Source organism: Diaporthe amygdali (assembly GCF_026229845.1).
Source record: "Diaporthe amygdali strain CAA958 chromosome Unknown NODE_6_length_1560011_cov_65_102424, whole genome shotgun sequence".
Lineage (NCBI taxonomy): Eukaryota > Fungi > Ascomycota > Sordariomycetes > Diaporthales > Diaporthaceae > Diaporthe > Diaporthe amygdali.
In genome coordinates, this window is record NW_026517026.1 from 1,248,830 (window position 1) to 1,316,653 (window position 67,824).

The 67,824-nt window shown below is 54.9% G+C and overlaps 14 protein-coding genes across 14 annotated transcripts in view; 5 read left to right on the forward strand and 9 right to left on the reverse strand.

Moving 5' to 3' along the window:
• Positions 1-851: 851 nt before the first annotated feature.
• Positions 852-3,296, reverse strand: J7T55_001122 (uncharacterized protein; the record flags this gene model as incomplete). The annotated part of the gene is made up of 4 exons (XM_053140407.1): positions 852-1,622; positions 1,825-1,891; positions 2,043-2,354; positions 2,443-3,296. The coding sequence occupies 4 exons, from the start codon at positions 3,294-3,296 to the stop codon at positions 852-854; spliced, it is 2,004 nt and encodes a 667-aa protein (XP_052996768.1).
• Positions 3,297-6,972: 3,676 nt separating this feature from the next.
• On the reverse strand, positions 6,973-8,100 carry J7T55_001123 (uncharacterized protein; the record flags this gene model as incomplete). The annotated part of the gene is made up of 1 exon (XM_053140408.1): positions 6,973-8,100. The coding sequence occupies one exon, from the start codon at positions 8,098-8,100 to the stop codon at positions 6,973-6,975; it is 1,128 nt and encodes a 375-aa protein (XP_052996769.1).
• A 3,210-nt stretch (positions 8,101-11,310) lies between these two features.
• J7T55_001124 (uncharacterized protein) lies at positions 11,311-11,958 on the forward strand (the record flags this gene model as incomplete). Its single annotated transcript, XM_053140409.1, has 3 exons — positions 11,311-11,361; positions 11,524-11,643; positions 11,818-11,958. The coding sequence occupies 3 exons, from the start codon at positions 11,311-11,313 to the stop codon at positions 11,956-11,958; spliced, it is 312 nt and encodes a 103-aa protein (XP_052996770.1).
• Positions 11,959-12,718: 760 nt separating this feature from the next.
• J7T55_001125 (uncharacterized protein) lies at positions 12,719-14,084 on the reverse strand (the record flags this gene model as incomplete). Its single annotated transcript, XM_053140410.1, has 3 exons — positions 12,719-13,418; positions 13,516-13,740; positions 14,002-14,084. The coding sequence occupies 3 exons, from the start codon at positions 14,082-14,084 to the stop codon at positions 12,719-12,721; spliced, it is 1,008 nt and encodes a 335-aa protein (XP_052996771.1).
• An 829-nt stretch (positions 14,085-14,913) lies between these two features.
• J7T55_001126 (cytochrome p450) lies at positions 14,914-16,952 on the reverse strand (the record flags this gene model as incomplete). Its single annotated transcript, XM_053140411.1, has 3 exons — positions 14,914-16,597; positions 16,673-16,769; positions 16,829-16,952. 3 exons carry the CDS (start codon positions 16,950-16,952, stop codon positions 14,914-14,916), a joined length of 1,905 nt encoding a protein of 634 aa, XP_052996772.1.
• Positions 16,953-18,728: 1,776 nt separating this feature from the next.
• J7T55_001127 (carboxylesterase) lies at positions 18,729-20,651 on the forward strand (the record flags this gene model as incomplete). Its single annotated transcript, XM_053140412.1, has 3 exons — positions 18,729-19,545; positions 19,602-19,783; positions 19,863-20,651. The coding sequence occupies 3 exons, from the start codon at positions 18,729-18,731 to the stop codon at positions 20,649-20,651; spliced, it is 1,788 nt and encodes a 595-aa protein (XP_052996773.1).
• A 2,010-nt stretch (positions 20,652-22,661) lies between these two features.
• Positions 22,662-25,226, reverse strand: J7T55_001128 (Oxysterol-binding protein-related protein 1; the record flags this gene model as incomplete). The annotated part of the gene is made up of 2 exons (XM_053140413.1): positions 22,662-24,351; positions 24,649-25,226. 2 exons carry the CDS (start codon positions 25,224-25,226, stop codon positions 22,662-22,664), a joined length of 2,268 nt encoding a protein of 755 aa, XP_052996774.1.
• An 11,984-nt stretch (positions 25,227-37,210) lies between these two features.
• Positions 37,211-40,387, reverse strand: J7T55_001129 (uncharacterized protein; the record flags this gene model as incomplete). Its single annotated transcript, XM_053140415.1, has 2 exons — positions 37,211-38,987; positions 39,087-40,387. 2 exons carry the CDS (start codon positions 40,385-40,387, stop codon positions 37,211-37,213), a joined length of 3,078 nt encoding a protein of 1,025 aa, XP_052996775.1.
• Positions 40,388-41,101: 714 nt separating this feature from the next.
• On the reverse strand, positions 41,102-42,415 carry J7T55_001130 (uncharacterized protein; the record flags this gene model as incomplete). The annotated part of the gene is made up of 3 exons (XM_053140416.1): positions 41,102-41,343; positions 41,432-42,272; positions 42,380-42,415. 3 exons carry the CDS (start codon positions 42,413-42,415, stop codon positions 41,102-41,104), a joined length of 1,119 nt encoding a protein of 372 aa, XP_052996776.1.
• A 2,208-nt stretch (positions 42,416-44,623) lies between these two features.
• J7T55_001131 (leukotriene A-4 hydrolase) lies at positions 44,624-46,621 on the reverse strand (the record flags this gene model as incomplete). Its single annotated transcript, XM_053140417.1, has 4 exons — positions 44,624-45,019; positions 45,071-45,465; positions 45,527-45,633; positions 45,687-46,621. 4 exons carry the CDS (start codon positions 46,619-46,621, stop codon positions 44,624-44,626), a joined length of 1,833 nt encoding a protein of 610 aa, XP_052996777.1.
• Positions 46,622-57,791: 11,170 nt separating this feature from the next.
• Positions 57,792-60,285, forward strand: J7T55_001132 (uncharacterized protein; the record flags this gene model as incomplete). The annotated part of the gene is made up of 4 exons (XM_053140418.1): positions 57,792-57,893; positions 58,037-58,328; positions 58,386-59,236; positions 59,296-60,285. 4 exons carry the CDS (start codon positions 57,792-57,794, stop codon positions 60,283-60,285), a joined length of 2,235 nt encoding a protein of 744 aa, XP_052996778.1.
• Positions 60,286-63,529: 3,244 nt separating this feature from the next.
• On the forward strand, positions 63,530-64,386 carry J7T55_001133 (lpha beta-hydrolase; the record flags this gene model as incomplete). Its single annotated transcript, XM_053140419.1, has 2 exons — positions 63,530-63,943; positions 64,054-64,386. The coding sequence occupies 2 exons, from the start codon at positions 63,530-63,532 to the stop codon at positions 64,384-64,386; spliced, it is 747 nt and encodes a 248-aa protein (XP_052996779.1).
• Positions 64,387-64,567: 181 nt separating this feature from the next.
• J7T55_001134 (uncharacterized protein) lies at positions 64,568-65,769 on the reverse strand (the record flags this gene model as incomplete). The annotated part of the gene is made up of 2 exons (XM_053140420.1): positions 64,568-65,293; positions 65,632-65,769. The coding sequence occupies 2 exons, from the start codon at positions 65,767-65,769 to the stop codon at positions 64,568-64,570; spliced, it is 864 nt and encodes a 287-aa protein (XP_052996780.1).
• Positions 65,770-67,704: 1,935 nt separating this feature from the next.
• J7T55_001135 (wd repeat-containing protein 2) overlaps positions 67,705-67,824 on the forward strand; it is a gene marked incomplete at both ends in the record, with an annotated part of 1,905 nt that continues 1,785 nt past the window's right edge. The window contains one exon of the mRNA XM_053140421.1: positions 67,705-67,809. Coding sequence (XP_052996781.1) covers positions 67,705-67,809 — 105 coding nt within the window. The remainder of the gene's footprint in view (positions 67,810-67,824) is intronic.

A 67,824-nucleotide genomic window follows, 5' to 3' on the forward strand; every position in this document is an offset into this window, starting at 1 on the left:
CACGCAACCGCGCCCGTGGTTTCCCAATCAGCCACACTGACGCGAGGTCCGGCCCGAGTGAACAGGACAGAAGAGGAACACATGAGGGGTTTCCGCAACTCGCACGGAAACGGGCCAGAAACACTCACAGCGCCGGCAGCCTGGTCTTGCGGAAACAGCTCGAACTGTCAAGCGGGTAAACAACCCGCAACGGGGTCTGCTCACGGGCCAACAAGCCCTCCGTCTTGGGTGACATGTGCGTGGGTTGGGCGGTCGCCCCCAACCTATAACACGACATACGACACTCAGCGTAGCCGGGCGGTCTGCTACCCGTCGGCGGCCAGTCGAAAAAAGATGGGTTGACGAAGTACAGACGTCAGCCCTGATCACTTCAGTTTGCTGGAGCTACACGTAAGTTCTGCTTCACCGACTGTGCTTCAAGCCTGGCACGGCGACCTCGTCAAATCTGGCGTCGACTATAGTCCTGTGGCCTTAGCAGGATGTATAGTCGTAGTTGTGTCTGCCTCCGCATGCTCGAATCTCGAGAACCACAGCTTTCATGTGAGGCAATTGGTAGCTGAAAAAGGCACCGTGCTGAGGCAATTGGGACTAGTATCTCCTGATCATTTAGTCTTGGTGACCTCGTCGTCGTAAAAATGGAACCCAAGGGCTTGAGCTCCAATTTTTTTTTTGGAAGCCCTCGCGGCAGCTTGACCTGCTTGTTCATGTTACCACCAGATGGCAGGGTGGCGAAAGCTTCTTTGACATCACCGCACTTCTCATGATCCTTCTGCACCGGGCTACAATCAGTCACCTTGCTATAGCCAGCGGCAGTATCTGTTTTTGTATCAATATCCAAAGGCACGCTACTGTCATGACGGCCGTGCCGAGGTGTCATCCCTAGGAGTCAAGACGCCCACGCCCGCCGGCGCCGGCACCTGCCCCTTCTCAGGATCCACGTGCTCCCTCGCACGTTCACGCCCACGGCCCGCAGAACTTGAGGACCTCCTGGCACGACCCTCGACGTGCCTAGCCTCCCTGGCGTCCCCCTTCTCCCTCTCCGCCCGCGCGAACTTCTTCGCCCTCCTCTTCCGGTCAGCCTTCTCCCTCCACCCGCGGCCCCACGTGACCGTGGCCCAGATGCCCAGAGCGCTGCAGACCAGGAAGATAGCACTGATGGTGCTGAACAAGCCGACGCCTATATGCTGCACGGCGGGGAGCACGACGCCGGTGCCAAGGCACGCGAACAGGTAGCGCACGACGTAGTTGCCCGAGATGACGTCGCTGCCCTGGCCCGGCATGACGTCCAGGCAGTAGGTGTTGAGGGAGGGGAAGCAGAAGAGCTGCGCGACGCCCTGCAGGAACAGCACGATGACGGCCAGCGGGATCCCGCCCACCTCCTTCTCCACGCTCCACCCGTAGATGAGCACGCAGCCGGGGATCACGACGCCCATGAAGGGCAGCGCCGACCGCATCCGGTCCTCGGGCACCCGCGTGCCCTCCTTGCGCTCGTACTTCTTGACCACGTGGTCCGCGTACCGCCCGCCGAAGAAGGTCCCTGTCAGGTAGCCCGCCCCCGGGGCCAGGTAGAACAGGCCGGACTGCATGGGCGATGTCAGGCCGAAGCGCGGGTTGAGGACGTACTGCGTCGTTCTGAGTTAGCCAGAAAAGCACCGAGTAGCAGGTTTCACATGATGATAGAGCGGGAACAATTCCCACCCGCCCACAGACAGTCTAGCAGGCTGTGGCCTAAAGGGGGCTTCCGCGTAGACAGTGAGGTAGTCTATCAACACGGCTAATTTATATCACCGAAGGTTCAAGAAAGATAATCCAAAATATGCTTACGCGGATGGGTGTGAGAAGAGAGTACATGTTCCAGACGAGGGAAGAGGAAGCAACACCGCACAGGATTCTAGCAGATATGGTTAGTCTATAAACATCACGTAAGGCGGCGGAAGTAAGCAGAAGGGAGAGAAAAATATAGACCAAGAGTCGTAACCCCAGAGTTTTGTCCACAAGATCTCAAACACAGAAAATCTGATGTAGCAAAATTCTCGACATACAGGTTCGGATACAATAGGAAGAGCTTGAGCGGCCTCCAGGGGTTGATCATGTTCGCAAGCACCGTGACCTTCTTCATGTTGCTTAAGCCCTCTAGATCGTCAATCTTCTTGTGGTGGATCGTCTCGGGCAGCAGGAAGATCGCCCCCAGCGCCGCCAGGCCGGCGAGCCCGGCCTGCACCCAGAAGATGACGGTCCAGTCGGTGTAAGTGACGATGATACCGCCCACAAAGGGGCCGATGGCTGGCCCAATCAGCGTCCCGCTAAGGAACCACCCCATCGCCGTCGCTCGTTCAGTGGGGCGGAAGATGTCCCTGATCCCGAATGTCAGTCAAGAAATAGAGAAAAGCAGAACATCGAGAAGGCAGTGTGGCGTTTTTTCTTAATGCACGGGACACATACTGTAGACATGCCGACCCAACGAGCAGGAATGCCGTTCCCTCAAAGGCTGTCAAGATGCGGAAAACGAAGAACGCAGCCAGATTGGGCGCCAGTGCAGTTCCGATGCTGCAGCCAAAGAAGAGCACTGCCGTCGTGCAAGTGATCTGGACGTCCACCCAAACAAAGGTCAGCGCTGCGATACTCAGTCTCCAAGCTGCTCCTGCCACAGCAAGAACCACGACCATCCACCCAAAACAATCATGATTCGCAGATGGGGAAAACAAGACGGCCCAACTCACAATCTTCCTCCCCCAGACCTCGCTGAATGGCCCCCACACGATGGGCGAGAGGCCCATAAACAGCATGTACATGGCGTTAGACAGGTTGATGATGGACCCCGTGGTGTGGAACGTGGCAGCGACCTCGGGCACGGCCGAGAGCACGGTGGTGGACGAGATGGGGGCCAGGAACGAGCAGAAGGACAGCAGGGCGACGATGACCAGCTTGCGGTGCTGCGGGAGCCGGTCGTACACCGAGTCCGGCACCTCGATGTACGACGTGTAGTGCTCCACGGGGTTGTCCGGCCCGAGCGAGACGTTGGTCGAGATCCGCACCATCGGGGCTGGCGGGCTGGCCGTCCGCTGGGCCGGGCCGCCTGTGCTGGTGGCGCTGTGCCGGCGGGAGGAGGACGGCGAGGAGGAGGGGGAGGAGTCGTCGTCTGAGTCTTCTGAGACCGTGAGGGTTGTTGAGCGGTGGTCCCCTTCTTCCCTATCGGTTCGTCCGGCTTCTAGGTCATTGTCGTACCCGTCGTCGTCTTTTCGGTCGTGCTGCTCTCCCACGGCAGGGGCACCGGGTTGCTTCTTGGTCGTGTTCATCTTGACGTGTCATGGGACGGGGACTTAGGGTACCTTCGTTTTGAGGACTAAGGGGGATAGTGAGGGTATCATAGCAGGCGAGACTTCTCGGTTGCCAAGTAGTGTCAACGGGTCCTCCACTGCTGCTGAGACGAAGGCTGAGACGGTGACACATATAAGGTGGACAAAATTGAAGACAATCGGGCCTATCCCGCCTCTCGGCAAAAAGCCGGGAGCTATGGAGACAAGACGACAAGTCTGGGGAGGTTCCGCACCTGGGGAGACAGACGATATCGCTGCGGCAAAGGAGGCTCGATCGACCTGGCCGATGGTGGAGGAGAGAAGGAAGGCCTGGCCAAGGACGATCTCCCATGTCGTGGCAGCAAGGCACTCGCCTTATCTAGACTGCTAGACTGCATTGGTTCCTGTGCATGCGCAGTGTGAGTCTGGGGTGTGCGCGAGGTGGCATCCTGTGTCCGGGAGGTTATGCCCCATTCTCTGCCCAAGAGTCATCGGCTGCCGGCAGCGAGATCCACCGTGGATGCCTTCCTGTTTCGACCTAAGTATAGGGTGGAGCGCGGGCTTCCTTTACCACGGCCCCAGAAAGACACACTGACAGACAGACAGGCTGAGCGACTAAGTGACTTGACGACGGTTGCGGTCCGAGAATCGGTGGGGAGCGGCAATGGAAGTTGGCCACTAGGTCCGGATCGAAAACAAGCATTGGGCCCGACGGGACCAGTTGTATCCTGGGACCAGAGGTTGCAAAATACAATCGGGCGGCCCGTTTGACTAGCCAGCCAGCCAGTCAGCGGCATGGTGAAAAAAAAAAGGATCTGCGCCGCGCCGGGGTGGCAGACTTTGTGATAGCAGAGCCCGTCCATCCATGGTCCATGGACAAATGCATGCCGTCCCTGGCGCCATGGCAGCGTGGTCGCCGTTATCTGCGGTCTATTGCCGTGACATAGCCGCGAAACAGTAGCCCAACAGCCTAATAGACCTAAGTTGAGTCGGCGTGTGTCTTCTGACCCACTCTTCCTTCGCTCGCTTTCTCTCGTCGCGGTCTACCGACGGATACAAAGATGTGGGACGGGAAGACTGACGGGGAGCCTGACGGGTGACAGATGTTGGTCCCCACAGGCGGCCTGCTCGATCGGTAATATCAAACAGGCGTGACAGGTTAGCAGCTAATCCTGCAGCCACTCACCCCTTGGACAATGATGTGGTCGCAGTGCAGGCATCCGGGGCCATGCTGCGAAGTTGTGTATCATATTGCTTCGTAGTCGAGCACCACAAGGCGAGGGATACGATTGGGCAAGGGGAGGTAGGTGGTGGTCGGAAAACGGATGCTGGGTGCAGGGCGAATGGAAGTTGGCCGGCTACTCACCCGACTTCCGGTCTGGCCTGTCCGATCGCGGCTCCGAGTCACGCTGACATTCGGCGACTCCCTTGTTGGATTGGATCAACTGGCGTCGAGAATTACCCAAAGGGCGCGACGTTCCTGACGAGTACCTTTCGATGACCAGGTCACCGCGGTATGAGATGATACCGGGTAGTTGCCATTGAACGGCACAAAGCCGAATGACTAACACCATCGAACAGACCAGGCCAGAATTTACACACAGGACAAGACACAGGCCCTGACATCTCGTGTGCTGTACAACCTTCTCTCCCGGATGCTAATCGACCCTGTCGTGGAAGCTGTCAAGTCGGCATCTTGCAATACCAGATGGCAAATATCGATCTTGTATTGCTGCGGTTGGGGCCCGTGTAGCACAACCCCCGTGCCCTGACGGGATCAGTCAATACGATTGTGTCGTGTCTTGTGCCACTATTACCCACGGCATATTGGCAAGTATGGACCGCGGCGGGCGTGAATATGGAAGCGATCATCAACTCTTCCCAACCATCCCACCAGTGGTGCTTGAGAATACCCTCCTCAAAGGTACAGCCGACACGACTCGACTATCACAACATCAAAACTCAAGCCTACCTAGTATATTCACAAGTCCATTTTCCTAATAGACCAAGCAGAGTCGGCAATATAGCCCGCCCGAGTGCGCCTCCGGACCCACTGGCAACTGATCAACACAGAAGCCAAGTAAACTCATACATGACCTTCGGCGACTGTCTCATCCTTCCCCCTTCCCCCAAAGACCATGTAAGACTCCGGAGGAAAGAAAGAAAAGAAAGAAAAAAGAACGAAGAAGAAGAAGAAGAAGAAGACAACAAAAGCGTGCCAGATGCAAAGCCAAACACGGCCAGGCGACGTCGCACGAACGCACGCGACGACTCTCTCGTCCTTAGCAGCCATAGCAACCGCACATGTCTCGGGCAGGGGAAGCGGGAGGAAAAGGCACGCCGCCCATCCCTTCTTACCTTGCCTTCCCTCGCCTCCGTTCCGACGAGGTGGGAGACGGCAAACAACAAGACCTTCTCAAGCCTTGCCCGCAAAGTAGCCGCCCAACCCGACCCAACCCACACACGCAGATCGCGTGCTGGCGTCGTTACGGGAGGAGAGCTCTCCCGCCCTCTCGCTTCCCGCAAGCAAGAGGCGACCGTCAAACGCCTCAGTCGGTCTCTTCTTGTCCCATCTCTCGCTCGGCACCCTCCGATCGCGGCACACGGAGCTATGACAGTCAATCCCTGCTCGTTGCTCTGTTTTTTCCGGACCCCCTTTTCCGATTCTTTTGTCGAAGCTCCCGGACAAATACCAAGACCGTTCTCCATACCCGGCCAGGCCCGGCCGTGAGACCCACCCGATACGCTCACACGTGTATTGCGGAGCAGCTACCTCCTCTCCCCCACACAACATACTTCCAATCCTTGTTTTGGGCACGGCAAATCAGTGGCATAGGGCGAGGAGCATCCCGGAGAGGCGGTCTGGCATCCGGCAAGCCGCCTCGTCGTCAGTTCCTCACGGTTCCTATTCACCGACTCGATGAGAGAGATCCGACATCACACAGGACGAAAAGCTGAGTAGTAGACGGGAAAGTAATGTTCGATTTGCCCTCGCAGTTTCCCCCATATTTGCAGGTATCTTCTAGGTAACCTATCAATCAGCTGTTTCTCCAAGGCACATAAAAGTTAAGCAAAGCAGCCTCCTTGGCTCCCTTGTCCTCTTCCCTCTTAGCAAAAAATAGGCATGGCCAGGTAGTCAAAATCAGGAAAAAAGGCGGCAACAAAAAGCACAGCAAAGAAAGCCCATCGATATCGTCACTTCCCACCAAGCTCCGTTCTCCCGTGAAGCCAGACACACGAAAACAAGCACGTTACCAGGGGTGCCTCGCCGACCGTAATCAACTGCTTCCACCTCCCTTGGGCAATAGAAGTAACGACTGCGCGAAATCAAATGGGTAATCGTTCGTAGGGGTATGTTGTCGCGAATTCGGAAATGCCTCCTCAGTGTAATGAAGTTATCGTAAGCAGCCGGATTTTGTTTCGAGTTTTCAAAAGTCCGTAAGAATTGAAATAGCGCCTCCTCGTGAGTCTTCCTCGGATTGACCCAGCCAAATGTACCAGCGACTCCTCAGAAAGTGTCCTCTCTCTCTTGAAATGTCGACTCTCTAGGCATTGCTCTTTCTCACACCGGCGGCGGCACCGAGGCCGGCCGCATGATCCTTCCAAACCTTTCAACTGCCAGCCGACGCGGACAAGGACAGCCGCGCACCTCACAGCTTCTTTTGACCACGCGCAACTAACGCGACGGTGCCCCCTCTACAGGACTGATTGGGATGCTCCTCATCCCATTAAGGTCAGAGCCCGTTCTCCCTAGGGCCTGACTCATTGTTTCGACGTTGACCTCACCAGGGATGCCGATGGCAGGTATGGATGGCGACATGGACAGATTCGTTGACACGGGACTGGCCAGAGGTTTTCGGCTGGGTGATGTGTCGATGCCCTTCAGAGACCCCGTCTTGCTACGTGGTGGTGAGGCTCCACCAGCCGAAGAGACGGGAGAGCGTATTGGTGACGGTGATCGGTTCATGCCACCCACGGAGGAGAGGCTGGTGAGACCTGCGAGGTGAATCGATTCCCTCGATCCACCCAGGCCAGCATGGCCCTGATGCTCCGCCTGCACCACGTCCGCGAAGCTGATGAAGCTCAGCCTACGAATGTCAACATTATCCAGGCTGCCGTAATTGCTCCCAGAGTCCGTGTGGTCATGCACCGGTCTGAAATCTGAGGCTGCCAGGCTAGAGGCTAGGTCATCCTGCCAGCTATTGGACATGTGGTCGGAGACGCCGGTGACGGCAACTGCGGCGGGCTGATGGCTTGCGTGGGTGATAATTTCAACGGAGTCTGGATCAAGGTGGTCATCAGTGATGGCCTTGGAGGCGTCGTCGAGGACAGGCGGCACATGGTTTTCGGTCATAATGTGGCTCGGGATCGCAGGTGAGTTCGGGACAAGTGCGGCCTCTTGTACATCCCGCTCAAAGATCTGGCTGCCGGCCGGTGACGCAAGCCTCGGGGACGAGGACAGCCCGCGGCCTGGGGAGGAAGGTGTCTGGATGGGTGATGTTGTGGATTGTCGTGTCGGAGGGTTCCTGTTCAGTTTGCCCATGCCACTGGCAGCATTCGCGGCGGGATCTGATCTTGATGGTGCCTTTGCGGGCTCGTCTGTCTTCTTCTTGCCAAGTCCGAACAGCCCTCGCATCTTGTTTTTCTTTCCAAGCTCGTTAGCACCCTCCACAGCAGCCTGTCTGGTTTCTCCAGTCCGTACCTTCTCAGCTTTCTGCGACTTCGGCTCGAACGGCTCAGCTAGCGCTGGGGCGGGTTGGTTCGACGAGCCGTCTTGCAGCGGCGCGGTAGTGGCCAGGCTCATCGTGGGTACAAGGGTGCCAGGTGCAGACTGCGTTGATCTAGGGCAGAGAAGGAGGATACCGTTGCAGGGAGGTATCCGAGAGAATGGTCGAAGCCCAAAGGTGTCTCAGTCTCAGGCTGGGGTTGAAAGCTTGCGGAATGCCGGAGCTGCGGGAAATCTGCAGGGAGCAAACGGTTTATGTCAACAAACGGGCGTCTCCTGAGGGTTGAGCAGGTGGTGTCACAATGGCGGCTTCTGATTGGGGACAAGGCGAGAAAGTGGAGAGATAAGCGAGGGAACCAAAGCAAGCAAGCAAGGAGGGGAAACGCAATGCTATGTGGATAGGAGACTATCGCGAAAAAGCACCTGCGGCGGCGTGTGACCTGAAAAAAGGTCGAAAGGTCCCAGTGGGCGGCTCGCCCGCCTGGGGAGCTTCCCAAGATAGAACTCGATCGTGACCAATCCCGCCCCCCCCCGCCGGCTGCTCCTCCTGGGTCTCCGTGGGCGTGCCGCCCAGACTCGGTCGGTCTCTCCACTGCTGGGAAGGAACAAGGCAGTCGGAAACAACAGACAAATCGATCTGACCTACCTCCAAGCAAGGACACACGCTGCTGTGCCAGGCAACTGAACAGGACAAGACCTGGGGAGAGCAGGGTGCTCTGTGGGTTCTGGGCTCTCGAGATGGATGCGAGATGGGTCTGGAAGCCACTAACGACAGCTCGCGGTGGGTCCGCCGAGAAGCTGCAGGAGAAAGGCAAGGAAATCTCGCTGCAGGCTCAGGCTCAGGCTCGGAGAGTCGTGGTATCCGGTCCAGCTATGGGAGTTCGGTCGCAATGGCCGGTTGAGTGTGGTTGTTGGTAGTCCTTTCGAGATCGCACCAGCCTTGGTCGTCGTCACAGGTGATTGATCGTCAGCATATAGAGTGACTCGCTTCTCGTCAAAATCGAGCCTGTTCTGCTCTTTCTGTCCGCTCGAGAATGATGCTGGGTAAGGTATGTCGAAGTATGTCGAAATGCTGAATGTGCGACCCTGCAGGACGTAATATGTATGCAGTGTCTTGCAGGTCAGGTGCAAGCAAGGATGCGGTACACCGGGATGGAACGAAGGCGCAGATTAGCAGGAGACAGACAGACGTCAGAGGGGTGGGAGGTAATATGGAAACAGTCGAAGAGAGATATTTGATGAAAGTGCCGCTCGGGGACCCGGCGAGTCGAAAGAGAGATAGAGAGAGGAAGCTTGACCTGGTCCAAAAGCTTCGGGTGGGTTTGCGTAACTGGGGCTTGGCGCGGGCAGGGAGGGCCCGTGGCAGGAGATGGGGGGCCCCGGGGTCTTTGAAAATCGATGATTTGAGGAGGGGCCTTGGAGACGGGCTGACGGGCAAGCAGAACCAAGGCAGCGCGAGGGCCCGAGGTTGGCACGACAGTGTTGGATTGGGTACCTGGGTAGGGTAGACACGTAGATAATCCAGTTGGTTGGCCGGGCATGGGGCTGCACAGGGACAGGCAGGCGCAGGCAGGCACAGGCAGGCAGGCAATAAAGTACCCTGACACAGTAGTCTCAGGGCAAAGATCAACGACCAAGGAGACGAGCAGGTTTTCTTGTGATGGCACAGCACAGTGCAGTACCGTCCCCACGGCTGTGTTTGTGGTCTCTCGTTTCTCGCTTTTGTTTCTCAGCCCTGAGCATTGGCGTCAAACAACCAAACACAACCTTGGAGGGGCCAGGGCTGTAAGCAGTGGAGAGGGGAAAACAGGCACGGTCGCCCAGTCCCCCCACGGGGCATCTACAGTAATTATCTGCCGTTTGTTATCTAGGTCAGTATCTATTTTACTCTGCTCTGCTCTACTCTACTCTACATAACAATTCAGATGAAAAAGTCCGTGGTCTGCTCTTCCAGTGCCACCCGACCAGATAGAGCAACAGACCAGTCAGTCTCTATTAGACTTTTGCGGGAGTTGTGGACGATGTGGCACCGCAGGTGGTTGGCATTGCCGCCTTGCACAGCTGACCCCCTACGTAATCTCCCACGCCCGCATCCATCATCCCTCACCTCCCTCCCAAGCGAGAACGATCCTGGGGGGGAGGGGTCTGCAAAGGGCTGACCAAATACTGTGTTGACGAGCACAGCGTGATGTCTGCCTTGTCGTTGGTGGTTGAGGGTCTGGCTGCAGGTCTACTGTGTGGTTCTCTTTTCCAGTCCAAATCAACCCAACCCAACCCAGCCCAATCCAACTCCTCTGTTCAGATGCGAAAGCTCTTTGATGATCCCGCTCGTGATTAATGACTATGAGTATGGCGATCATAGCTCTCGATGGGCTGCTCGAGAACTTGCTTGGCGTCTTGCCGAAAGCTTATTGACAAAAACTATTCCACCGTCCCATCCGTCCTATCCAGCTCGTGATTGTTTTCATCCTCTCGATTTTGTTTCTGTAACCCCTCGTCGCCGCACTGTCATGGAGTGAGTCTCCTCTCTCGACACCGACCCCGTCACCGACTCGGCCGCTCGCCTCGCCCTGCCTTCGCCCTACCCTGATTGCCAGCCCCATGTTGGGTTTGCATCGTCGTCTCGCCAGTGGCCGCGCCAAACCATCTTTTTTTTTCTCCCTTCTCATGCCGCATAACATTGGGGCCCCGGGGGGGCTGCTACATGCCTCAATGCCTTACCACCCCCAAACAGGCAGTGCATAAATTTCAGGAGTCATTTTGTCCAGATGTGGACGTTGCCGCCGGCCCGAGGCCATGTCGTTTTCCATTTACACGGGCAGTCCAGTTCGTTCTTCAGGTCTTTTGCAAAAATAGCATCCTTGCCCTCGCATCACAACAAGGCGCAGCACCACTCTCTGTCTGTCGGCGATATCGAGCGGCCCCCAGGTCTTAATTACATGTCGTGCCTCCCCAATGTCTGCTCAGACACGGACGGCCGCCCATCACACAATTGTCTATTGCCGACTGGGGCCAAGAGTGTGAAAGTGCGCAAGCCACTTCACATACATTGCACAGCTTCTGGCCAGTGTTCCCACGTAGCGTAGCAGCTGAGCAGGTGGATATTGGGCATCACACCGGACCACCTAGATAGCGCCCTTGTCAGGCACAAGCCTACCTATCCTGCAGCTGGCCTCACTTACAGCTGCCAGGGGTTGCAAAAAAAAAGTCTATTTGGAGGGGGCCAAGATCCTGCTTTTACCCACCCAGATCTTCATAGGGTCATTCGCTCAGATCGGGGGCGCCTCAATGTCGTCACTGCTTGTGACCGACACTCGTCAATTCCTCAAGGATCGAGGGGTCGGTGAGGGTATAGGACCGATTCATCCATCTCCCTCCACGGCGCGCATTGAACGCGCCCCACCGGACTATCAGTCTAGCTGTGGACGCAGACCCCCAGAGCATTGAATATAATGCCCTTCTAGCTTCTAGAGGTTTTCTTTATCCGCCCCGATTCTACAGGATGCATGGGCCGGCCACGCGGCATTATTACCAAGCCCGCCGAGCGTCAAGGCGCGTCCGGCCGGCCTGCGTCGTCGGGAGAGAGGACATCATCTCATGTTCTCTAGGGCGGTTTTCATGGTGAGTAGGCTGGCTCGCATTCGGCAGCTTCACCCAATGTCCCCTTTGCAGAACCGACGTTCACTCCCCTCGTCCCAACGCCATGCGCGCATTTGCATTTGACTTGGCGTCGCGTCTTCTTCTCGTTCGCCCTTTCGCCTTTATGAATTCCCGAGGCTGCGTCACCTCCCACAGGATGGATACTCCGACGATGAGAATACAGACGAGCTCAACCAAGCGCTCGTCGGCCGCGCCGCGCTATCGGTTCGCCCCGCCGACGCCACAGGCCTGCCAGCCGCCCAACGGTCGCTAACGCTTCATCTCGAATCCGTCTAGCAGAGGCTTGTTTTCTTCTGCCATCTTTGTCGAGGGACAGACAGCGCGGTCGTGTAAATTCCACTACACGCAACGGTGACGATTTTTGTGGGAAAGGGATATCAACAATTATTCAAAACTTGAACGAGTCGTGCCGTACTACATCATACTCTTCACCCCTCTTCGAAGACATCTCCAAACCCCCATCCGTGCTGTGCGTGTTTCTACCAGCAGTCGTGCAGACAAAAAGACTTAAACAGTACGCGTACCGCTCCCGTCGCTGAACCCTCCGAGCCCATCACAAGATAAAACGACGAAAAACATCCCAAATACGTTCGTCCCCAGCAAAAGAAGCACACAGTGCTCGCGATAAGTCCACCGCCGGATTGCACAGTTTCTTTGCGTAGATGCAACTTCCGCCAACCATCAGCCCGTAAGGCGAGGCTATCGGCAGGTGAATGCGAGACAGGCGCCCTCGATAAAAAGCACTCCTAGGGGCACAAAGATGCCATGTCTTTCCTGGAAGATCACGGCCAAAAGAATCAAAGGGAGGTATCTGGTCGAAAGGAAGCCGTAGGCCCTGCGACGCCAGAACGCCGTAAACGCCTTGTAACACCCTTCCCTTGGATGTAGTGAAGCCCACCACACCCTGAGACTGCACCGCAAGCCTCGCATAGTTCCTCACGGAGTAGGAGAGCGGCTAGCATGAATTTGTGGCGCGAGCCCAAGTTCCATCTGGGTGGCAGCCAGTGTCATGAACCGCGCACACCTAGCGAGAACACTACTTCCGCAACACAGCGTCGTAGAAGCTCGCAATGCCAGTGATTGCGGCGCCAACTATGACACCCTTCCAGCCTCCGTAGACGGCCGAGTTGATGCGTGCCACGGACGTCTGGTCTACCCAGCCACCAAAGGTGACACCTTGTTGGTAGACCACGTACGTGATGACCGCCTTGGCGATGCTGAAGGTCAAGGGGTCAACAACGTTCTCTGGCTGCGAGCTTCTCCTTCCGCGACCAGGCTGCGAATGAGCAGCGGAGAGATTGAAGTAGAACCCGAAAAACGCGGGCACGACCACGCTAGTAAAGGCCCAGAGCAGTGCTGGGTTCCAGAACGAGCTCGTCAGCAGCAGGAACATGTCGGGCACTTCGACGGGATAATCCGACGTTCCCAGCGCGGCGATAGCTGGGATGGTGAAAGCATAGCGATCCGAGAGGACTTCTTTCCGCAGGTGGTACAGCTCGAACGCGTTGATGCAGAACAGAATCGAGGTTACGGTGGAGAGAGAGTCGCGCGTGTTGTATGCGACTTCCTTTACGCCTGAGTCCTCATACAGAGTCACAACGCGCTCGCGAAGCGCGACGGTGCGCTCGTCGACGACTCGGGCAACGTCAGCTGGCGAGGCTGGGAGCGGGATGCGTCGAGCGAGGGACAGAGCGCGACCAGGCGTCGCGGAGGTCAAGGCCAGCTCAGAGTCATCTCTGGTGGCACACTGTCAGTAGGCTGGTCTTGTTTACCACGGCCTGGTGCTCGCGCGCGACAAGACGCGCCGTGGATCGGCGATACGGGGCAACTCACCCGGCAGTAGCTGCGATGGACTGTTCAGCTGCCTTCGCGGCCCTTCGCTTCGCGGTCTTGGGGGCCTCAGCAGGGGGCGCCTCCTTCTTCACCGGCGACCCTATTGCACGAGCGCGTGCATTGTAGTAAGGCAGAGCTGCAGGATTGTTGCTGAACCGGTTCGAGTTCTCAGCGAGGTAGTCGTCAAGCGCAACCTCGAGATCGCTCTTCTTCAGGCCATCGGTGCTGGAGTCAACGTAGCATGTTAGTCACAAGCTCTGAAGGGTGGACATTCCCAGAAAAGGACAGCGGGCAGCATGAGGTCGCGTCTATTGTGACGGCGCGCAACGGTCTTCAGGCGCAAGAAGGCCGTGCTGAAGCGGCGCGATGCGACAGCTCCACAAGCGGGGTGGGTAGTGAGGCCATAGGGCCGTACTGCAAGATCGAAAGTTGCAAAGAGGCTCCTGAACAGACGCGAAAAAGCTTAAGAAATGTGGCTGAACGTACTTCTCCAGACCAACAGTCTCGGCCAACTCGAGGAGGTCAGACTTGCGCTGGCCGCGCAGGAAGCTGTTCGATGAGCTCGACATGGTGTCGGTGCCGTTGCCGGGGTGTGTTTGTGGGTCGCGTAGAAGATGCGACGAGTTTACGATGCTTATGAGCTGTGTGCGATAGGCAGATGGTCTGTGACGAGATATCTACTGTATATGGGCGCCAACGACAAAGATGTAGACAAGAGTGTGTTTGTACCTAAGACACGAGTGATGCGGGCGGGTTATGTTGTTGATCTCAATGTTTGGGGGGGTGTCTGCGTGTTTTGGCAGGTGACCCTGGCGGACAGGGGGGGTGGCCAGTTGGCTGGGTAGTGATACTGCACATCTGCGTTGTATGGGTGGGGAGATGGGAATGGGAAAGCGCGGGTCCGCAACAGACAGAGCTAGCTTCCCCAGCTCGGGAGCTTGGGCCACCCCTTGTACCTTTTCGGAAAACAGGGGGGCTGGAAGGGGAGAGCTGAGGGGGCCTGAGGGGCCCCGGTGGGAGCCTTTCTTTGTTGCCCAATATTCGTGATCCTCATGGATGCGACATGCGCCAGCCTGAACCAAAGTGAGGTCATTTTGGATAAACTGTCCATTGCCGATCCTGTCTGACTATTAGATCCTATTGTAGATCCAGTCATTTCTTGTCGACATTTGTAGGGCACTTAGTAGGCGTTATCATTTCCGCTGGGCTTCACCTCGAGGAAATAATCGGGCAAAGCACTTTATGAGCTGGCACGGAAGACTGTTCAAGATGGGCTAGCAACAACGTGACCATGAATGCGTACAACGTGATATGTTCACCTTTTTTTGAGATCTTAAATCTCCGCATATGCTTATCATCCCAGTCTGAGCACCCAATGCACGCCTAGTCCGTACCATTTCAGACATCCACCAGATTGACAAACCTCTCCTCTCCTCTCTTCACCAACCGGACGGGCACCTTGAGCTTTCCATGCAGCTTCAGTGTCAACACCGAGGTCGCCTGCCTGATTGTGTCCCTCGACTTCGTCCTCGCCTTCTCGTAGACCTCCTTCTTCTCCTCCGATGTCATGGCAGCCACCTCCTCGTCCGAAGCCCACTCATCAACCGCAAGCTCGATGCTGTACCTTTGAAACAACACGGCGAGCGCAGCCAGCATCTCGACCTGTGCGATCCGACGGCCCAGACAGCTGCGGGCGCCGTCGCTGAAGGGGATGAACGAGCCTCGCACTGGCCTGTATAGCTGCTCGCTGGTGTCTCGCCCCTTGAAGCCGCCAAAGTCCTCCGTCTCGTCATCGTCCTGCGCCTCGGCCGCCTTGGTCAGCGAGGGGCGATACCACCGCTCGGGGAGGAAATCGTCCAGGTCGGTCTCGTCTCCTGAGCCCCCGCTCGGCTTGGGCGGCCAGTACCTCGGGTTCCGGTGCACGCCGACCGTGTTCAGTATGATCATTGTGTTTTGCGGAAGTACGTGCTTGTCCCCGTCGAGTGTGATGGTCTGATCATGGCCCGGGGTGACGTGCTTCGGGATGTCCACGACCGACGGGATGAGCCGTAGCGCCTCGTTCATGCACGCCGCGACGTTTGAGGCGCACAGGGCGTTGATGTTCTTCTCGTAGTTCCAAGTCAAGGGGTCGCTCTCGCGCCCAAAGAGGCGGTCCACGTCCGCTTGGAGGGCGCGCTGCGCTGCAGGGTTGTTGGCGAGCTCGGATAGGGTGAAGTGCAGGGTGTTGGCCGTCGTCTCGTGGCCGGCGACGATTATGATAAAGGCGTTGCCCTTGATCATCTCATCTGACATCTTTTCGTTCGTGCCCTTCTCACCATACCGAGCTCGCACCAGCTGGCCCATAATGTCCATACCATCACTACTGGCGCCCCTGCGAGCTTCCTCAGCCTTGTACTGTAGAAACTCCTGCATGTACTTATCATAGTTGGTGTAAGCAACCAGCGCCTCCTTTGTCTTCTTGAATGGAAGTATTTTCAGGAGCCACTGAGGAAGAAGTAAGAGCACGAGGATCCTCTCGAGAACCATAGCCAGTGAGTCCACAAATGTCAAAGAGTGGCCCTTTGGGGGCTCAAAACTGGCATACTTCTTGTTCTGGACACTCAAGTCATCGGGCAACTTCTGGCTTGGCCAGAAGAACCTCAATCCGAAACCGACGTGGGCTATGATGTTGAGGGCAAGCGTCATAGTGTCGTGCTCGACGGTGTCGATAGTGGCACTGCTGTTCCTCTGCTTATCTTCTGCGTCGTCCCCCATCCAGTGCGTGATCATCCCCTGTGTCTGATGGATAGACTCGCCGAAGATGTAGGCGGCATTTCGCTCGTTGAAGCTGGGCGACACCCCCTTTCGGTGCATTTTCCACTCAGCACCCTCTGTGGTGAGCATGTTCCGGCCGAAGATGGCCAGAATCTCATAGGCTGAAGTGTCCTTGGGAAAGGTTTCGCGCCGAGCTGTGATCTGGTGTATAGCTTCCGCGCTGGATGTCCACATGATGATCTTCCCCGGTGTAACAACTAGGAAGCTATCGCCAAGTCGTTTCCAGGGTTCTCGGAGGAGGCGATATGCCCAGTCAGGTTGCATGAGGCTAGGGTATTATCTTGTCAGTCGTGCTATGTTGTACGAGCATGCAGACCACTCATCATTTGCAGTCAGGGCTTACTCTATCCAGCTCTCCCACCATGACTTGGGCAGGCATTTGATGATAGGCGTCCATATCCAGAACGTCAATAGCCAATAGTGACTGAAAGGTGATATTGCTAACACGGAAGTCAGCAACAAGTCGAGCTGGCTCGGAACAGAGGCGTGCAAGACTTACGGGCGACCACATATGGCAATCCTGACCGCTTAGCAGCCGCGATGTGAGTCCGCAAGCCATTGAAGCAAGACAAGGCACCGTAGGCTAGGACAGCTCCTGCCAGAACGTACAAGGCGGACAGCATTTTGAGCTCCTCGAGCGAGCCACTCGCTGTGCCAATCTGTACAGTGGGCCCGCGCAGGCAAAGAAGATGTCTGGAGCAGCAGATCCCAGCTGGTCTCGATCCAGCGATCACCTCGCTGCAATGGAAGGTACCTAGACAGATGATAGCTCTGGATTGGAGTGAAGAGGCGGAAACAGAACAAGGGTAGCTATAGCATGTGAAATTGAGTATTAGACGGAGGCGGATTGTTGTCGTGTTCAGAAAATGCCATCCGGTGAAAAAGGCTCGTCGTTGACGTCAAACGCGCTGGTCCTTGGAGAGGAGACCCACGGGTGGCACTGATAGCGTTTCAACCCCGAAACGGGCCGGATCCAGGGCCGCCAAGGGGCAGTATACTGCTAGCGCAGTCGTATCGTCCCAGTCGCCTTGTCGGGACCCAGACGTAAGCAAATCCTACGAAGGTTATTCCAACGTCCAACGGCTCGCCAACATCTCTGCAGTATACCCCGCGACGTCAGCTCCACAATCTGGCCCATCTTCATCTCTTCTATCGATGCCTTCCGTCATGTCGTGTATGCCTTACACATTCCGTCGGCTGTGCAGACTCGTCCAAACTCACGGCAGCTTCGGCGAGAGAATAACTCCCGTTCATGATTCGCAACGCCGTGCCGAGGCAGGGAACATGGCTCACCATGGTTCCCACCACCACGTTGTATAAGCTTCGCTCCCGAACGATGGGCCTACGACGGTATACTATTCCCGGAATATCACATGCGCCGCTCCAGGCGATCCGCCGAGTCGAGGAGGTGTTCGCCAAGGCCTTCCCTACCTACCTGCAGATTCCCTCCCAGTACATACCGTCCATCTTTTACCCAATTACCCCCGTGCATATCTCATTGGGCTGCCCAGGGCAAGTCTGGAGTAGATCATGCTCAACCTTCTTGCATGATGTGTCGGTGGTCTCCAAACCCCATACGAATACGAGAGCCTGGCTGGAGTTGAAGCAAACTGCCTCTTTCGTCCCGCGCCAGCGATCACCTCAGGTTTAAAGATCCTGGCCCCGGGAGGTTCCCGAGACCGGGTAATCAATCACTACATGGCTTGCGGCAGGGCACGCATCGTAGCTGGCCACGGTAAATTGCCGGTCAGCCTACAGCAAGGCACCTCCCAACCCCGCGAAGGGCGGAGGCCCAAAATCCCAAGGCTTAGTGGTGATCGTGCTGAGTCTGGATTCCCCTCACTTCTTCTGAGTTCGGTGTCTGCCTTGTCCTGATCTAGGGTAGGGTAGCCGATTGACGAAGGCCACACACAAAGATGATCACAAGACACTGAGGCTCTTGCCCGCCGCCGCCTCCCCTGGCCACTCCACGGGAGCATCCTCTCGTCCTCTCATGGGCCTGTAATTCAAGCGTACCCTAAAGAGGGAATTTCTTTCGACCCCCCTCACAGAATAAGCATGGAAACTATTCCCATGGGCGGGACTCTCGGTCAGCTGCCAGGCGTAACCGCCTTCTGGCAGCCTCGGGAATCTTTGCAATGCCCATCATACTGCCTCCGTGTTTATCATATGTGCATGATCTACAGCATGATGTAATGCCGGAATCTTGAGATGTCGACATGGGCTGGTTGCGGGATGATAAAAAGATATCATCTCGTCCGAGATGGCCTGAGATAGTCTCGGAGCGAGAGGTGGTCACGACAATCACTCAAAGTACTTGAATACCCTCATTACGGTCCAATTAGCCCAGCCCTCGTTGTCCTCAGCTGAATCACTGCCCGTCTCATGAGGTTTTCGAGATGATGCTTACTTTCTTTTGCGCTCTGCTCCTAGGCACACTCCATGATGGCGTCCACGCAGCTCCGAGGATCAAGTATGCCAAGGAGAAGCGGCTGTTCGGGCCCACAGTGAAGATCACAACGCCCTCTGCCACCATAGAAGGAAGCGCGCTCCCCTTCATCGGATCTGCAGGCGGCTTCGTCGAGAACTTCAAAGGCATCCCCTTCGCCCAGCCTCCCGTAGGGAACAACCGTCTCAGACCTCCCGTGCCCTTGGACCCGAGCCAGCCCATGGGAAATGTTGATGCCACGACACTGTTGCCCAAGCAATGCCCACAGTTCTTACTTGGAGAGGACATACAGATCCCAAACGTTCCGGGAGTAGCAACTGATGTCCTGGAGACCATAGTGGGTTCGCCGCTGCTCAAGAACAATATCATCGGAGGCCAGGAGGACTGTCTCACCATCAACGTCCAGCGGCCAGCGGGCACCAAGGAGGGGGACAAGCTCCCAGTGATGTTATGGATCTTCGGGGGCGGTTTCGAGCTCGGTAGCACGGCCATGTACGATGGCTCAAATGTCGTCGCGCGATCGGTTGAGCTGGGAAAGCCCGTCGTGTTTGCCGCGGTGAACTACCGCGTTGGCGGGTTTGGCTTTCTAGCTGGCAAAGAGATCCTCGCTGAAGGAAGCGCAAACCTGGGCTTGCTGGACCAGCGTCTGGGTATGCAATGGGTCGCTGATAACATCGCGGCTTTCGGTGGCGATCCAGACAAGGTCACCCTATGGGGCGAGAGTGCTGGGGCAATCTCTATCTTCGATCAACTTATTGCCAACAATGGTATGTCTCTCGCTCGAGCAGAGGCTGGGATATGGCAGGCTAATAGTGGCTCTCAGGGGACATCACGTACAAGGGGAAGCCCCTCTTCAGAGCAGCAATCATGAATTCTGGCTCCGCAGTACCGACCGATCCAGTAGACAGCGCCAAAGCTCAGCAAGTTTATGACGCAGTTGTGCAAGGAGTGGGATGTTCTGGCCAGGCAGACACTTTGCAGTGTCTTCGCGAAGCCGAGTATGAGGTAAGTCAGTGGCTCCGTGCTGCTCTGCTCGTCACAATCTGGGACTGTGCTCGTTGGCTGTATTGACAACATTCTCCAGAAACTCCTCAAATCCATGAACTCCGTGCCTGGAATCCTCTCGTTTAACGCCCTTGCCCTCTCTTACCTGCCACGGCCAGACGGCAAATTCCTGGTGTCATCGCCTGAGCAGTTCGCGACCACCGGCAAACTTCCAAATATCCCCTTCATCCTTGGCGACCAAAAAGACGAGGGCACGCTTTTCGGCATCTTCACCAGCAACATCTCCACAACAGACGACTTTAAGACCTATCTAAAGACTCTTTACTTCACCAACACAGACCCACAGATCGTCGACGAGTTCGTCGACGTCTACCCGGATGATCCTACTCAGGGTTCGCCCTATGATACGGGCACCGAAAACAACTTCTACCCGCAGTTCAAGCGTGTGGCTGCACTCCTTGGCGATGCCGTCTTCACCTTGTCGCGGCGCGCCGTGCTCAACATTACGACCGGCGTCCAGCCCGGCGTCAAGCGCTGGTCGTACCTGAGCCAGTACGACCAGGGGACGCCGGTCCTGGGAACGTTCCACGGCAGCGACCTCATCCAGGTTTTCTACGGGATCAAGGACAACTTCGCAGCCTCTGCCATCGTCAACTACTTCCTCAACTTCGCGTACAACCTCGACCCCAACGACGCTTCCGGCGGGACCAGGGCCGCCGAGGGCGAGCAGCTCATCAACTGGCCCGACTGGGCGTCCAGCAACCAGCTCGTCGTGTTCGACGCCGACAAAGCTAGCCTGATGCCTGACACTTTCCGGCAGCCACAGTTTGAGTTCCTGCTGAAGAATTCGGGAAACTTGCATTTTTAATCGATACTGAGATACCCTATGGCTGGCACAGCGGTACGCATTTGGCACTCATGCATAGTTGCTACTTATTTTGTTCATATACATAGCATATCTACGGAAGATGGCCAAGGAGACAGCAGAGAGGCGGAAGCTCCGACAGGTTCCGGGGCCGCTTCTGAAGCTCTTGTCTTTTCTACGGGGCCGTGAGTAGCTGCCTAATTATATTATTATATCGCGTCGAAAAGAATCACGGGAGCAGCCTCTTCACTGAGACCTGGTGCCGACGTTCTCAGCCTGTGATTACTGTCTCTTATCCAACCCCTTCCTCCCGGGTAGTCACTGCGCGCGTGTGCTCTAAAAAGTCCAGCCATTCATGCCCGTTCCCACAAATGTGCGCCATGGATGAAGCTTCGGTGCTGCCGCATCAATTTCCAGTCGAGATGTCTCTCCTCACACTGCCGTATTGTCCCCAAAGAAGCGTGCTGCCTGATCCGCGACAGCAGATCGTCCGATCCCCGCCCCAGCCCTAACAGGCCGGCGGCCCTGATTCTCCGCCCACGTTTCGTCACGTCGTATTCCCCAAATGCACCGCGCGCGCCCTCTGTGTGCTCGGTCTGTTCGTCCAGACTGCCTCCCCACCGGCGCGCTCTGCACAAAGCTGCGAGCGCCGGGTTCCCGGTTCATGCGCGCTGGTGCAGAGCTTGCTGGCCGAGCGCGCCCTCCTCTACCGCGCTTTCGGGAGTCTGCGCTGTTCTGCAGCCCTGTGGGCGTTCTCTGCTTCGTGCCAGTGGTCGACAATTACCTAACCGATCATTTCCTCGGTGGTGGAGATGCCCGGTGTATCTTGTCGAAGTGCTCGGGGAGAGACACTTCTAGTAACGGTGGTTCATGCCAGCAGGAGGAGAGCGCCGGCGGCTGTCTTTCTGACCTATTCAGGTTGGCGAAGCATCAATACTCTGGTTGGCTTTTCAAAGCAGCTGTGATCAGCATCCAAATCGCTAGTGTGCCGGTGGTGACAGTGACTGTCAACTTCAAGCAGAGAAGTCCCTCGTCAGCGTGAAGCGTGCAGTGCATTTGTAAACTGAGCAGGTGGAAGGCTGCGAAAGATTAGGCAGCCCGACAACAAGAGGAGCCAATTGATCTCTACCATTTCAAAGGACTGCCCAGCTCAGATAATGTATGATGTAGAGACGAGAAGGATCACAAAATTCACAATCGAGGTGCAGAGAATGTTTTCACATAATAATGATTTGAGAATCCTTAATCTAAGAGTGAAGTTCATCAGGGCAACGCAATTGCATGGCAATGACCATCGCAAGGTGACAGGCTCTTTCTTCCATTCGCAGGCAGGCTCCTTTTTTCCGTGCTTCCTCCCCTTTTCCATCATTGACCTGTACTCTCCCCTCAGGGCTTCTGAAGCCCATCCAGATTTTCCAAGCCAAGCCATGCCTCAGGTATGCGCAAACGTCAGCCTTGATCTTTCACCACAACTTCCCCCGCCCCTGAACAAGTTATTAATAAGGAATGTAATGTAAGACCTCAAATATGAGTTGTCTTTTGGGATCGTATCGTCGTGAGGTCCCTGACGTCGACAACCGTTGCGCCGTTTTTGGTGGCTGAAGAACTGAGCAATGAGGGAGAGAATTCCACACGCCCATGACGATGCGGGAGAAGAATTGGTGACATCGAGTATTAGGTGGGACCATAAGGATATAAATGAAGGTGAAAACAGCACGTGGTATCTCAAAACAATCGCCTGACCAGACCGACCCCCTTTTTCTTGTTTCGCCGTCCCGCTGCCGACCAACCCAAACTATAGGATGCCTTGACGCCTTAAACCGTACCAAAGCTCGTCAACGAGAGTCCAGGATTTGAGCGTCTGTGATTTGAAACACCCAAACTTTGACCTTTGATTATTTGACCTTCGCGACTTGGATCTTGGAGAATTGGATAAATGCTGGGATGAAGCTCGAGTGCCCCAGCGCTCTGATGACTTGGATGGATATGCCCAGAAGATGATAAGCTTCTCTTCTAGTAGCGGTGTTGCTGCTGGTGCTGCTGATATTCTCCGTAGCCGTACGCGGGCACACCGTTGTTTCCCATGCCATTCATTGAAGGAAGCGAGCTCATCGGGGGAGGACCACCAGACAAGGACAGGTGTCGCTGCATGTGCGCAGGGTGCATGGAAGAGGTGCTCTGGACGCGGTTGTGGCCATTGCGCGGGCTGTCCCAGTCGGCTGAGCCATCGAAGGCACCATCCATCGGGCCAAAGAATCGGGTGTTAGGGTCGTTAGAGCCCATGTTGGGGTCATACCCCTGTCCCTGGTAAGTCGGAGGGCCGCCATAGCCTTGAGGTGGCTGGTAGTTCGCAAACATCTCCTGCTGCTGGAAGCCCTGGTTAGGCTGCGAAGCATAAGGACGGAATCCAGTGGGACCGTGACCCGAATTGTGCAGTACAGGGTTCTCCGACACGCTTCTAACGTGGAGTGGACGACTCTGAGGGGCATAAGACTGGACGGCATTGTTCTCGGGGGTCATAGGCATGCTGACGTGACGTTGAGGGACAGGCGCAGGCAATACAGTGTTGCTGCTGTAAGGCTGGGGGTTCCAAAAGTTGGGGTCCGCTTGATTCTCTGCGATGGCGGCGAATCCATTGCCCATTTGGTACGGATAGCCTTGGTTCATGCCACCAAGAGAGCGGTGGGCAAGGTTGTGGATGGGCATCTGGTACGTGCTGGCGCCTGTGCGGAAGCGCTTGTTATCCTGGCTGAAGGACATGCCAGGGCGACCATTGTAGCTGCTCATGGAAGGAGGAGCCCGGTAAACCTCAGACTTGGTGTGACGGTGGCCATTGCCGTTGCTGCCGGTACGGCGGACAGTTGCCTTGGGCCGAGACTCGTTACCATCAGTGATGATCTCGGGCAGGATCTCGATATCGGGGATCTGTTGAATCTCTCCAGCGTCCATTCGGGCCTTAACGTCCTTGATAATGGCAAGCATGTCCTCCGTTCCGTAGTCCTTGTTCAGCTTATCCTGCAGCCAGCCGGGAATGGCTGTTCCACTGCTGAACTCTTGGTCCTCGTCGTCGTCGTCATTGAATCGTCGCTTCCGGGAGTCTGACTCTTGGAGACGTTTGGCTTCACGCTTACGAGCCTGAAGAGTCCAGTGCTTGAGAACGCCGTCACCTCGGCGACCGCTCTTGATGTTCTCGTCGCTCCAAGCGTGGACCTTCTCGATCTGAATCAAAACGAGCTCGACTTGTCGAATGGCGTAGTCGGTAGCGTTGCGATAGCGAGACCGCTGGTAGTGCTTGCGACAGTAATGAACCCAAATTCCGTGAGGGATTGCCTTGGTGCAGAGCTTGTTTCGGCCGAAGATGTGAGAAATGGCCTTACGGAGCGAGGACCCAGTAGTGCAAGGGTCAACAAACATGCACCGGGGCTCAGGAGGGGTAGGGCGAGGCAGAACCGATGCAGTCTGGGTGTTCTCAGCCGGATCCGTAGGCATCGCGGTGTCTGAACCAACTGATTGCTGCTCATCAGCTGTGGGGGATTTCGGAGGGGTGGGTTCCGCCATTGGGCCAAACGACGGGTAGTGATGAGATCGTTGCTGAAGGGACGGGAAATCAGGAGCTGAGACGGTTCTCTTGTGTGCTCTGGAAGTTGACATCGAGGGAGAATCAGGCCTCAAAAACGAGCTGATGATCTTGGAATCACTTGGGCTGTGACGGTCAAAGTCAGCGCGTTTGTCAACACGTGCCAGTTGGTGATCGAAGAGAATTGCAGAAGATCAGATATGCCAATTTAAACAACTCCAGACCGCGAAACAAACACTGGATAAATTGTGAACCACAATGGCTGGGTGAATGGCTCACAATGGGATGAACATGGACAATTGGTGACTGAGCTTGGGTGGGTCCCCCAGGCTCGAAGCTATTCACACGCGCGAACAATAGAGGGGCGCAAACATGGGACGAATTCCAATAACACGGGATAATCTTCAGCTCACTACAACGTACCTTGCGCTTCCAGCAAGTCCTCGATTTCGAACCAAAATTGCATCAGAAGGTGACCGAGGTCGGTCGGAATGCATTGGACTGTCGTTATCGGAGGCATCAGGCGACACATCCTCGAAGGCTCTCCTGGATGGCGAAGGGGGCTGGATCTCAACAACAGTAGGGCATGACATCCCGGAGTCGGGATCAGACATCCTCCTCTCTGTTGGGGTTGAATCAGACATGAACGAGTTCATTGGCTGATACTCGCTCACGGTAGACAGTGATGAGATTCTCGAGTGCGATCGGGAGTGACTGGAAGTATTCGACGACATTGTTGTGTATGAGGACAGGCTGCTGCGGCTGTCTGAGAACTTGTGCTTTGGTGACTTGGGGCTGGTCGAGCCGACGCTGTCAACCGGTGTCGCCTCGGTGTAGAATGAGGGCTTGGCTGCTGGTGAAGACTGCGCATTCTTCACGTTCAGAGTCAAGGGAAGAGAATATCCGCCGGCATCCCATGGCGTCCTGCTTCGGCCGGGCAGCCTTGATTCACTTGAGGTCCTCACCGGCACCATTCTGTCTCCAGCTTCGTAGCCGCCCATGGTAACTGGGCCTGAAGCGCGCCTCGCACCTGCGGCCTGGGCCGCCCCCGATGTGTTTAGTAATGACGTGACGTTCATTGAGTCACTTATTGAGGGGATACCTATCAGAATGTAAGTCTTGATTCACTCGGTCGCCAAGGCTACAAGAATCAACGAAGGGGCTGGTTTGGCAAGGAAGACGAACCTCTGCTGTATGAAGATGCCAGGATGTGATGACTTGATTGGGGTGGACAGCAATCAGTCCGTCCGTACTTGTATACCACCTCTTTGTTGTGGAAATCCTCAAATATGAGATTTTCCGGCCTTCTTGGGCAGCCAGCTGTCTTATGAAGGAAACGGTAATCAACTCCTCGTCACGCTAGACTGGGTTGGAAGATCCTCGTAGTACTCCGCTATACTGATTGTTCCCGAGTTGTCGTACAAGTTCCTCGGCAGACGGTTGATATGAGATGTCCTGGGGAGGTGTTGTCAATGTGTCAAGCAAGCACTAAGCACCCATCGAGGGCCACAAAGTTGAGAGATGTTTGTCGGACTCAGGTACGTGACACGAAATACCAGTGGTCACGTTGAAAGGCTGGCCGAGCAGTGCTTGATTAAGCAAGGTAATCCGGTGTCGTCGTTCCCTGGTGGAGAGTACAAGAGGCGGGGTGAAGAGAAGGGGAGTCGCCTGGGTGGAGGTTGGCTCGGTATTAAATGTTGTAAGTTTGTCTGATGAAGCGGGTGGGGATGTTGTCAAGTGTCACGATATGAATTGGATGTGGACGGGATGGGATATGACAGTACTTTGTAGTGCGATCCGTGGCAGGGATAGCAAAGAGGAATAAGGTTGTCGAACTCCAGGACGGGATCAACGTTTGAGTGGCACTGACAGTTCCGAAGTAGATTCAAACACTTGAAACACCAAATCCCAGGAGCCGGAGAGGTCAAGCGATGGCCATCCGAAAAGGTAGCAAAAGAAGAAATGGCTTGAACCCCCCCAATCGAATCGGAAACCGAAGAAGCCGAACGAAACAAGCAACGACCAGATGTCCAGGCTAGCTGAACGGATGCCCTTGAGACGGATGAGACACGCTGGGACGATGAACTTGAAGTCGAGTGTGGGCCAGCCAGTACGCCCGATGAAGTTGCCAGAGCAAGCCACCGTCGATGAGATCAAGATCAGGATCGGTTGAAGAGATGCGTTGAACAGATGTGGTAAAGAGTCCGGTTCAAGTTGCGATTTACTCCTCTAGCCGCCTAAAAATTGGCGACGGTTTATAATTCTGAGTGAATAGAAAGCGACGAAGATGCAGTCTCGTGGGATTTGACGATTTCAGACAGCAGATAGACGACGACGAGGAGTCACTCAGCAGGAAAGGGGCCAGGACCACCAGACATGAACTAGCAACGGCGCCAGGGGAATAGAAACAAGGCAGTGCCGACAATGCATAAAGCGTGGAGAGGTGGCTGAAAAGAAGATCTGTTTGGCGATCCGAGAGGAGCAAGTCTGACATCCTGGGGGGAGGAGGGAGGGTTCAGTCCATGTTCCAAGAGTAGGTAACGGGCCACACGATGCTAAAGGCAACTTACCCCTGTTCGATTCAATGCGTCGAGGGTGGTGGTGTATTTGGAAGGGAGTCCAGCTCTCCGGTTAGCAAGCAAGCAATACGGAAGGGAGGGAAAAGAAGAGGTCGAGTGCAAAGAGTTTCCAGTTGCGGCAAGGTAAAGCAGAGCGCCTCACGCAGTAAGGGAAAGCCATCAGAGAATCTTGAGTAGTCTGTCTCCACAGGTAGGTTTTGACCGGGGCTCTTGAGCCTCCCGAGTGGTGCACCTACGCAGCGTGGTGGTCCCTGTCTCGTTCATGGGTATGGATCTCTGGTGTGGGTGTAGGTGATACGTGCTCGCCGAGGCCCGCCCTGAGGGTAGTGCATCCACTTGCCGGCGCCGTTTGAAAATAATATCCTTGTATCAGATTGGCTCCGGTTGATCATGGCGTCAGATGCTCGTCTGATCCAAAAAGCGATCACCGCAGGGGAATCCGCGGTAGACCAGTCGCTGTGCAGGCCGCGGACAAGGCCTTGCTCCCTTTGTGGAATCCATGCGAGGGCAGCGTGGTCAGGTACGTACTCGGTCTCGAGGCGCAGCAGCAGGGGAGATCTGCAAACTGAGACCCGGGATGGGGCTTGAAACCATTCATGTGGGCAGACTCGTCTGATAGCACGAAAGCACTTGTGGAAGGAGCTCAGCGACTTGCTGTTCACCATCAATTGCCTGGTCGCATAGTTTCTCGCGTCATGGCCGGATTAACAATGAGGATCACAACTCTAGTCACTGCCGAAAAAGGTGAGGTGGATCTGGGAGAGCCTAGGATTGTGTCCCGATTCGCTTCGCGATCTTTGACAGCAATGCAATAGCCGGAAGCACGATTGTCCTAGACGCGACTTGTTTCCCGTCGCCGGTGGCAGGACAATGAAGAATTGTGCAAATACATAGCACCAAAGTCTGCAGGTCAGCGCGGGAGAAGCCGCGCAAAGTAATAGAAAACCTCCGAACGGGCGCGAAGAAAACAGCGGGACCGTGGCTGCCAGACCCTTTGTGTAATTTTGAGGCCGTGACCTTGTGGAAGCGCGCTCGGAAAGCCGGTTCGTTGCGCTCGGAACCGATTAGTTTACTACTTTGCAGTATGGGACCTACAGGCGTATGAAGTGCTAGCCTAGGGCCTGTATTGCTGCCACCAAGAGCCCGACCCATGGGTTTAAGGACATATGTGGGGGTTCACATGTAGGTTAACTTCACGCATCGTTGCTCAAACCGAGAAACTCTCTCCGTTCAGGGCATCGAGAGTTAGAGATCTGCATCAAATACCGTTGCGTCGATCAGTAGGGGAAACGGGCGGCTGAGGATAATAGCACGCGTCCCTTGATGCGACTCGAGCGGGAAAAACTCTACTTGATTTGCCGGGCAAGCCTAGAGCAATAGTCGCCATATATCACAGCTGACAGGTGTCTCGGTGTCAGCAACCTCTTTGTTTGTGGGCCTGTCAAATGCTTGCGCCCCTTTCCGCTGGCATGGCGTTTCCCATCATCTGTATTCCGAGATGGCAGCATAGATCTCGAAAAGTGCCGTGATAGCTGTCAAGACAAGTTGACATGAGATTCGTCAAGCGGGCTGGGCGTCGGATGGGCCAGCGGCAGTGCAGCGCACATGGGATGTCGTTGATGGGTGAACTGAGGTTGGACGCGATTGGCCCGTGGGATTTGCTGGATGTTTCAGAAGAACCTGAGGCAGCTGGAAGGTGGACGACAGTGCCGACGACTGGAGTAAGGGAGGTAGAGCAAGGGGAGAATGCGCAAGTGGTGGTGTGGTGGGTAGGGTGGCAGGGTGGGTGGCTGCGGGCGTTGTCGCACAGTCAGTGCTCATGGCAGAGCGAGTGTGTGGAACCTGAGGAAGGTCGGACGCCCCAGGGACTGTGAGTGGGCGACGAGCTACCAGGCAAAGTTGGGCCTAGGGTCGCATGTATGCAGAGCAGAGCAGAGGAAATGCGGGGCCAACGGGCGACTGTCAGATTCCCGGGGCCCTTGACATTGCATGCATGCATGCAGCAGGCATGGGACTGAATGGATGGGTTGACGTTGTGTCGCAGGCGCAGTGTGCAGCCCGCAGTCTGCTGTTGTCTGACTGTCCTGGCTGCGCGTCAACTGTGGTACCCGTCGTTCTGCCTGTCTGCTCATCGAGTCCATGGTATGCTCACGTCGCAGCGTAGCAGTAGGGCAGGTAGTGGTGTGGGAGAAGGGCTCGGGTGTGGTGGACACTGCAGAGGTGGAGTCCTCAGCCTGTGTTTCAGCCGAAGTCTGAAGAAACTCGTCGGCGCCAGGGATCAGGTGTCATCGCATTCATGCGTCGTCGCCCGCCGCCTCTGGGTGGACTGGCAGGACTGGTAGGACTGGCGAGTTGGGCAGGTGGATCGTCCAATGCTCGGGCTGAGAGATGTCCCCAAGATGTCAATTGACGATGGCATGCCACGGATGGCCCTTGCACATGTCCCAGGTAGGCATGTGATGATCCCAGGGTCGATGGCCTGTCAACCACAGCCCAAGTCGTGTCATGTTTAGCAGGCCAGCCGGGCGGGCGTTGGATGGACGAGCGTGGAAAGTTTGATAATAATAATGCATCGGCTGTCAACGTCCCAGATGCCCCAGATACTGGGCGGGCATGACCATGGAGATGGAGCCCTTGAGAACAAGGGGGGACGAGGGGCTGGTCCTTGTCGTCACCGCCCGCTTTGGCACGGCGGCGCGGTATGGGGCAAGTTGCAGGGGAGTACGCACGCACGCACTGAGCTGCTGGGCTACCAAATTGTGGGCTGTGGTGGGCTGGACTGGACTGGGCTGGGCTGAGCTGTGTGGTACCCGCTGTCCGGCGCACAGCATCATCTTCCAGAAAAAAACATCCCGATGGCAAGCCTCTGTCGGTGATAGATTACTCGTAGGGCTTGTCAACCTGGTTGAGAGTGGGAATGACGCGCGGGGGGTTCCTAAAATTAGAGACAGACAGACGTTGACGTCCTCGTTTGTGGTACCGTGGTAGGCCAATAATTAGACTACCATGTATTATACTATATGTAGAAAGAAGCCTTCTCCGATAGAGTTGGCTGGTTATTAGGAATTCAAACGCAAACGCAAATACAAGCGCAAGTGCCAGGGCAAGTGCAAGTGCAAGTGCAACGCAGAGTAAGCGCAGAGTCGTGTTCGGCTCCTTCCAGTCGAGCATGTCGATGCGATGGCTCCCTCTTTCCCTTTCCCTCACGTCCAGACTGGCACATCCTCCCTCCCCTGCCTGCACCCTGCCTTTCTTCCTCAGCATCAGCATCAGCATTAGCATCGCGCGCAGGCCCCGGGCTGGGTTTCCAGGGTGGGCAGGTGCCGAACACGGCCTGCAACTGCAGAGCCCCTAGATACGGTAGATACTCCGTACCATGGCACCATGGCTGCCACGGGCAAACCTCGACTCCACATCCCACATCTTACCGTCGACCAGCTTGATCCGGTTGGTGAGCTTCGATCATGTTCGGCCGCAGCTTCAGATTCAGATTGAGCTAGATCTGTCTGCCAACCCTTCCGACATGTCACCAAGGGTTGCTTCTGGTCTGGTTGCATCCGACCTGAATGCGACTCGTCAGACCTGGTGCTGGTGCTTGGTCAAGGTCAACCAACTTGACTCTTGTCCGGTCATGACCGTGACGTTGACCTTGACGTTGACCTTGACGTCGCCCTTGAAGTGTACCTCCATCGCCCTCACCGAGCCCACACATTGTAGGTACCTTGGTAGGTAAGCTCTCTGTCCCAGGTACGGACTCGGGTGCTGACTGGCTCGGAGGTCCGGTCTGGTCTTTTTGTCTTTACATTCCTTAATTCGGCAGATGAGATGCAGCAAGGAGACGACCTTGGGCCCTAGTCATGCCGTCAGCTGTACCTTGTGCCTCGTGCCTTGCGTGCCTTGTGCCTGCCATGCTCTCTGCCCATTTCAGATTTTCAGACCAAGAACTGGAAAGGGTTGACCTGCAGAAAACCCGCCGCCAGCCTGGTTTCATCTGATGTCTCCTGAGGCTCGAGGGTCAAGCCAAACCCTTTTTCGGCAAGCCAAGTCTGTGCCACCGTCACTTTCTCTCCAGTCTTGAGTCTCCAGAGTCTCCAGAGTCTCCAGAGGCCTTAGTCCGTCCCGTCCGTCCGTCTCTCTCTTTGGTCTGGTCTGGTCTGGTCTGGTCTGTCTGTGACCGTCTCGTGCTTACCTAACGGGAAAGGTCGGTCTCCAGGCTCCCTCCTGCCCCCTCGCTCTGTCCAATCCACACCATCCCACCCCCAGTCGGCCGCCCCAACCCAAACCCCTGCATCCCCATCTCATCCAAGCCCAAACGCTACCTAGAGCACAACCCATGCGATGAACCCAGACCCAAGACCCAGCCCAGAACCCAGCATCCGGGGGCGCAGCAGCCCTACACCTGGATTCCCTACCTGGGTCTCTGGCTCTCCCTCTTCTCCCCACTGCTCACCGAAGCTGTCCCGGGCCCGATCTGGGGGCCCTGCTGGTCCGCACGCTGGAAACGGATGATCGACCGGCAGCTCCCAGGTGAATCAGCAATGAGCAACCAATCGCGCTCCTCCTGCCTCTCTGCCTCTGCCTCAGCCTCACCCAAGCCCAAATCCGCACCACCACTTAGACTACAGTATTCTGTGCCTGCAGCGTGGCATTTTCACCCGTCTTCGCGGGTCCCAAACAATGATCGTCCACGATCCACGAGTTTCTACTCAACCCCCGTTGGCGTTTTGTCATGCGTCAGCGGCTCCCTCGACCTGCACCGACTCTCTCTCTCTCACTCACTCACTCCCTTTGTGAAACTCCAAGGAAGACGAGCCGCGACTGGTAGATCTCGCCCTGGACACGCCCTAGACAGGCTCGGCTATCAACCGAATCCTACATACAATGCCTGCACCTATAGTCACACCCGCGCCCCGTACCGCACCACCGGCCGAGTCCCAAGCGTCGTCCGTCTCGTTGCCGCACCCTCATTTCACCTCACCTCTCCTCACCACTCCATGCCCTGCCTCAATCACCCTGGTCCTCCTTGGCGAACCAGTCGCGTCCATGCCCATCTCACAAATTTTGGCGCGCCAGCAGGATCGCCCTTTTTGTTTGATAGACATCCCCTATGCCATCGTTTCTGTCATGCGTGCACCGACTGAACTCCTGCTTTCCCCCGCATACTTGAGCCTGTCAACTCGCTTTAAAAGAGCAAACATCGATTTAAGGACGAAGGCTGCGCCACGATCATCAATGTAGCAGCCAGGGTGGCTCCTACCAGAGGTGCGACCCTCAACTCATCCCTTCGCTATACGGGCTCACCACTCAACGCCATCTTATCCATCAAGCCAGCTGATCGGTCCCGCCCTATAGGTTTCATAACTCACGAATCAGCGTCCTGCTAGCTTCAGACGCTTTCAGCCGTCCAAACTCTAGGCCCGTTCCACTTTGGTCGCATTCATACACAGGTTACGATTGGCTAACGAGAAGTGCAACAGTTCCGCTTCTACCACGGTATTCATCGGGTCTCTCTTCACCTCGGTGACACTCTCAAGTTGGGACAGAACGTCCTTGAGGACGCGATGACAACCTCAGCGACTGGATGCCAAGCATGACAAAAGTCTCCCGGCTGTTGTTTCGCCGGTAGTCCATCTGAGGGCCCATCCGTCTTTGCTCTCCCTGGCGCGCATCCCAAATCACCTCCAAGATTGTCTGAGATGTCGAACCTATCCGACATCCGAACTCTTCACGAGTCCCTCTGTTTCTCCTGCAAGTCAGTGGCTGAAACCAAACATTGGCCCAGAGTCTCATGAAATGTCAAAATCACTTTCGGCTTCTCTCAAAGAGCTAATTTGCCGATTGTTTGGACTAGGAGCACGTGCCTCCATTCTCACGACATCCAATGTTTGGTCCCATGGCTCCTGAGTCCAAGCTCCCAGTTGCCGAGACAGCGTTTCTTGAGAGAACCGGGGCACTATGGGCTGTTTGTTCGTGTTCTTGCGAGTACGCGAGGGTGGGTCTGCTTGCACTAGTCGCCTTGGACGTTGCTACAGTCGGCGACTGATGCTCCAGACCCATCTCGGCTCAGCAGGCAGGCTTGCGAGGAGAGGGCAAGGTTTGGTCCCTTTGCCACACTCGAAAATCAGGTATTACCTGGGGGTCCCGCCCAATTCGGCCTGAACGGTGTTCGTCCTAGATCGGAGGTACTATCCAGTGGGCTGCAGCGGCCTCTCTTGGGGGTCAAGGGGGCAAGATGAGATCTTGGCTTGCTAGCAGTGGCCGTCTAGTGGGAGGGATGTCATGCGGGCTGCCCAGTACGGTTTGAGCGTCACAGCACACGCATCGTCTCACCCTCCTGGTCACGGCCCCTTGAGTCGATTCGGAAAGCCAGTGAGGCTTCTCTCGAGCCCCAGCACGTTGCCTTGCAGCAACCTTCCGGTCATCCCGGGAGCTGTGCCGCTGTGAGTGCAGGGACTCGGCCACCACTTGTGATGGTTGCGAAGCTTAGGCATGCTTTCTACTGGTGTGGGAGGTGTCCGAGGGACGATGCCATCGGTGTTACCGCCGTGTGTCATTTGCCTCCCTTTGCCTCCCCTGCGCAGCCTCGGTCATGAGCTGACGAAGATGTCGTGATGTGGAACCACGGCAATAGGATTGCTAACGGCTTGCAACGCAGATCGAAACGATCAGCAAACTTAGTCCCGTTTCCTGTCTTGGGCTCAAACTAAACAAACTGCCGTGAGAGCTCCTTTTCCAGACGGCATGTCATGCTCACCGCGCATGATGTAACATGTACGGGCAAAGGGACGTGAAACAAACAGCTCCCTTGAAACAAACAACCGCTCCGTCTCGCATCGTTCTATCGGATTGGGGGAAGTGATGGGCGGGAGCTGGGATCGAGATCCACGTCTTCAGACGAGGACAGCGGTGACGGTGAAGGCGAAGACCGGCCAGCACTGATCACAATGAGGCCAGACAAACAGAAGTTAGTGCTCCGGTCTCTGACCTAGCGGCTGACCTTCGGCAACTCAGAACAGCGTTTGTTGCCATCTGTTGGTGAGTCAGGAGAATCAAGAGAAAGGGTACCCTGATCACCTCCCAACCACTTGGCGCCTTGTTCGTGCGGTCCCGTCTTTGGACGACAAGCGTTGAGAAAGACAGCGGGAAGTCATTTCGGTCTGGCCTTCAGCAGAATTTGGCCTGATATGCTGTTCCCATACTAGCGAATCTTAAAGCCCGGAATCTGGCCTTGATTCTTACAGTGCCCGGGTCCGATAGTCGATCAATATGTGGTCTGACATGGTCCCTCTACTCATCTTCAGACGACTTCTCTTGAAGGAAGCAATCACACTCACGTCGTCTTGTGGACTGATCCTCGTCTCATAGAGTGTAAGATTTGCCCCTGACCCACAACCGCCACTTCCAAACCTTCACAAGAAGCTTGCAAAATGTCGTGCCTGACATGGCGGCGACCAAACCTCGAGTGGGGTACGTCTTTGCACAGTCCTACGCACCACACTCACTTTTCACTGCTCCTTGCAGGTCGCAGTCCTCAGACGTGTCACAACGAGTTGTTGGGTGCGCGGCAGGGCGACGCTAGGGCGGGTTCTGAGGTGGTGCAGGCCACCGCGGAGGCGGGTGGGCGAGCACCTCTGCAGCAATGGGTGGGATGAACGTTGGGATTGGGCTGGTGATAGGATGGATTGTGCACTTTATCATCCTCATAGGACACACTCGATATAGTTGTAGACCGTAATAGAGTAGTAGGTCTCTCCGTGACAGAATAAGTAATGCTGCGGTCATAGATTGAAATTGGAACGAATTGCTGATATCAGCAATACTTTATCTCATACGCTATCTTCGTGAAAGTCGATCAGCTGGCAATTTTTATATGCTCGCTTCCGCTGGTCCACCAACCCCATTGAACCTGGAAGGGCCACTCTCTGTAGTCGTTGTTACGGGAGCAATATAGTGCAATCAATGACAGAGGCCTTGCCATAGTCAGGGCAGGCTTTCACCAGACACTGCTCGGTCAGGATATAAGCCAATCTCAAATCTGCGTAATCGTTTAGCCTTCCACGAACCCACTGTACCAGTATCGACTATATATGCATACACACAGGTATGCATATGTGCGACATGAGCCTTCAAGCCACGCGCGCGCACACGCGCACACATTGCTGCGCGTAGCGAGCACACCCACCAAGCATGTTTGATAGTCCTCGTTCACCTCCCTCTCATTCGTTTGCAATTCCTTGGCGGTTTGCCTGCCAGTCCGCACACCGGTCCTGTTGCCTCTACGTCTCTCAGCAGCCCTTTCCCCTACCTGCCATAATAAACGCGAAGCATGCTATATCAATGGTGCTGATAGGGGACCGACATGAAACTCATCGGTGCGCCACACGACCTCTGCGGGAAGGAACAGAAGGAACGGGTATTTGATCCCTCCACGCGTGGCCCGACCCGCCGGGCGGCCGCGTCATCTCACCGTGGGTGAGATGGGGGAACCCATCGATGCGGGTCGCTGACGCGGGTCGCTGTGGGATTCAAGGCTGTAGGATTAGGGGGGTTTATTGGAGTGGTCCTGCTATGTGGACGGCCTATCGGGGTGTTTTTTTCCGTCGGTGGCAGCCGCACAACACCTGGTGGCTCGTACCAGTGGGATGGGTTGTGGTCGACATCTTGGGTCCTGTGAGACCCTCAGAACATTGGTGGGATAGGCCTTCTTTTCTGTCCCACACCCACGCCCCGCGCCGGCCAACTGGAGGGGCCCGGCTGAGGCGGTGGCGTCTGACGCTGCTGTGTAGCCGTTGCACAGCGAGGGTGCCCTCCTGGGTTGGTCGCACGTGCAGATGCGCCTGCACGGAAGGGCGGCTGGTGATCGGTGGCGACGGATTGGCTGGCTTCTTTCCGCGGGCTGGGGCACATGGTGACACTGCTTGATAGTTGATCATCGCGGAGGGAGTTAATCTTCCGGAGAGGGTGCGGAACGCTGGAGTGTGCAAGGGCTGAGTTGGTGAATGTATTTGCCCGGCCCTGGGTCAACTGTTGCACGGCAGCGATACTGCAGGCCGAGCGAGAGGGGCGGACGGCTGCCAGCGTCAAGTGGACGCTTTCGAGGTGGACAATGACGGGGGCAGCCCTCGGTATGCCGCATGGCAGCATGGCATGACTGTTCGATCGCACAAGAGGACCCAGTGATGATGTACAACGGGCTTTTGATTGTGAAATCGAAAGTCAATGTGCTTTCTGCGTGGAGAATACCTTGAATGCGGCGAGCTCTCTCCCCTTGTCTTCTCTATGTGTCTCTCTTGAAGTCCGGGTGAGCAAGCCCAGGTGCAAAAGAACATTGCAAACACCATGCTCCTAGCCGCACAAGGACGTGAGAATCTGACCGCCGGCAAGTGCCAGCGAGATCGAAGGGCGGGCTCTCGGCCAGGCAATCAGGCCACACGAGTGTGTCCCTGTGAGGAAGCCGACGAAGGTAGACGGCTGCCAGATCGGTGGGCAATGCTTGGGGTCGTAACTTTACCGAGCACACATGTGGGCGTCCGGGGTGTGTGACCAGCTACAGTCATACAAGTTTGGTAAGTGGACATGGGCAAGGATGAGGGAAACGTCCCTAGACATATTTCGGTGAAGAAGTGAGTGGTAGACAAACAGCGGGGCAGTCAGGCTCAATTTCAGGACTAATATGTGTGCGCCTCATGTTGAGGGTTCGGGAAGGGCATCTGCAGATGCTTTTGAAAGTAAAAGGAAATGGCGGCTGCCTGCGTGTGTACTTAGCCGTGGTTATGTTTAAGCGACACAGTACGTAATCGATATTTCCGAGTCAGGCGAGGTACTATCCCAGGAAGGTGATCCTGCAGATATCATCCTACAGAGAGCAGTCTATCCCAGAAGAGATTGTCTGAGAAAAGCGTTATCTCAGAGGGGGTTGTTCCAGAGGAGACTGTCCCAGAGGAGGCTTTCTGAAAGGCAGTTGTCCCAGAACAGATTATCCCAATGGAAGTTATCTAGAAGATATAAACCAATCAGAATCTACACAGTTGGATGTTAATCTACCGTGACTTGAGTTAGGCATAGACTTCGAGGATTTCTAGGAGCTGTGTCAACGTTATGTCATGAAGATGTACGTGGAATAGGAGCTTACCGCTGATCTAAACATGTTGAGGTCTTTTTACATAGTGCTGGTCAATGAGGTGACAGCCCACAGCATGCAAGAAAAGGCCGTGGATTTCGAGACAAGAAGATGTTGGTTGTTCGTAAGACTGTGGCCGTTTGTTACGTATGTCAATGGCAGAGAAATCAGGAACTCAGGAATAGTGGTAGAAGGAAAAGATCTGTTAGACACAAGTCTCCTATGAAAATTCCATTCCAAAGCATTAGGGTATCAACCGTCCGATTCCACAAAAAACTCCTTGTCATCAAAGCACGTCGGAGTCATCATCATAGATGAAAATGGTAGAGGTCATCCTCTTCGCCGTGGCATCACCATCTTCCTTCTTGACGGCCACTTCCTGCTTGGTCTCAGCCTTGACCTCTGCTCTCGCCCCGCCAAAGGCAACGGATTCATCCTCTTCGGGCTTTACCTCCTCGTCCACAAGCCCTTCTTTCTTGTCAACTCCGCCAACTGTAGTCTGCAAGTCCATATTGGTGTCCTCTGGGGTAACGGGCTCCGTCTTGACGTTCTTCTCGTCATCCACGTGCTCCTCCTTGAATTTCCCAAGCACCTTCTCCATCCGTTTCCTGTAAAACGCGTCCAGGCAGTCTCGTCTCTGCTCTTGCGTCCAGCCTTGCACGGCGACAGCGAATTTCGTGGTGCTTGAGTAGCCGAAATGCCTTGCCATCGTGCAGAACTGTCTGCGCATAACGTCCTCGGGCGGATTAAATTTGTACGAAAAGCCGGGCCCATCTTCGAAGGCCTCGTTGACCAGGGTCTCCGCAAACAACACGCTCTGGCCCTCAGGGTCATCGAGGTCCATCTCCTCTGCGAGCTCAGCGCGCTTCGACAGTTGCGCCTCGATCTTGCTGGTCCCGATGACTTCAGAGTTCTCGTGGGTGTACTCGACGCCTGCCGAGGCAAGGATGGCTTGGATGACATCGTTTTTGGATTCGCTGTCTTTGGGAAGATCCTCCGGATTCTCTGACTTGATCAAGGTAGCCAGCTGGCTGATGCCGTTGTCCTCATCGTCATCGCCTGGTGTTTCTTTCTTGATCTGACTGAATTCATTGTCCTCCTCAACTTTGGCCATATCGATGTCTGCGAGGTGCACACCGGCTCTAGCCTCGGCAATGTTCGTTGCGTTGACTATTTCCTTCAGCACGACTTTGTCGGACTGAAATGTGAACAGGTTCTGTAGCCCAAAGAGCTCGCCCTTTCGATCTGGATCCTGCTGCACGCCCTTAAAATAGCGACGCTCGCTTGAGGCGTTATAGCCGATGTTTGCCTGCTGTTGCTTGTAGATTTGCCTGGCGTACACGATCTCTTCTATGGTACCAGAGGAGACGAGTCGAAAAACCTCGACATCACGGACCTGACCAATGCGGTACGCTCGGTCCTGGGCCTGGAGGTCGTACGAAGGGTTCCAATGTGGGTCGAAGACGACTACCTTGTTCGCCGATGTGATATTCAAGCCGACACCGCCGGCTTTAGTCGAGATGAGGAAGATGAACCGGTCCGGATCCGAGTTGAAATTGTCCACCTCCTTCTGCCGGTCCAAATAGGAAAGACTGCCGTCAAGAAAACTCACAGTGTATGTCGTGGTGCTCGTGAACAAATGATGAAGGATCCTGAGAAGACGGACACTATGAGAAAAAATAAGAACCTTATCGGAATTCTCGTGCCAGAAGCTGAGCATCTTCTTTAAAACCCTCCATTTGCCACAATATTTTGAATCGGAAAGCAACTGAAGCGAGTTCCGGTTTTTATAGAGGGCCTTCCAGTCAGGGACGCACTTCGAGAGCCTATCCAAAGCAGCTTCCCTTTTGTCTTTTGGCTCCTCATCTTTAGGTAACAAAAGCGTCAAGTGATTGGAGATTTTCTGCAGGGTAATGATGGTGGGAAAGACGAGCGCTTGCCACCGCTTCCCATCAGGCAGAAATTCACCGCAACACCAGCCTTGTTTCTTCGGCTTGCCGTTACTGTTGACTGCGCCGCACTCGCATATTTCAGAGCTGTCTCGAATCTTGCGGACTTCCACGCTTTCAAGATGATTTCCCTATGCAAGGCTCTGATAGTCTGTCAGTGGGCAGAACACAACCCTGTCAGATTTCTTTGGCAACTGATGAGCTATCAATGACTTCATTCGACGCAGGAAGAACTCCGGCAAGATCCTCTGGACCAACTTAGTGGCAACTTTTCTTGCCCGACTCAGTTGTTGAAGGGTGGCATCATGAGATTGGCCCACTGTGAGCGGCTTTGTGATTCTCTGATCCCACTCAATGAGAGAGCCAAAGCCAGCAGGGTTGGTCCAGTTGAGAAGGGTCCAAAGCTCCTCGTACTTGTTTTGGATTGCAGTGCCCGTAAGACCTACGCGACAAAGAGCGTTGACCTTATCCATGGCTATCGTGATCTGGGAGCGGCGGTCCTTGATCTTGTGGCACTCGTCAGCAATAACGGCGTCCCATTCGATGAGATTCAGTTTGGCCTCGTCGTGCCTGTATGTTTCGTAGGTCGTGATCATGACCTCCAGGGTACCGTTGCGGGCCGCTGTCAGCGCAGCTCCTTTGCCTGGGCCGTGGTACAGCTCGATCTTCCACCAGCCCCAGCGGTTGAGCTCATTCCTCCAGTTTTCGATGAGAGATCCGGGGCAGATGATGAGGATACGAGGATACCATCTTCCACTACCGTGGCGAGACACCTTCCGGAGCCTTTTTGCATCTCTCTCGTCCCCAGTCTTGCCGTACGCAGCAACGAGGAACGCAGCAACCTGAACAGTCTTCCCGAGGCCCATATCGTCCCCCAAGATACATCCAGTCTGATAGACAAAATGAGTATGTAGGAATTGGACACCTTGGACCTGGTAGTCCCGGAGATACTGTGCAATCGAGGCCGGAATTACACCACCGGACAGGTCCAGAGCGATGTCTTCGTAGGGCCTGCATGGCTCGATATCATCGAATTTGGGTCGCCTATCCAATTCTCGCGGATCCCTCTCGTCATCGGAAAAGTCTATTTCGACATAGTCCGGTGGCAACTTGAGGCCGGCCTCGCACAGCGCCTTCCTGTTTTCGTCGAACAGCCTCCGTCGTTCGCGAATGTGTTCGGGCACGAGTGCGCGGACAAGCCTGTCCCCGTCGATAAATTCTTCGTCGTCATCGTCGCCATTAGCGACAGGATCCTGAAGTTCGTCAGAGAGACTCTTCTTTTTGCCCTTGCCCTTCTTGGCCTTGGAGACCCTGCCGATTGCTCGTTTCCGTTTCTTGCTCTGCATGAACTTTTCGTAGTGGTCGTCGGGTTCGTCGGCAAAGATGTCACCCGGGTCTTCGAATTTTCGCTTGCCAAGGCTTGGAGAGACTGACCGACTACCGCCGGCAGTAGAGGCAGTTGCATCATCGTCTGAGAGCTCAATAGGCTCTGTTGATTGTGGGCGAGACGTCATGGTGCTCACGCGAGCTTGCGGAGACGCGAGCGCGTCAGTTGAGGATGACAGAATCCGATTCCGATCCCCAACCCTTTGGATGCCAAAGTTTTGCGACAAGATTTCTAGACATGCTGTTCAAAATCTGGGCTCCGGCCGCATTGTCAGGAAGGGAAAACGTGGAGGAAATACGAAGCAGTCGATGGAAATGTGACAGTATGTGAATGTACCGTCGAAAGCGGCAGACGTTGAGATGCGGCGCGCTCTAAGTGCCTACTGCTACGCGAAAGCTGTCTGGGTGACAGCTTAACCCCACAGTAGGGTTCATTCCAGGGTCCTAGGGTGGCCCTGCGCGTAACGTCATAACTACAGCTTGCAAGGATCTAAATGCCCTACCAAGCTGTCGTCTTACAGGCGTGACAGGTTATCCCGCAAGAGGTCCTTTCGCATTTGAGAATATCATATGAGGTTGTCATATAGGAGCTTATCCCACAGTAGGTCATCCTATGTTAGGTTGTGCTATGGTATGTTATCCTTTTTTTTTTCCCTTCAGATTTTCTCGTGGGATGTTATCCCATAAGAGGTCATCTCAAAGTAATTAATCTAGAGGTTCTCTCCTAACAAGTCTTACCCATAAATTGGAACCTGGGCGACCTGCAGCATTGCTCACGATGTCTCAAGTAACACGTAAAAATCACTCAGCTGCTCCATGGCCATTTCATCTCGCTCCACCCGTCAAGCCCCGTTCGTCCCGTTCACGCCGTTCACGGCCTTCTTTGCTGGGACAGGCTCCAGACTATCCTTGAGATCCTGCACCCAACTCAGCTTACCCTCCGGGAAGATCTCGCCGCCAGCCTCGAAATCATTGCCGCCTTCAAGCAACAACGTCCGGACAATCACCTTGTCTGCCATGGCGTCTTGGTGGTGGTAGATGTGCGACGTGCACGTGGGGCAGAAGAAGCATCTCACGTCCTTGCCTGTGTTGTCGTCACGTTGTCAGCTCCATTATCATGCCCTCACAACCATCCAGCATCTGTGCGCCACGGAACAAGACTCGAGACTTACCACTTGCGCCCTTATACGTGTAGACACTCGGCCTTCCCTTGGTCACCTTCAAATCCCCCTTGGGCACGATATAATTGCACGAGTACGGGCCGCCCCCGAGCTTCTTGCACGTGTCGCAATGGCATAGAACATGCTTCAGGTCCTCGCCATCAGTCCTGACCTCCCACTCGCATCCCTCGCAATGGCACGCGCCCTTCCACGTCCTCCCACTTTCTCCCGGGAAAGTTACGCCCGCCGGCCTCTTGGCCGCCGGGCCGAACAGCACCCCATCCTTGATATCTACGACAAGACTGTCCTCGATCAGGGGGTGTGCATTGCGGCTGAAATCGAGGTGCACAGGGTCCTTAGTGAGGTAGTAGTCCAGGTCGTCCTGCGAGGCAAACTCGAGCACAAAGGCGTGCGTCATACCCTTTGAGAATGGCTCCCAGCTGCGGTTCTTGCCCATGCGCATCGAGATCATGTACGGGCGCTGTGTCACTGGGTGGAGGCATCGCTGCTGTAGCGCCTTGAAGGTCTCGAAGTGTTCTTCGAATGCTTCCCATGATATGCTGGGCTTGTACTTGAAGAGCACGATGTGCGTGATTACTTGGGTGGACCCCGGCGAAGCCATTGTGGACGCTGGGCTGCTTGAGTTCTGTCGTGACGGTGCTTGCGGTGACTGCGTGAGATTCGATGGTGTGAAAGTCTTTTGTCCTGTCTTCAACGGTACAGCTCGAGGAGGCACTCCTATCGTGGGCGAGTTCTTCGAGGCGCGATTCCTTGGAGGGCGCTCCAGAAGTGATTCGTCGTCCGGACGGTTAAAGAAGCACGAGAACTTCCTCCGGAAGAAGTGCCGATGGTGCTTCGTTGGTCCAATTTTCGAGATTCCTGCAGAGCATACTCCGCGGTTTAAGGAGTCTGAGTGAGGTCCAAAAAGTTGCAAATTATGTCTGCTCAGAGATCACTCACGATTCCTACCAGTTGGCCTTGGTCAGTCCAAGGCATTGTGCAATCGACAACCTGCAGCAACCTCCGGAACAGGGCTTGTAGTGGTTTTGTAGCTCCTGACCGCCTGCAAGCACGCGGTCCACCTACCCAGACTCGCATATTGATGGCATCTTCCCCCGAAGCACGAGAGAGTAAATGCGCCCAAGTTGGTCCCCCATATGACGATGGTCGCGACTGGACTGCACCGTGAAGGGAGATTTCCCCCGCGGGAAACTCTCGGCATTCGCCGAGTATGACCACGACCGAAGCCGCCTACCCCACCGGGTAAGAAAAGGCACTTATATCCGGCGAAGTGGATCATTGGATCTTCAGGAACCTCAGATACGATTTCAAGAGGTCCTCTTTCACCTAGTAACTTGTAATCATCCCCGCTTTCCAACTCGCTACTCACTCAATAGGGATAGGCTGCGGCGAAAAACCAGGCTTGGCACCTTGATCCTTGGTTCACCGGCGTCTCCTATTGTCTCCATGCTCATGGTTTTAATACACTTGTCGAGCGTATGATATCGAGTTCCTTCGGCGCGCTGATATGGGTTTGTGTTCTGCCTCATTCAGTATCCCGCGGGCCTGAAAGAATCACTCTGACGAACAAGCTTCAAAGGCGACCACTCTTACACGATGACTTTGCCAACAGCAGTAGTTTGGGCAACGCGTGAAGTCGAATCTCTTACTGAGTGTCATGGGCTCCCACGAGCAATTAGCATTTGTGATTATTTCGATAACTTATTTTGAAGACTTGCTTGCATGCCTTGATGCATTACCATGTTATGTTATAGGTTCACATTGATTCCTTACTCACCTTGAAATGGTGCAACTGGATTCGGACAGATCTGCTGCGACAAGCCTCAAACGAAATGACAACGGGCAGGTCTTTAGTGAGACTTGGTGGTGAGGCATCCAATCGACCACCAAAGATATCAATGAGTCCGTAGGAACTGCGGACAGGACCAAAACCCGGGAAGATCGATGAAGTGTGGCCCTAATGCCGCGGTGGAGTTCGTCGCGGTGGGCCTACTTCCCCGATACTATCTGGTAATACTTCTACTTATCAGTTACAAATTTGAGCCTTGTTCGATGCCGCGTTCAGGCCTCTATGAATCAATTTCCGCGAAGACGAAACTGATTCTTTTTCTTCAATGTTGCTCCACGCAGAATTATAAGTCATTCATACAACGATTGGACAAAATATTGATCAGCATTCGCGAAGGGCTAAGTTCCAGATTCATCCTCGCGGTCCCCAAGCCAAAACTCGAGAAAGAAGATGCTTAGGTTCCGCTATATTATGAAGTCATTCAACAAGGAAATCATATAAAATGACCATAAGTACACTCGTGGCAAGTGCAGAACCAGCAGCGAAGGTCATTCCAAGACCCAGTCAATCCGCTATTGCAGGAGTCGAAGCATTATATGCCATCGAGGTACTCCTGCATTTCCTTCAGCCTCAAAAATTCGTCATTTTCTCCCGGAATTTTCAAAATTCGATCGATCAGACGAGCTTTTAGAGAAGCATGCGTAAAAGACAGAGTTGCCCATACCTTTATGATAGCCTCAAAAAGCTTCGTCTAACCAACCTAATCAAATTTACTAAATGATCGAACACAAAGATAGGAGATTTTGAGGGGGAAAGAAGGCATGAGCAACAATTTGTGGCAGAGCTGAAGTAAAGGATACTGAGTGTTATTCCTGGAAATATGTATGAACATTTTCTTCTTCTTTCTGAAGAATCTTTTTGGACTAGTAATATGCCCAAGCGATGAGATCATCGTTGATCCTCCCCTGAAATCGTTGAAATGAAATGCCGACAAGCTAGAGACCTATATTTTCGATCGAGACATCGCGGGTTCTTGCGGTCCGAGGTCTTTCTCTTACCCAGACTGCTCTTCATTGCAATGCTTCAGCCCTGAAGTCAATGTAACCTCAGCGACAATTTTCTTCGACACGTGTAAGTACTCTCATCATGAAACCACATGATTCAGGTACCATTCCTCGATCATGGATAGCCTCTTGACTGACACTGGTCGTTGGAGTTCCTAAATGATTCATCTCAAGCAGCACGTGGGACAGATAAATTGCAAATGAGGACTTTAACAAGACAGATATTTTTGTTCCTCGCATCGAATCATCAGTTGTAATGAACATTTCTTTTGATTTTCCATTGCTATCTACTCAGCCAAAGTTATTGCCAGGTATGCTATGTCAATACTACTACTTAGCCTCAGCGGCAACGCCCAGATCCTTCTCAACCATAGCCCTGCAGATAGGGTGATAGAAGTCCTTGTTCTTCTCGAAAGTCTTGACGGCAAGGTCTCTGTCGACCTTGTTGAGGGACCTGAAGAGCGGGCGCACGAACTTCATGCGGCCGACCTGGCCCAGAAGCTCGGCGACGAGGGGGTATGTGCTCGTGACCTTGGACCGCAGGGCAATATGGAAGTAGGCGGCCTTGAGCTCGACGTTCTGACTGCTGAGAAACCCGTAGACATCTCCCATCTTCTCCGCCTGCGCGGCACTCAAGGGCTCGCTGAAATCCTGGACTTTGCCGAGGAAGACGAGCTTTTGGTTGGCGGCAAGGCCCTCCACGTCTTTGGCAGAAGGATTGAAGTCCTGGCGCTCATGTCAGTATCACTAGTGGAGTGATCGAGATGTTTCAAATACCTTGTCTTTCCATTGGTCTGCCAGCTTGTAGCAGACATCGATGAGCGAAGTGTCAAACTCGGGCTTTGGAGGCAGCCCGCGGCTGTAGAATCGAGTCTCCCAATCGATTTTGGCAATCTTGTCTTTGAGGTCAGAGTATTCTGGTGCGCTGAAGAATTCGAGGAAGGTAGCTTTGAAGTCGTAAGAGTCCAAAGACTTCCTGGACCACTTCTCAAAGTAGTAAGGAATGAACTTGTCGAAGTTCGATCTGCCAACAAGCCTTTCCAGGAAATAGATCATGTGGAAACCTTTCTCATAAGGAACGGTGCTGAAAGCATCGTCGGGGTCAATACCCTTGTGAGGGATAGAAAGTTGTGTGTACTCATGGTCCTTTCCATATTCCTGGATGGCGTCCTCTGCATGTCATATTAGTAACCTGCTGCTCTCATTCATGTGCTTCGTTCACTCCCAACTCACCAAGATGCTTCCATCCGATTACAGCAGAGAAGTCGAAGTGAGCGGGACCGTGAATTGAGGCGTTTATACGACGCTCCAAGTACATTGTCCAACCTTCATTCAGCCAGCTTGAAGTAACGTCAGTCGAAAGACTTTGTTGGGTAATGTGGCAAAGACTCACAAGTGCTCCCAACTACAACTTGTAACCAGGTTTCCGCTCCAACTGTGGCTCAATTCATGAGCAATGACGTCCACATTCTGACGATCACCAGAAACGACGGTGGGGGTTGCAAAGGTGTAGATGGGATTCTCCATGCCTCCGTAAGGGAACGACGGAGGCAGGACGAGAACATTGTATTGTCCCCATTGGTAAGGGAATACCAACTTCTCGGCTGCCTCCATGAAGGTCTCCATGTCATGCTCGAACTCCCACTTGGCGCCCTCCAGCTTGTCAGGGCTGGTGGCCACCAGAGACCGGGGCCCGATCGACGCGGTGGCAATGTCCCCCGAGGCCAGCGCGAAGAGATACGAGGGGATAGGGACCTTCTGCTCGAAGCTGTAGAGCTTGTCACTACCGCTCTGCGACTCAGGCTCGCCGGAAGCGACGCCGCTTGCCACGACCACATGGGGCGAGGTGATCCGGAACGAGTAGGTAGACTTGATGTCGGGGGTGTCCTGACAGGGGAACAGAGACCGCGCATGGATCGCCTGGCATTGCGAGAACATGAAGGGTGCCTTCTTGTTTGAGGTTTGCGCAGCCGTCAGCCACTGCAGCGCGGTGCACTTGTCCGTCGTGGCCAACTCGATATCCACCTTGATCACCTCTGACTTTGCCGCACCAGCAGGCACGGCGATGTGGACCGGCGAGCCCAGCGGCTCCGCTCGGTCCTTGACTTCCCACTTGGTCTCGCCCGAGTTGACCTTGACGGATGATACCGCGAGATAGCTGGAGTCAAGGATGATCTCCTTGGATTCCTTGTCCGTCTGCGACTCAAGCTCAAGCGTGACCACTCCGCGGAGGACCTTCTCCTTGAAGTCGAGCTTGAGGTTGGCCGTGGTGTGCTTTGTCCGCCACGCGTCGTAATTGGACACGGTGCTGGGGTCCCTGACAGCCATGTTGGGCTTGTAGAAGAAGCGAACCTGGACTGAAGCTCTGACGATGAAGGGCAGACGAGATGGAGCCTGACCTGGATGGCAAGCTCGAGGAGAGGCGGCTGAGAAGATGCGAGGACCAGTCTTGACTCCCTGGAACAGAGAGGTTCCCCGCAACAGCATAGAGAATTATTTCCTGCAGGCGGCGATGTGGCACGACGCTTGTCACCACTGTTGGCCCAGCAGCAAGGCTATCACCGGCTTCAAGCCCGACAGCAGCGAGCCTACCCGCTCTCCTGCTTATGTAATATCACCACTCACAGGTGGGGCCTCGGTTTGGCGGGGTCAATTTTACGTGCTTCCGCGTCCTCTTCCACAAATTTCATGAGGCACTCGTCGTCAACAGCTCACTCGCATTGATTTTCGCCCCCTTTGTCCATTTTCCCTGATTCATGGAGCTCGTTGCACCCAGAGTGGTCTATGTCTGAGTCGTGGATGTGATTGCAATGCTGCTGAGTGAATCCAGCAAACATTTTCGAGTCCGAGCCGGGCTACCAAACATGTTTCGACTACTTCCCGTACCTCACCAACACGAGAGGCCGGTGCTTTGCAGTATCCCGTCTTTGTCACACCTTTTTTCGACTGAGCATTGAAACAGGCGTACCTCGCCGAAGGCATTGCGGTATGGGAAACGGCCAGTCCGAAGATTTCGTTTCGAGGTGATGTGAGCTGCCAAGCTGTTCCAATGGGAGGGGGAGACGGGGGGTCGAAGCACTTGGGATGAAAAGCTCCCGAGCGACCTGCTTGCTTGCTGACTTGACAGCAAGAGAGGATCCTACTGCCTGCATGCTTGCAACACGAAACTTCATGCCGACTGGCGGTTTGAGATGACGTGCCCGCAGGGCATCCCTGGCAGCCAGGAGGTCTAGTGCCTGCGTCAAAACGTCCTCAATGCTCACATACGGCATTGCATCCAGTCCCTCATCTCAAGTGGGTGATGATGTCCTGCACGATCTACGATAATCTGTGTTGCTTATCCGTCCATTTTGGGGCTGGGTCAAGTGACCGAGAGGAGACGAGCGCTCGGATGCCATCGTGTGCTATTTTTGCCCCGCTTCGTCCCAAAAACCAGCGACCCTGGGGCCGGGTGCCTTGCAGGTGGCGTTTGTCGAGGGACTGTGCGGTTGCTATCACGGCATCATTTGACATGATCGCGGTAACAACGGTGTTGTGCCAGGCGGATATCATGCAGTACCCCTGGGCAGCTGGGCACCCACGGTGATGCATCACCTGCGGACTGGAGGCTCATCCCCATGTGAAGGCTCCATGTCTGCATGAGGCATGTCGGCCGGAGATGCACTCCGCCTCGTTGGAAGGGTACGACGACGAGCTACTGCGACAAGATGCAGGCGACTGTCTCGGACGCTGGCCTGAAGCTTGTCTGTAATGCGGCATAAAACATTGATGGCATTATCGAGTTGAACTTCATGAGCTTTCTACCATCCAGCAAGAACTCGGTTGATATGTGCAAGCAGGCCCTGATATGGTGGACTTGGCTGACGAAGACATCAGACAACCAGAGGTGTGAGCTTACCCCACCCGGTATGAGATGAATGAACAGAGTCGATCCCTTCCCTTGCGGTGCAATGGGTTTCATAAGAGATATCGCCAACCGCAAATAGTGGTCGAAGATGTGCTGAACAGACATGCGGGTTGAGTGAGTGTTGTCGACAGCTCACTACGTTTGACTCGCACATCGTGGGAGATATCACGGGACCCGGCCTATAGTCGGAAGTCTCGACCTCCTGCAGAAACGAAAGAGGATCGGCTACCCGATCGTCGAGCAAATTTCCCCATCGCTGAGAGTCCTCCTCCAGGGGAGGTCCGTGCTCTGATATCGAGCTCAAACCCGACGAGCCTAGGAGCCTAGGGTGCTTGTGGGCCAACGCAGACCAGCACTGTCATTGTTTGCAACGGTAGTACAAATTACTGACTCAAAAGCATGGACCTCGTGTTCTTCTTGGATGATGAGGATCTCTAGTGATTGGGCTTGTGCGCTGGCTTGTATGACCATCAATACGATGACATGTTTCTAGAAGACGACTCCCAGATTCTCAACGCTACGAGGGGTGGTAGAGTGCAGCTCGACCCCTTTGCCAGCTTGTCGCAGTGTCCTTGGCATCCAGGAGCCCCGAGCCTTGGCTTGGGCGTCAAGCTTTTCTCGCCGGCCCAGGCACCGGGAGCAGCCTCTCAAAAATAGTCGCCCCCACTACGACGACGACGGTGAGGGACCTGACAGAATCAGGCAGGGCAGTAGTAATCTCCCGGCACGGCCTCAACGACTATGCTCAATGCTCGCTTCGGGCGCTTTGATGGATATTTTCAGCCGTGGGCTCTTCAAGCCACTATCACGACTCGTAGTCGAGTGATCACCTGGGAGGCTGTTGCTGTGATCTACGTGCAGGAACCGGTGCCATGAGGAACAATATCACTGCAGCACCAAGACCACCTTGGGTAGACCGACCCGCACGGCGGAGGCTAGTCCGCCAGCCTCCAACTGACCGAGCTGTACCCAAGTACCCGTCCAGGGTGAATCTTCAACCAGCGTGGGCTTGACTTTTCCCGTTGAAACGTGGTCGTCTCCGTCTCTGCATGACGCTAAAATGGCACACTATACTACACATGGGGCTCTCAATAGGAGACATCATCCTGCAGCCACCAAGCTCTTTGAGAGGTGGGAGGGGAGCTTTTTAAGCTACCCCTCATGGTTCCTCGGGATATTTCCACGCTTATTAGCTCTGTTCCAGATGTTGGAAACGGGGGAGCATGCATGCAGAGCAGGTTGTTTGGAGGGTGCAGGACGTCAGAGGTAGAAAGGCCCCGGGGCAAGGGTCGGTTTGACACTGACGGGCAGTCTCCACGATGCTGTGTCAAAGCCAAAACCACACGGCACTGGGGGATCCCCAGGGTCCCCAGCCAAACTCTATTCCGTCGGGCCCAGTCGGTAGGGGTTCTCGATCGCCGGCCGGGGTTGGGAGCTGCGAAGATCCCTCCATGTGGCCGAGGATCCCTTGGCCACCTGCACCGCAGCTCGACTCGTCCGCATCCTCCTCCCCACCGAGAGGACGGGCTCCTTGGTCTTGCATGCAGCTGTTATCGCGGCGGACAGGACAGGAAAACGTCCGAGTCGATCGGCCTATGAGAGACCCACTGGCGACAGCCTCAGGCCGCAGCTCCTTGCCTCCACGGGAGCTTGGGGGGAGGGGGAAGGGTTCGAGAGGAATGAAACCCTGGCAAGCAGGGGTTCCTTTGCAGCGTGCTTACGTAGTTCAATGCAGGTGCAATGCTGGGTATGGGGAACTGTTGTGCTGCTTCACTCACTCCTTCACCTTGGGATTCCCGGTCGAGGATTCTCATTCTCTGACCTCTTTGACGTGCGCGATGGGGTAATAAGTGGCTCACCTCGTAAGCCAAAACGAAGCAAACGCCGTTGCCTGTCGGCCGGCCCAGCAAATCCAATCTGATGTCGTACCACACGGTCTACCGGTCCCGAGTGCACTGATGCCAGAGATTAATCGGCAAGGAGCATCTGCTCAGGGCACCCCGGCCACGTTCAACGGCCGGACGCACAAGGGAGAAAGGAAACGAGGGCATGAAGGGCCTGGAAGTTGCTGAAACATTGTTCTGTCCCTCACCCCGCACTTCGCTCGAGTGGAAGGGGAGAAGGGAGGAAACAAGGCGTGGCTCGTCCAAAAAATCCCAAGCCCGCCTGGTTGGGGGCGCCGCGCCGGAAATTGGCCCCGAGCTGTCGGAGCAGGGCCAACAGGAAGGATTTTGTTCTAGTGTAGCCTGGGCCCATTCCCTGGTTCAGATGATGATTAAATGTTTACGGCAGCACACTAAAATTAATAACCGGCAATAGGCAAGGTTTCGGAGCGGTCGCCCCAACCAGACTCAGGCGTCTTGTCCCATTCGTTGTCTTCTTTTTTGACGGCCGTAGTCGACCCGTGGTGTCGGGGTCCCCCCAAGGACTGACGAGCTGCGGGCCTCGCCTACAGCAGCCGAAACCTTATCCTTTTGGGTTAAGTGCAGGCGCCCTTTATCAGAAACTGCGCTCCGGCTGGGACAGGCACGTCTTTGACGTCGAGGAACGAACCTGTTACCAACCTAGTGAGCCGCGATACGACGACAGGTCTGGACCAGTCTCCCAATACGAATGGGCTTAGGGGGAGAGTAGTGAACAAGCAAGCTCCTTCGGCTTTCTGGGCATGGGGGTTTTGGGGCCGACAGCTAGACGGACGCGGGTGGGATGGAGCCAAGGCAGGCTGCGTTATCCCTGGGGGAAGGACGTCGTTGGAATCTCTGCGACGTGGTGATCGGTACAATAGCTTGAGATTGACGAGGTGCATCCCGGCCAACCCGAGACAGTCGGCTCCGAACTGGAAGACTCATTGGCGGCGCGAGTCTGGCAACCGCCGGGGATGGCGCCGATTTGGCACCCAGAACGCCTTGCTATCTGGTGGAGATATACGATATTGGACCAGCAAGTGAGGCTTTCTTTTCACCAAGCTCGCCCTCGGGTGTTTTTACCCGACGCGAGGGCGAGGCAGGAGTTTGCTCGTCGGCAGGGGTGACTGTCCGCAGGGCCTATCTCTTCGCCCTGATTACTACGACGACGACGGTATTGAGCCGACGTAGCAGTTCTAGTTGTGCAACCTGATCAGCGGAGCAACGCCGGGTGAGTGGGCAGGTTGCTGGAGTCGCATTCTGTGTGTAACAAGCAGAGCTGCCAGCCCTGGCTGCCGTACCGGTTTCCGACTGTGCGCACCGACTGCATGAGCGGCCTGGCGGCTAATCGCTATGCCAGCCCACCTGTTGGCGGTGCTGGGACTTTAATTGCTGCTGCTGCTGGTGACAGGCAAGGGGCAGTAGGAGGGTGATCACCATGCCTAGACCGGGCACCTGTCAGCGATCCCAGCGATCCCCCTTGGGAGAACAGCAGCAGGTGGACTGGGGCGTTTCATCCGATCACCGGTATCGAGGGTCCTGTTCTTCACTCTTGGATATCTCTCGGCTTGCGGTGATTGTTTCGCACCTGGATGGGGAGCCAAAGACATCAGTATACGTGTATCTCCCGTCCCTGTCGTCGTCAGATTAAGCTCTAGTTGTGCTATAGCTATGTTATAGCCCCTCCTATAGTATAATACCTGTTGGCATGAGAGCATATTATTGCACCGGCACAGGGTGGTGAGGGGTTTTATCGATAATGCCTCTGATGAACACTGCAACCACATTTGCTAATGACCTGCTAAAAGGTCGCTAATCAGGCACAGCTCATCTGCCGTGGGTCACTCACCAGTAGTGGAAGGGATTCAAGATTTGTGCGGCGCTCTTTTGAGCCTGATATATAGTCTGATCCCTGGAGATCGGTATCTAAGGTATTAGTGCGTACTTTCTAAAGTGGACTCCGCACGACGCCAATGCCGAGCTTGTCTGGCATATCTCGAGGGCTTGAAACAGTCAATTACCAGGTCTGAAATGACGGTATCTGGGAGGTTATCGCCAACGTCTATCAAGCCGAGGGCTGTGATTAAAGACTATATGCCATTTGGAGGGCTATAGTAGGATAAGAGGTGGAGGTGTAGTGCTCATGGCGGGGTCCAAGGTATAACCTGCAGTATGAGCTGCAACATGTGGGCTCATGTCTGTTTCTGCACTGCACTGCACCAGCACGGTCAGGAGGTTCGTGGTGCAAGCACAGAGCACTGGGCACATGGCCCCGAGTCAATTGCCGGGCGAGGACCAAGATTTCTTGATCAGCCGATGGGACGGCGATGGCGGGAGAGAGTCTGCGCGGGGGGGTTGGGCCGGGGGGACGGCTGGGACGATGGGATGAATGGGAAGCTTTCGAGGATCAGCACTGCACTGTGACGGTCAGGGCAGCACGAATGGAGGGGGAAGGGGGAGCGATGTGACCGTCCCGGCTTCGTCAAGTCAAAGTGTGCGCATAGTGCGGTAGCGATGCCAGTTAGCTGCGGCTCGATACCGCGTATTGGGGATGGGCCATGCGGCGAGGCATGGAGTTGTGCAACCACCTGATTATTTGTTCTCCTGGGGTATGTGGCTCGCCTCGGTGGCGGTGAGCTCAAATCCCTTTTACCTGCGTTGGAATCGGGCATGGATGCCTCCAGTCCTGCATTATCACTTCCGATGCGGTCGAAATGTTGGCGATGAGGCAGCATCTGTCTCTTCCTCTCTTTTGCGTGGGTGTTGTGATGTCGCAGTCTGCGTGGCGGCCCCTGCGCCTGATGATCACTTCTTCCAGATTGACGCATGCATTTCTCCATTGGCGAACAAGTGATTGTATGGTTGTGTAGCTTTGTCTGGTCGAGTAGCATAGAAGCTAGTGGCATTGAATATCTGCGAACGCCTCGGGAGAGCCAGAGCTCGAAGCTGTGTTGCTGCTGTGGCGCTTCGGCAGCGATGCCGAAGAGGCGCAATTTAATGTATGGGTCAGAAAAAAGACAGACCAGCTCTTGTGTTAGTAGCTCATAGCGCCATCGCGTTGCAGTGCTAACTTAATCCTGCCGATCTCGGACAATTTTTCCAGTGTTGCACAGTTCCAGAGTTTGCCCGTCATTCCTTTTTCCTGGTCCTGGCCGTTCATTTTTCAGCCTCATCGAGCAGATCAACAACCTCGAAACAACCAAGAACCTCCCCCACTGCCGTCATCACTCTGGCGGAAGCGCTGCTGAAACCCACAATCCCAAGTTTGAGTTTAGCCGGCTCCTTCAATGTCTAAGATCGGACCCACCGCTCGTCCAGATACCTGAGCCAGCCTCCGCTTAGGTGCATCTGGCAACTTGGAAGCTGCATCTTGGCGTCTGCAGGAGGCACCGTGTCGTTGGGTTGAGTGCACTCACTCACCTACCTCTTCTCGTCTCAATCTCGAACACTCCACGGCCTGGCCAGCTGAGCGCGGCTGTGTTGGTCAGAGTAGGCTAGCTTATAGCGCCAGAGCTTCCCGGCCATCCAAGAAGACTACCGCACACCTTAGGGCAGGTGAAGCTGATGCTTGCTGTTGAGCGGCGATGCAAATACCAATACAGCAGTAGACTGCTTGATCCACGGGCGCACACATCCTCTCTGGTCGTCCTGGTCGGCCACTCGCCACGCAGTCATCATGCAAGAATTTACGACCGGTGACAGGAGGGGCAAGGAGTTGGACGGCCATCACCAACGCCTCTTGACTCGTAATATCGCCATCACCGCGCGTATGCTGGCCTCAGCCGCATAAATGCGGCAAGAGGTGATAAGCTGTACCAAGGATAGGGCGATCAGGGTTGCCATTGACATTGGATTGTGGCATCGGGGCTCCCTACCAGAACCCTGAAGCGTGGCTCTTCCGGGCGGTTGTGCCGAAGACTGACACCTGCGAGCCCGTATGGCCAGGCAATCAGTCGCTGCCGGACGCATCCTGTCATCCCCAGAGGCTGCATCCCTGTTCAGTTCATCTATTCGGTTGTCCATCCGCGTTAGCCCGCCTCGCCGGCCTAAATCTGCTTGCTGGACTCCGCTGAGGCTGTCGTTTGTCTCTTTTTGATGCCTAGCGTACCATATTCTACAATGGTTGGTCTGGCAATCCATAGGGGAACCATGAGGAGCTCCTCGACTCAACCGACGTGCGACCGGACAGCTTCATGATTTTTCTACTCAACCTGCTACAATTTGTCTCGCAGGAGGCCGGTGGCGACCGAGAAATTCCCAGGAGCCAAGCTCGACACGTAGGTCAACTCCGACGAGATGACCGTACCGTGGTTAAGACGAAGAGGGGGGAGCCTTGCCACGCACTTGACCATGGACTGATCGTTATGCTGCTGCCCTGATGACATCCCTGTGGAAATCCCTTGCGACATTAATGCCAGACCGTTCAGCACCTTGTCATCCGGCAACGGCGGCGGCCGTGCGAGAGGCATCTCCCGCTGATGATCTCCTCGCAGGCAGGACCCAGGAAAATCTAGTCTGTTCTGAGCCACGAAAATATGAGGAATCCCATCCAAAGACATGCTCGTCAGCTTCGATCTGAAGCAACCACGGGTGATAAGACTCTTGGATGGCTCTCATGCTTCAAGTGTCAAGGAGGTAGGCTTGAGAGAGGGCACACGTCCATGACGAGATACTTACGCGAGGCTAGGATTCACTAAATTGCGCTTTGTCGCTTGACAAGTGACCAGTGATGACCCGCGGCCCAACGAGAGACGGCCCAGCGGCTGCTGGAGTGTCTTGCTAACGTGTTAGCTTCAAGTACCTTGTTTCTTGTTTCCCCAGATCAATGCTCTCTGGTGAAGAAGCAGTTGCCTGCCTGCGGCACCGCGATTGGTTGAGTGCCCCGTATCGACTGAAGTCGGTCGTCTGTGCGGGAGGTGGCGACCGTCAAGTCCGCTTCACCACCGGACCTGCCGAAACATCGGAAGGCATGATGACAGTGTTTCAGTGGGACAACATGATCACATCGAGGGCTTGGGAAGAGGAAAAGAAAGATGAAATCCCAGGAAAAGTATGTAAAGAGGCGAGTGTGCGTATGTATGCAGGTGACAGATCGGGAGAGATGCGTTGAATCACTGTCAAAAGAAAAAAAATCCTCCGATGCGATTTTGGGTTGGCTCCCTCGTGTGAGGACGGAGGTAGGTCGCAATGCAGACTTTTGGATTTGGACCCTTTGTGGTGCTGGTGTGGAGCCTCCGAGGCAGGTGGCAGCCCGCCCCCTCTGGTCCCTTCTGGGTCTCCGCAGCGGGAAGAAGAAGCATAATTTTCTATTTTATTTGCCCTATCCAGCCGAGGGGGCGTGGGATGGCAGGGCCAACAAATGTCATCTGAAAGCTTAACAGGTAGCGAGTAAGGGGGCCCTGATTCAAGCAGAGCAGACAGCACAGGCAGAGGGGGGAGGGCGCCCGGCCGAGCAAGACAGCGGATGCGAGGCAGGTCGTTGACAAGAGATTAATTGGAGCCGGCCCACTTCTCCGTTCTCCGTCCGGCACTTTGAGCCTCCTGTCGAGTTGCTTCGTCCTGGCACGGGCCCCCTACCCGGTGTCATGCTGCTGGAGAAACTGAGTCGCCTGCGGGCTGAGGAGTGGGGAGCTCTGGTGGAGGTCCAGTTGCAGTTGCAGGTAACAGTATGCAGGTGCAGCCAGTGCAGCAGGTGCAGCCAGTGCAGCAGGTGCAGCCAGTCTGCGTGTGGGCTCTTTCAAGGTTGACATGTCGCAGACATAGGCTCTGTCGCCCGCTCACATGCGTGCCCGCGTGCCAGCGTACATGTGTGTGTACACATACTGTGTGCTGTGGTGTCGTCGATTACCACCGTAAATGACTTGTACATGGCCAGGTATCCATCAGGCTGCGGAGATGGCATGCAAGTTCGTCCTAGCTCATCACCTCAAGCTACTGCAGCAGTCGTCACTGTCATCGCTCTGGACGCAGGGCCCGAGACCCAAGGTCGATACGATAGGATAGACGATCGAGCGAGCAAAGAGCTGATCGCCTCAGACAGTCGTCTCAAGATCGGATTGCATTTCACACAAAGTGCTTTCCACAAGCGCATTAAGACTGAGTTGGACTGGACCGGGCTGGGTGTCTGGCTCGAATGGGTGTGCTGGTTGACGGTAGTGGAGATAGATTGAAGGTGTGACTGAGTCGATAGATCTAGGTCTAGGAGCAGGAAAGGGGACGAGGGAGGAGGTGGGTTGGGAGAGAGGAAGGGAGGAGGAGGCTTGTCGGTACCTACTGTAGGTACCTGCCTGGGGTACAAGCTCTCACCTTTCCGTCAATTATCGTTTATGGAGATGACAGGGGGAGGCACGTTATCGACAGGCATCCCAGTTTGGAAGGCGATCCCTGCCGTTCTGGTGGGGTTTTGTCTCCAAGCGGCCGTTTGGCGTGGAACAGCTCCGTCAACGTGCAGGGAAGCGGTTTCACCTTGTCACTGCCCTCCAGAGACTGCACATCTGCCATGCATCCCATGCATCCCCCCAACCCGCCCCATCCCTGGTACCAGTTCCTGCCCAGGGCACACCAGGGGAGACACACACACACACTCTCTCTCTCTCTCGAGCACAACAGCTCTCTGCTCTGCTGTGCACCGGCACCCAGCACCACCAGCTGCTGCAGCAACAAGCTCGTTTCCTCCCTCATGGTCGGTGGGTTGCCATCCTGTCCCTCGCCTGCGTCGCTAGCCCCCATTCTGCTATCACCTCCGTCCCTTGCACTCTGGGGGACTATATGCATGTATGTACGTACTTCACCAGCCGGCCTCACTTCCGCGTGAGCACCTCGTACTGCGTAACCGTACAGCAACCCCCGGGCAAGCCATCCTCGTGGGAACTTGATCTATTGCACGTCTCAGACTCTGCCCCTGCGCTGTTAATTTAGGCACTGCAGAGTTTCTCTCCGAACGGGGACGACGGGGACACGATGGAGATGCATGTGCGGGCCCAGCCCAGACCTACCACGGCCCACAGTTACTGCGCAGTAAAGTACCTTCTCACTCACTTAGTTCTTATTACTACCTACGGCCGAAGGATCGCTCATCTTCCTGGCGAGTGCAGATTTTCTTCGTCGGGATCAGGAAAGAGTCTAGTGTGGCTGCTCTGGTCCCTTGCCAACCGTTGCAATTTGTCGTATGTACATCGTCGAGGGGCGAGAGGGGGCGCAGTGTCAGTCCCTCTGGTACAGAGCTTGCAAAAAAGAAGATAAGGTCGTGACAGCCCCAGCAGAAGACTTGTGCTTGTGGGCCACGCATGTCTGTCTAGGGACCTATTTCATTTCCTCCGGATGTTTCTGCTTTCCCCTTTGCGCGCCCGTCCTGTCCCCAGTTATACATCAACGAGAACCCGACAGTTAACAGAGCTCTCCCTGTTCCTACTGTTTGGAGTGTACCGCGGGGGGTATCCATGCATCTCTGAGTCCTAGTATTATTGGGCAGGCTCTCTTTTTTTTCACTTACTCCAGCACGCAACTCGTCTCGACCTCTCCCTTCTCCTCCTGCTACCGGCCGGCTCACTCCGCCGGGGTCTACTAGGTGAGCAGGGGACTATCCGTGTCGCGGAACTCCTGGGCAGCCACTGCATCAGAATCTGGATCGCCACTAGTCTCAATTTACGGGTCCCCCGTTCTCGACTCGAGAGGTCCTTGCTCAATCATGGCTCACATAGCCAGCTGCATGTCAGATGCGGATGTCGATCGCCTGAGCATCGGGAGCTATATAGCAAGGTCCGTCTCACCTCTACCCGTCGTGGACGAGGTAAGTGTATTTATATATTGAAACATCTCATCTTTATCAGCAAGTGCACTCGTGCTGTCTTGCACCCTCTCCCTCCTACCTATGCTTCATCCTAACCGTGTGGCTGGACCAACCTTGAAGCTCACTATCATTTCGTCCCACAGGTAGAGCAGCAAGCCTCAAAGCCTTGGGTCTGGAGGATGATGTCCCAGTCTGAGACGAGGAAATACCAGCTCTTTCCCAGGGAGAAGCAGGCCGCTGGCCCGCAAGGGAAGGGACTCGACCCAGAGCAGGCTTTCGCTTTGGCCATGGCACAGAACGGCAACCAGACAGACAAACCTTGTGCGGGCGGCCTGCGCCTCAGGATCAAGGAGCACAACCTTATCCGCCGCCGGAAAGTCAGCGTGCCAGAGCTGGGGCCCATGACCACCGTCCATGAGTCGGCGATGGACTCTCGTAAGTCAACCAGACTTTTGTTGTTGCTGGATCGAGGCAGGGCTGACCTCCTTCCAGCCACAATACCCGGCCGCCCAGCCTGTCACGAGCGGTCTATTAGTGCCCCTGGCAACGGCTGGAAGATGCATCATCTCGCATACAGGAACGAAACCCACTTGTCTCCTGTAGGGGATTCTGGTTCCGATACATCAACCACAACCATCCCACAGCCTCAGTCGCCCAAGAACCTCCCGCCCCTCGTGATTCCCGTCCAGACCTCGTCGCTCCCTCGCCTCACAAGGCAATTGTCCCTGAGCCGTCTTCGATCTGGCAGCACCGGCAGCGCCGAGTCCAACATCCGGCCCGCGCGAACTGAAGAGTCTCCCAGAACGAGGTCTCCATACACACCACACTCAGCCTCCCTCACGACGAGTACCCCAATGTCCTCGGCGGCTTCTTCGATATTCACTGCTTCTACCCTACCAACTCCAGTGTCAGGCACAGCCGAGTCTCGAGCTTCCCCGAAACCGTGGAAGGGGGAAGGCAACCTGAGTGGTCTCGAAACACCCAGAGATCAGGGTCACGATTTCGTGCAGAACATGACTACACCAAAGTCAGCTGTGGAGCCTAGGTCTGCTTCGAGCTTGGCTTCTCATCGGAGGAATGTGTCAGAGAGCGGTAGCACCGCCGGCAGTATCATGGACCGTGGACGCCCAAGGAAGAGAAATGACGGACTGAAGAGGTCAGGGTCTAAGACAAGCAAGAGTGCAGAGCGTCGTGCCTTCGAGACCCTGCCCAAGGGTTGGAAGGTCACTGATGCCGCACAGATGTTGGAGCAGACTGAGAGGGCCGCTCTTCACAAGCAGGCCATGCAACAGGCCGCTAGGTTTGAGGTGATGAGAAAGGAGGACGTGGATAGTCTCTCCAGGGTAAGATACACCTTGCATCTCTCTTTTGTTGAAACACTTCACTAATCATGTACACACAGGAGCTGAGGAACTTGGACGAGCGTACGGAATACCTCCGCCGCACGTACCACTCACTGAGGGCCGGGCGTCGAAACCTACACTCCCGTATCTGCCAATACCTGCGATCTCCTCGCATGGCCAAGTTCAGCCATGAATCCATGCTCAAGCAGGAGGAAGCCCTCGCTGAACTCGACTCCTCCATTGACGACTGGGTCAACAAGCTCGAGCAGGCTGAGAACCGCCGCACTCGAATTCGACAGAAGCTTCTGGAACATGTTGCTGCTGCCGTGACCCTTCCCGTCTCCGGAGCTGTCGGCGTGAGCGAGAGCCTCCAGTTCGCCTTGGGTGTTGCCGCCGCTCCACCTTCTGCGCCTGCTAACCTCTCCACGCCCCCACGATCCCCTGTCAAGAGCTCCTTCACCCCTCGCATCGAGTCATCCTCCCCCTCACCTCAGCGTGTCGTTGCTCAGGTACCCTCTACCATCATCGAGCAACCTGTTGTGGAGACTGCCGCTACTGTCGGCCTTGGTATCAACCAATCCGAAGAGAAGCAGTGCTCGGCCAAGGGGAAGGAGACCATTGAGCATCCTCTTTCTGGCATGAGACGCGCTGACGTCGAGAGCATTCGGATCTACGCTGGAGATGAGGTCGCTGCCCTACTGGCCGACGTCGAATCTCAAATGGACCGGATGAGCAGAGCTGCCGACAACGCGGCCGCTCTCAGAGAGAAGGACACTTGCGTGCCCGACTTGCCCGAGCTGAACGCCAACATGTCTGACGAACAGCGCAAGGAACTTCACCGCGCACATAGCCACGAAAAGCTTCAAGGCGGCACCCCTACGGCTTCCTCTCCGTCAAAATCCAGTCTCGATACCACTGCCAGCTCTACAGACAGGACCAAGTCAACCTCGCCGAACTCTACGTCCCGCACTGCCACGCCAACTGCCACCGAACCCAAAGAGCCAGCAGCTGGTGAATTCCTTCTCACCAATGCTGTCTTCAAGCCCTGAACAAACATCCAACCACAACAAATAAGGAGGAGCGAAGCACTAAGCTGCTCCGCCTCCCTAATTCGCCCCTTAGGGTGCATCTCTTTGTTATTCACACAACACCATCTTTCATGACTTTTTGACGGCCGCCACTTTCACTCATGATTACCACGGCCGTTTCACTCATGATCAACACGGCCACACTGCATCAGCTTCCCCCTTTTTTTCTCTTACTTTTCTTTAAATTCCTCCACCGCATCTCCTGCTGTTTTCTTTTTAAACTTTTGATACCCTTCTCGACACTCATTATAGAAAGTTCGCACATACACGAGCAATAGCCGTGTCTCTTCATTCTCATTTCATTCAATCTCCATCTATTCATCTACGTTTGCTGTGTCGGCCCACTGCCGACTTCTCTTTTTCTTTTTACAATGTAATATAGTCCCATTTCAGTTTTCATTTATTTTCAAGTGGGGTGCATTCAAGGGAGTTAATTGTTATTATTTCATTATCAAATAAGAATGAAATCGGAAAAGCTTCAAAAATCAAAGACGGGCGGAAACTTTTTGATACCACGAAGAACAAGACGTTTCGAAGGGAGGAAGAAAGTCTCCAGACCGGGAGAAGTGATTGGGGGGGAGGGGGGCAAAAGGAAACGGGGCACAACTTGTGCGATTCACAAACTGGTGTTCAATATGCCAAACAATTGTCACGCCTAGGGAGTTAGACAAATACCCAATTGGATCCGAGCTTCGGCGAGGAATGAACTGAATGAATATCCACTTTTGTCAACTAGTTTACTGGTTCGCTTTTTCAATTGTGATTTCCGCTCGCACCCGCAATTTTTGCGATAGTCCTCATGATAGATATTTCTCTATAGCCTTGCGCCCCCACCAATATTGGACTGAAGCTCAACCCAAGCCATCCACATTCTCGTCTCCGCTGTTTGCACGAGGCGATCTGCCCCATGTGACCCGCAGGCGGCCCCCTTCCCAGCCAGTCAAAACCCGTTGCACTTTTTGAAGTTCAGGCGGAAATTCACCGACAGACGTGGGTGATGGAAGACCTATACTACACTATTACTATAGCAGACTGAAATTGATGTTTCCGGACCTAAGGCCCTCAACGGGAACTGAGAAGCCGCCCCATGTTTGGTTTGTGAGGGTGGGAGAGACGAGAGGGCCTGTCTTGTCATGTCTTATCTTGCCCTGCCTTGCATGAGAGGGGGCTTTCGTCTCAGCTTTGGTAGACACCCCAGCCCAGCCCCCATCCCACCCCCTTGCTGGCCGGTTGGGCGGAGTGGCTTTCTCCTGCAGGATGACCAAACCAAACCAAACATTCTGGGCCCTCACCCCTCCTTTGGTCGCCCCTCCCCATGCTAACTACCGGCAGTGTCTTCGCTCGCTTGTTGGGCGCCGTTTCCAGAACATCCTTATCGCACCACAGTGACAAGCTGTGATACCGGGGCGAAACTGGCATATCGACGTGGACGGTTGTCCGGACTTAATGACACTTTTGATGACGAAAATATCACCAAACCCCTGACGTCGTTACAGATTTGAGTAGAGTGCTCGTCCTGACTCTGTCCTCAACGGTGATGACGTCTCCAGCACAGCTCCCCCGGCCGGTTGTGCCTCCAGGACCTGCTGTGTAACGAAATCCTTCCCGTTCTGGTTTGCCTCTCCGGGCGGCTCCTCGTGCCTGCGTTGGGAGGCGTCGCACAAGATGCGAGATTGCGCGAATAGACACCGTGGTACTGACCCGATGCACTGGGATATGCAATGCACGCATGCATACGTGCGTCGCCGCATGACGCTTGCGTTTACCAACAGTCGGCAGAGCCGTCACTTAAAAAAAAAATAAAAAAAATTAAGAGTTGGCCCCCAAATCGTCGCCTCGCAGTCAAATTGAGTTTTGGCCAGGCCGGATGCTGCATCTCTTCCCGCAGAATTGCCATCGCCACCGCGACGCCTTCGCGCGACTCAAGGCGACGAAGTGGCGGTCCCACGCCGAAGATATTCCCTTGCGACTTGTCCCCAAGCATGTTGCGCTGGGCACTGTGTGATGAGGATTACTGAGGATGCATTCAGTGGCGCTCGCTAACGCGAACACTGCAGGGCGTTTCTCGAACCCATGGTCCTCTTCGCGGGGAAACATCGATGTGTCTCCCGCCACGCGACAGTGGGCGCCGTTGATAGTCGGAGAATTGGAGTGATCGGCCTGGCCCATACCATGTCGGAGATTTTCTCCATACGGAGGGTTCGGGGTTCCATCTCAGAAAGATCATCGAAGGACGCGTGCGGTCCTTGCAGTCAAGCTGCAGCGGACGAAACTCGGCCGAAAGGAGCGCACGTTGAATTTTGGATCGGCAGACCGTTGATATTGGAGTGGCGTCGACCCTTGCTATCGGCCCCATCCACACCTATGGCCGGGTGACTATCAGTGTCGGTTGGCAAATCTCATATCCGTCTGTCTTCGAGATTAGCTCTACCAACGTCTTCGAGGCTATTATGACTTGGAGGCTCTATAATATCTGCTACCGAGGTTTGTCGAGAGACACCGCAACAGCCTCATTTCTTTTCTCTCCTTCCCCTATCCATGCTCCGAACGATATCCAGGGGGGCGCCCACTTCTCAGGGGGACTCTGGGTATGTCTCCATTGTGATGAAGCCATCTGCGCACCGGATACATGTTGCTCTAGTCGAAGCGAGGCGAGACCGTTGAAGCACGGCATTGGGAGTTCCCGAATCAATGTTCTCGTCCTTCCCCACCTGCTCGTGTCAGTGAATCCCACGCGAGAACAAGCTCATCCCTGCCTTCAAATGTGGGACCCCTCGTCTGGCCAGGGGAGACTCAGTAACCATGGGTTACAGTCACGCCGTTGGGCGATTTCTAGCGTTAGGAAGAGTATGCAGTGACATTCTTCTTGCTCGCTCAGGAACGCTGCTTGGGATGTGGTCGTTCCCGATGGCTGATTTAAGCTTCCGGGAGCGTGAATCATCATCGGCTACCGCACTCGGATACGCTTCCGGGAAGGGGAGAAAGTAGCGGGAGATGATCCTAGACCCGAATCACCATGAGATGGAGAAGCCAGTGAGGAATCGGGGCCCACATGATGGCGGGACTTCACACGACGAATGTGAGCGGCTCAAGACCTTTGCTGCGCGGCTCCACCAGAGGGACAGACAGTCAGGCCACGATAGTCACCAACAGATTCTAGCATTGAGAGCACACCGGCACCAATCGCATCACCTATTAGCCCACAATGTCACCCAAGCCAACCATAGTCATCGTGCCTGGCGCATGGCAGTTCACCAGCGTCTTCGTCCCGTTCGCGGACCTCCTCAGGGGCCAGGGATTCACCACGGAGATCGTCGACATGCCCAGTGTCGGCGGGACGGAGCTGCCACTCACAGGCCTGGACGAGGATATCAAGGCCGTGCGCGACGTGGTCCAGCCGCTGGTCGAGGCCGGGAAGGAGATTGTACTGCTTACCCACTCGGCTGGTGGCGTGAGCGGCAGCGGTGCGGTGAAGGGTCTAGACGTCAAGACTCGCAAGGAAGCCGGCCTGGCTGGGGGCGTGGCCCGGGTCATTTTCATGGCAGCGTTCATGGTGCCTAAGGGTAGCAGCTTGCTGGAGATGCTGGGTGGGAAGCCGGCGCCTTGGATGATCGTGGAGGTAAGTTCACGTCTAGCTCGAGTGAGGTCTGGATCTTTCGGGGTACTCTGGAAGAGGCCGCGAATATTACTTTTAAGTCGTGGTGTGAGTATACTGACGAATCCCTTCAGGGCGACCGCGTGACCGGCGACCCGGAAGTGGTGCCGCAGCTCGGCCTCAGTGACCTTCCCCCAGAGGAGCGCGAGAGATGGTGCAAGGAGATGACCTACACCTCTGCTGCCCTCTTCGCCGGCACCAGCCAGTATGAGCCTTGGAAGGACGGAGTCCCGTGTGCTTACATCTACACAGAGGATGACGGCGCCCTGCCGTATCCGCTTCAGCAGCAGATGGCGGCCCAGCTCGACCCCGAGGCGCCCAAGATCCTTATCAAGGCTAACCACTGCCCCTACTTGAGCGTGCCGAAAGAGTTATTGGCCGCTGTTGAGACAATCGTGGCTGCTTAACGCAATGTCGATCAGCTTTGATAAGTGCCGGGTGGGAAAGCATGTGTTTCACAGGAAAGGAATTGGTTCAATGAGATGTGAAAATTGTCATGCAAAGTCTGTATGGATTATTTCTATCTAATATCTTTGAACTCTTCTAGGGGCTCGTATAGATACTTGTGCGCATTCGTAAGTCAGGCAATCAGACTAATTCCCAGATCTTTTGACCATCCGCTCCAGTAACTCCATCGCTCGATGAATTGATTTGGTCATCAACCAACCTAGCAGGAGCGGTTTGTGCCTCCAGTTCCCTGGGCGAAGCCTCACATGGCTGGCCCGAAGGAACATCCTCATGAATGAAATGTTGCCAACAGTCGGCATCATCTAGATCGAGTTGCTCAAGCCTCTCGCGCCACATCGGCAACATCGCCCCTTGCTCATCATAGGGGTGAGATTCCGCAAAAGCCTTCCACAGCATCACCAGGTGCTCAGCGTACCCGTCCTCCACTCTGAACCACTCCTCATGCCTAGCCCCGCAGCCAGTACAGCCGACGTCCCTCAGTCGCGAGTTGTGAAGCTGCATGTGTATTATACGCTCGATCCTGACATGGTGAGGCATGCGGTGGGCGAAGACGGTATGCGGTACGTACCTACACTTCTTGCGAATCTGCCTCATCCGGACCTGGTGGTTCTTCGAACGGCCGATCTTGATGAGCTGTATGCCGCTGTGGCCTCCTGGTGATGGGTTCAAGGCTACGTCATCTGGGTGTTTGAAGCCGTATACATAGCCTTCGTCTGACCCGGTATAGCGGAGGAGGAGGTCTTTGATGCCGTTGTTGATCTCCGTGGTTGACTTGAGCGGGCCATATGGGTCGAACGACCTGGTCTTCGCCCGCCCCTCCCGTGGTGGAGACCCCTCATCTGAACTCTGCCGATGGAGAGATCTAGTATTCCCAATGGGCGGTAGATCTTGGTGACTTGGTGAGTCTGTGTTCTCAGTTACATCATCCGTGTGGTGTGAGTTTCTCTCTATGCTTGTCCTCGGGTTGGTAGATTGTTCAGTATTGCAAAGGTCTCGGCCCCCCAAATTCAGCGACCTGAGAGAATCGGTCAAAGCAAAGATAGTTGTGTCGTTGAGAGTAAAGCAAGGAAGAAACTCTACTTTCTCTACTATGAATGCTGGCGCAGCAAGCCTACAGAAGTTCAGGGCGTTGCCCCAAATGATTACATTGTGGAACGGCTGAATGATCACATCATGTGCTCTACGAGAATGATTTCCACGGCTTCTCGATCGCTGGAAAAAGACCAGACCGTCTCGGGGGACTTCTCGAGTTGGGCTGTTGTGCGCGCGTCTAGAAGTAGATGCTTGAGCCAAGGCAGGAAACGAGGCTGGCCATACCCCATGAGATAATTCGAGTATAGAAGACATAGCTAACGATTTATAATTGTTGCTGTTGTAAAACCAGCAAGATTAATTGGAAACACGAAGTTTGATAGGATTCAACTCGAGCTTTTGTATTATAGACTCGAGGCGAACGCCATTCCTGCTGGACCAACAGTGACTACTGTCGACTCACTGATGGTCATGAACCATTTTTAGAATCCGGCGAATGAGTGAGTTAACCTGATGAATGGTAGACGCTTGAGGAAGCTCTACTTACGGTGACATCGTGGAGGCGGTCCTGGGTCCAAATTTGTTCCCAAAGGTCGCATTCACAATAAAAGGAGGATTCTCAATTTGTTTACATGACTATAGAGTTCGTGTGCATCCTCAGTCTGAACCGTTGAGAGGTACGAGTGACCGACTTCCTGAATGCTCTCCTGCAGGCGACACAAACCTCAAGACGACAGACACATACAGAGTGGGCAGAGACAAAGTACAGTCACAGTCTTAACGGCCAGTTGCTCAAAGTTGAACTTTAGACCTTCAGCTTACTCAAATGAGCTTTTGTGACTGGCTGATGAGACGAGGAAAGGGGATGGCTTACACTGACTGTTTCTGGCAGTCGAGTGGACGAGCAGGGCTCACATGACCGTGAGAGAGGTTGTGTTAAGCCGAGGACAACTTACTGAGCCAGAATTTGATACAAGACCATGTTGTGGTATTGATAATTGATGAAGAGTTCAAGCGTTACCTCAAACGCGTGCCATTCTGACCGGTCTCTGGTGTGAAGACATCAAAGTTCATTTTCGCAGTTCTAGCCTCACATGGTTGGCACGATCCCCAGTGACACAGGATCCAATGAAATAATCCATAAGTCGTATAAGCCGCCTAACGCAACGTATACCCGAGACCATGATTAACCCAGGGGAAGATCAGGGTGTGTACGAAGAGTAAGTCATGATTGGCAAAGCTTCCCCGATGATTAAGTGTCTCAATTTAGAGTCCATGGACGTCGAAGCTGAGATATAGCATGATGAACCCACCTCAATCTTCTTTCACAACCGATTGTTAAGAGGCATACAGGTCAGATTGCCTATGCTAGTGCTTTATTGATAGCCGATCGTAAACGCTGAAATTTGGGGAAATGTAGCCTTATACCGACAAGGCATTGAAAAATCACCACAGAGACTTGCACCGGCCAGTCTTCAAGGTTGCTTTGGTAAAAATCAGGCAACAGGAAGCGTGAAGCTGAGGCTCTATGGACGATCAGTGTAAGACGGAGCCACTGTGCAACTATCTCGGTTTCCATGTTTCAAGGCAGCAACTTTTCTTCCTGTTCCGCGAATTTGATTGAATGATCTAGCTTGAAAACCCCTCCGCTTGCATGTCACACATTTCTGCCTGAGATCATGTCTCAACTCAACATATCGCTCTAAAGACTTCTGCCTGATGGTGAGAAACTGAGGGAGGGCGAGGTCATGATACCCCTGACGGCGCTATTTGCACGACCCCCCAAAATCGATTTGTACATGTGTTACAAGGTAAAGTTGCACGCCTGGCACATAACACCGACATATCTGCAACACAGAGGTCGTCTCGAGGGAGAATTAGTTGATGCATGAGACGTGGCTAGCCAAAAAAGCGTATCTGAGTGGGCAGATAAAAAAAAAGAGATGGGACGAAAATGCTTCACTCATAGCTGCTTATCCTCACGACGTCTCACCCAGGCTGCTACGTCAGCGGTCGGTTGCCCCGCAGCGCGTCACGCAGGGGCGTTCGACCCCTCCAACACTGCCCAGGTGGCAGCGAGCAGGGCAGTTCTAGAAAAGGGGGGATCAGCTCCATTCAAACAAGCTGCGTACGCCACGTCGATCTGATATTCGTTGCCTTCTTTTTCTTGTTCCTGCTCTTGACATCCATTCGCACAATCAGACCGCCGACCAAAAGCTCCAGCAATGTCCATCACCATCGACAAGATCCTGGCTGCGGCCCCCGTCACCACTCGGGGCCAGCCAACCCAGCTCTCCTGTGATGCCAAAGGGGAGCGCATAGCTTATGCTGTAGGTCCAATACTG